The 72,089-nt window shown below is 42.8% G+C and overlaps 1 protein-coding gene across 9 annotated transcripts; it reads right to left on the reverse strand.

The window, feature by feature from the left end:
- Nucleotides 1-9,932: 9,932 nt before the first annotated feature.
- GATA2 (GATA binding protein 2) lies at nt 9,933-43,161 on the reverse strand. 9 transcript variants are annotated; one of them, XM_058169540.1, is made up of 6 exons: nt 42,981-43,161; nt 26,607-27,074; nt 24,807-25,430; nt 21,567-21,745; nt 15,537-15,662; nt 9,933-14,102 (listed from the first exon to the last, which is right to left on the reverse strand). In XM_058169540.1, exons 2-6 carry the CDS (start codon nt 26,833-26,835, stop codon nt 13,803-13,805), a joined length of 1,458 nt encoding a protein of 485 aa, XP_058025523.1. In that variant the 5' UTR covers nt 26,836-27,074; nt 42,981-43,161; the 3' UTR covers nt 9,933-13,802. The 9 variants fall into 9 exon arrangements, with proteins under 9 accessions (XP_058025523.1, XP_058025527.1, XP_058025526.1 ...); XM_058169544.1 differs by lacking the exon at nt 42,981-43,161 and adding an exon at nt 39,768-39,785; XM_058169543.1 differs by lacking the exon at nt 42,981-43,161 and adding an exon at nt 38,989-39,183.
- Nucleotides 43,162-72,089: the final 28,928 nt, after the last annotated feature.

Below are 72,089 nucleotides of genomic sequence, written 5' to 3' on the forward strand. Positions count from 1 at the left end.
TCTATTCTATTCCACTCCACTCCACTCTACTCCATTCCATTCCAAAAAGAGATAAAAGTATTTTGGCTCCAGAGTTGCCTTTTACTGGCATGTTATCCCTAATCAATTTGTCCAAAGAGAGAGGGAAAAACAGATTTTCCAGTCTTTTGCTCAATTATAGTTGAGTCTTGCACACAAATGCAGTCATCCTTGTTCCCAGCATTTTTAGTGGCACATAGAAATATTATATTACTTCTGTTACCATTGACTTGGCAATAATAAACGTGGCTGCTGAGAGTGTTATAATGATCAGTTCACACAGACATCATTCAAGAATAACTGAACAGCCTGGCCTATTTTTGAGGCTTTTAGAGCTTGGGTTACTCTGTGGATCTTGAGATAAGGATGAGAGGGCAAGAAAAGGCCCTTGTGAGGAAACATAAATTTGGAACAACCATAGGATGTTAAATTCTCAGCTTCTTGGCTTACATCACAAGGAAGCTAGCAGAAGAATGAAGAGAGATGACCTCTTCCATTACAGCTATTTATTTCTAAACCTTTATTTTTAAGCTGGATGAAACAGTGTAAGGTATGAAGCACTGAATGCTTTGCCTTGAGACATTAATACTAACCTTCAGCAAGCCATTATTTCTGTGCTTCAACAACCCTATCTCTAAAATGATGGATCTACCACCTCAGAAAGTTGTTATGCAGGTAATCAAGCTGGGTAAACAGCTGCTAGACATTCAACAAGAATATAGATATAGTATAGATGAAGTGAAAAAAGGCTTAGAATTTTCACTGCGTTACTTGTAAGAGTTGCCTGTAATTTATCTTATATACAGGGAAAACAGGCTATAAATGTAATACAAAAGGTATTGCTAACCAGATGCAAACCTAAATGAATGTGGTAAATGTGAGGTTTGATATTTAATTTTTAACCAGGAATATTTGCATGTCATTCTTAAAGCAGACTTCTTAAAATTGGAATTTGAAGTTAGAAAATGTAAAAGAAATCAAGCTTATAAATATGAAAAACAACTGTTGCTGAGGTAAAATATTCATTCATTCATTCCCTGTCTTACAAATAAACTGAAAATGGTAAACATATCCAACACATCTTCCACCTCTTATTTTCCCTACAACAACAATCCTGTGAGGTGAGTTGGGCTAAGAGAGAGGGATTGGCCCCAAAATCATCCTTCTGGTTTTCATGGCTAAGGCAGGACTAGAACTTACAGTCTCCTGGTTTCTATCTCGGTGCCTTACCCACTAGGCCAAAATCTATATTCCTCAGGGGTGAGTTCCACTTATCTTTACTACCAATTCACAACAGGAGTGTCTTGATATACCCTAAATTTTGTTCCCAGTTTAAATTTTGTTCCCAATTGTGACTATTCTCACAAAGGGTTGAGAGGCCTTGAATGTATGGAATAATAAAGTGTTTTACTTTAAATTTTCCCACGCTATTTCAGTTTAAGTTGAAACAAAGGTATAATGCCACTGGATGAGTCATTCCTGATTTCAAACCACATTGACATGATATAGTTACCCTTGGGCAGATTCTGTCTATCAATTTTCAAAGAATTAAACAGCCCTACAGTTTATAATGGCTGGAGGGTAATTGTTTGCAAAGAACAAGTACTTGCTACATAGCTACCGGTAAAAAAAGCATCATATCTGCTTATCCTATGTTTCTGCTTATTGGTTAAAGGCACTTTTATTTCTAATCTTAGAGAAAGATCCTGTATTTGCCACTTTGTTCTACAACAATCTGGAAACATAGAAATAAACGAATAAGTTTGGTCTAGTCCAGTGATTAAGGAATCAGGCTAGACATGAAAGTTGGCTCAGTGACTTTGAGCCAGTCATTCTCTCTCAGTCCAATTCACCTCACAGGGTAATTGTGGGAAAAATAGGAGGCGAGGGAAGTGTTAGGTATGTTCTCCATTCAGTTATTTATAAAAATAATAAAGGATGATTTTTTTAAAAAAAATATTGGAATGTTTAATTATTGAATTAAGCACTTTGGGATTTTCACTCAGGGCAGCTAACTAAAAATGGAAACATACATCTCAAGACAATACAGAAAAGACCATAGAAGATGCCAAGTAAAAATCCCTCCTTCAAAGCAAGGTCCTCTGAGACAGACCCTAATGCCCAAGGCAAAAGCCAAGTTCTCCAGACTTTCCCAAAGTCCAGAGCATCTGAATCTCAAAAGAAGAAAATTCCACAAAATGAGCATTGTGACAAAAAGACTCCCACCTAGATCCCAGGAGAGGACCTGGCTTCACAAAAGGGGCCTGGAGCATTCTTGCCCATCCTATCAGATCTGGTGGGATGAACAGAAATCACCAGAGACCAGATCCACAAGTATCGTGGCCCCTTGGGTATTGCTGGTGCATGTGTGCATAAATGCACACCCACAGGATTTTATTTATTCTTCAAATGTTTATAGCCACCCATCTCACAAACAAGTGACTCGTAGGATAACCAGCCCTACATCTTCTGAAACAAAGAGAAGAACCGCATGCATTTCTGTGGAGGAGGATCTTTGTGAAAATCAACACACTCATCACAATTAGATGAAGGGCAGCCTCTTTCTCAAGCAAATGCAACTGGATCCCTTTCAATAGTCATTTACTTCTATATCTGTTTATTACATATATAGCAGATCTCCACAACTCCAAAGCCCTTAGTTCCCTCCTTTTGGATAGGTTAGCCCTAGTGATACTGACTAGCCAAAATGATCCATTGGGAGGGGGAACCTGGACCTGGAATGTCCTACACTTCAGCCTCTTTCCTGTGTTGGCTCTTAAGTGAGTTCCACAGCTCTTTATGATCTCAGAGGGGTAATCTGAAGACAGCCTTTAGGTTAACCAAGCCTTTGTATCTCTCTTCAGAGATGTGATAGCTCTCTGAATTGTCTGTCATATAGGACACTGGCTTTACCCGATTTCCCTTATCATGCAAGTAGCACTAGCACTTAGACTTATGTACCACTTTATAGTGTTTTATAGCCCTCTCTAAGCTGTATACAGAATCAACACATTGTCCCCAACAATCTGGATCCTCATTTTACTGATCTTGGAAGGATAGAGCCTTGAGCTGATCAGGATCAAACTGCTGGCAGACAACAGAATTAGCCTGCAATACTGCATTCTAACCACAGCTCTAAATACATGCACTCTTTCACATGTCCTTCTCTCTCTGGAACTGTGTGGAAGGAGGATAAAAGAAATGCCATCTGGGTAGGCAATGGGGGAGTAGGAAAATCTGCACTCCACCCAGCCCCCCTTCCCTTTCTTCAATGCCTTATCTTTCACGGAAAGGGGGAAAAGAGATCAGTGGCAAACCAAGAAGGCAGAAAAGCCACCAGTCCAAATAAACATACAGAATGGGGAGGGGTGAAGCAAGAAAGGGAGAGATCTAAGGAGCCAAGAGATGAAAAAAGGTCAGATTTCTTGCCAGTGGGAAACTCTTTGCCCTGGAAATGACTTGCTAAAATGTTTTAGAGCATTTTCTTTGGAGGAGCAGCTGAATTGAGAGTTAGTCAGCTCACCTTCTCAAAACCTGCAGAATCAGATTGTGAGGACACAGAAAGATCAGCATTAGTTCACCTGTGAAAAGATCTACAGTCAAAGGAGTGAAATGGGTCTCTTGGAATTATTTTGAAATGACGTAACTTATCTATATCACAGTGACAGATAGATGAAGAGAGAGAGAGAAAAATGATTAAATAAATAGTAGATGAGAGAGATGATGGACAGACAGACAGACAGACGACAGCTTGTACGGTAGGTAGTGGTTAAGATGGTCAGGGAGACACAGGTTCCACTTCTCCTTTAGGCACAGAAGCCACTAGGCAACTTTGGGCCAGTCACTTTCTCAGCCCTAAAGTGGAAAGTCAAAAAAATATTTAGCTACTAATCTGCATTGGACCAGTGCAGTCCCTAATTTTCAAAAACCAGACCTTTATCAGGTCTCATATAGGTCTGGATTGATTTGGGATGATGATGATGATGATGATGATGATGATGATGATGATGATGATGATGATAGAATAATAATAATAAACGCTTGAAAAGTGTTCGACTAGTGATCTGTGATACGAAATCCAGCATATTTATCTTGTTTGCTGTGTATACTGTCATTTTGTGTAAATAATAATAATAATAGAAATAGAAATATAGAAATTAAATTAAGAAGGAAGGAAGGAAGGAAGGAAGGAAGGAAGGAAGGAAGGAAGGAAGGAAGGAAAGAAAGAAAGAAAGAAAGAAAGAAAGAAAGAAAGAAAGAAAGAAAGAAAGAAAGAAAGAAAGAAAGAAAGAAAGAAAGAAAGAAAGAAATGTATACTGTATATACCTGGGCAGAAAGTACATGTTGGTGGCTTCACCCTCTTAACTGCTTCACGGAAAGTATCGGTATAGTCTTATTTCGCTCTCTCCCCAAAGCTTTCCCTTGAGGTCAGCACTAATTGGTCCCTGGCTCCTTCATAATGCTCTGAAAGGAAAGTGCAAGAAAGGACTATCTGCATTCCTTTCTCACTCCCCAGGTCAGGGTCATTGTTCACAGGAAGTGAGCCTGACTCTTGCCCAGCCTACACTTTAAAAAATAATAATAATTCATGGGGACTAACAAAATCTGATATCTTTCACCAATGGAAAATTAATGTAAGAAATGGAAAGAGGGAAGAAGATCCAGACATTTGTCCTTGATTTATATGCTTAACACTATGCGGGTTCTTTCCCATCTTTTTTCTAGTTTTCAAGATAGAGGTGATATATCTTTGGCAAGGAAATAAAAAAGCAAAATCCTGTTATAACTATTTATAGGCCACCCAATTAATTTAAGAACTTTGCATGCATTACTGAATTTACCACCAAAGAAAAAGCATTATTTCAGACCCTGGCAGATAAACAATGACATTTTCCATAAAAACAAGACATACTAAGGTATTATTTTATCAGGCATCTTTGTTATGTTAAAATAATCAAACACAGCAGTCAAAACCAAACAAAATCCAAAAAGGTGGGCCTTTTAAAAATTCTGAATCTTTTTCCTGGGTTTTTCACATCAAATGCTGCCTCTAATCTAATCTTTTAGGTCTTTGAGTCATGACCATTAAACTTGAAACATAAATCCCAACAGTGGGATCCAAAGGCAAACATGATCAGCTAACAGGCATAAACTATTTTTATGGAGAAAATGAGTTGAAAAGAAGGTAGTCCTGTAGCAGCCTAAAGATTCTGGGTCTCAGAAACTTCATAGGAACTCTTGAATCATAGAATCCATTTGGAAGAGTTCACTGCAAAATTCCATTCAGGTAGTCATCAACTTACAACCACAATGGAGACCAAAATTTCCATTGCTAAGCTTAGTTGTGCCCCCCCATTTTATGACCTTTGTGCCACCCTTGTTAAGCAAATCACTGCAGTTGTTAATTGAATCATGTGGTCATTAAGTGAATCTGGCTTCCCCCATTGACTCTTCTTGTGGTAAACCAGCTAAGAAGATTACAAATGGTGATCACACGACCCCCGGGACACTGCAACCATCATAAAAATGAACCAGTTGCCAAGCATCTGAATTTTGATCATGTGACCATGGGGATGCTGCAATAATTGTAAGGTTGAAAACTGGTCATAAGCCACTTTTTTCGGTACCATTGTAACTTTGAACGATCACTAGATGAATGATTGTAAGTCAAGGACTACCTGTAGTAAACTGTCTCTTACAAATGATCATCCAACCTTGGTTTAAAAACATCCCTTGGTAATTAGTTCCACTGTTGAACTACTCTTAATTTTATGCACATGCCACTTAATTTTTTTAAAACATTCAACCAGACCCTGTCTTCATATAAGTTAAGATTAACATTAGTACATTATAGATAATAACAATGCATTAAATTTTCAACAACTCTGGGAAGCTCACAACAATCAAATGATAGAAAACTGATCATAGTTTTGCTTCCTTGTGACTTAAGAATGTAGTGTGAAAAATACTTGAAAATTATTACCATGTAGAATCCCAATTTTCTCTTCGCAAGGCATAATCAGTTCCATCCCTTCCTCCTCAGAGGCCACATTCTTGTAGAACACATCCGCATACCTTTTCTTCGGACCCATTCCTTTTTCTCTAAGACTGGTGTTGTGAGGCCTTCTCCCATCTTTCTGACTTAAGCTGATGGAGTCAATTTTTCAATATTTTAATTGCCACAGTTGACTATGAAGAGACTCTGATAAGAACAAAACAGATATAATATTGCACAAGCATAGCAGAATCCCCTCCCGCAAAAGAGAAAAAGAGACTGCATTTGCTCTCAACTAGAAAATAGATAAAACATTTAGAGAATGTCAGTGGAAAACCACTTGGATAGCATCGCTAGGAAAACAAAGTCATCAGGAGTCAAATTTGTCTCAAGTGAGAATCTACCTTTTACTGTAGGTTTGAGATAATGAGCAAAAACCTGTTTTTCTTTTCAGCCTTTATATTCTCTCTCAGTTTATGAACCTTATCTACAGACTGCTTAGTTTTATCAGCTGTTTGCAAAGTGTTTGATGTTTAATTTTATTGTAGTATTGTATTTTTAATCCTTACCATTTCTGAATGCAGAAAAGCAGTGTATGAATATAAATAAATAAAATTACCCACCTCAAATCTATAAGCAAGCATTGCAGATTCCTACTGACAGATTGTCTTGCTACCCAAGGAAACCAAGAAAACAAACCAATGTACCATCAAATAAACCAATCTAGAGTTTTCACTTGAGTTGCAAATGACCAGGCTCTAATTATCCTACTTCGGATACATTATACCATGAACTAGCTGTCCGGAGAAGACTCTGATGCTAGATAAGTTGACAAAAAGAGAAGAAGAAGGCAACCAGCAGCATGGTGGATGGACTTTGTTAGAGCACCTATGAGAGAGCACAGTTGGAAGAACTGAAGGACTGGGTTAGGGAGAGATATCATGGAGAATATCTGTGTGGTTGCTAAGAGTCAACAACAACTTCATGACACATAATCCTAAATCACCATCAATAAGAAATAGGTTCGAACACTAAAATCAGATTGTAGAAAGATGGCTTAATTTTTCAAAGATGGTAAGTCTTTAGTGCCAAGCTGATTTAGTTTTTCTAGCTATGGTGCCAACAAGGAAAAACTCTAATGATATATTGATAGCAATTGCCATTTCACACACACACACACACACACACAAGAAGATAAGAGAATTTCTTCATTTGTCTTTGAACTGGAAGAGTTGTCTTGCATTTGCAGAACAGAAGTTCCCAATACTGAGAGGGAGATTCAGTCTCCCTAAAAATAACATGTCAAAAAGTTCATGCTGGAAGAACATCTACTGGAAGAACTCCCGAGCATTTTTTACTTTTAATGAGGCAGAAATTGCATTTTGTCTTCCTCTCTCTGCAGATACTCGGCCAATACATATAGAAATTACTTTCGTTTCTACCATCCTCTTCTCCAACCATGCCTCTACTTTTATTCCCCTGATTTATCTCTGCTTTTCCTTCTTTTGAAAGAAGGAAAAAGTATATATGTGAGAATGAGAGTGATAAAAACAGACATATGCATACATATGTACAGTGCATTATCCACACATTTTTTAGGAAAAACAAAGTAACTAGGATTGATTTCAGCTGGAACTGGTCACTTTAGTATGACAGAGAAGCTAGATTTGTTTTTCTTTCTGTAAATACAATAATAATGAAATAAAGCTTGCCTTGAAATTATCCCCTCTGATCTAGTATTCAGAGTTATTTGGATTCCTAGATGTGGGTGCCAGTTGTGGGGAAGTTTATGAAGGAAAGTTATGTCGTGCAAGTATTTAGTTACTGCCTCTATGTTTCAGAAGATAGCACTGCCAAAGGAAAGCAGATCTCTGCCTTAGAGAATAAGTCCTGCCTTAAATTTCATCGGAGCAAACATTAATCCAAAATGGAGTTGGGCATGCATGTCAATCCTCACTTCCAGCCTTGGGAAGGCTACTATGTACACTTTCCTAAAGGCAAATATCATTGAATTTATCATGTGATATTGCTGAAAATACAGATATAATTGTACTGTAAAGAGTCGCTGCAGAGGAGCTTTTGTCAATGAGGAAAATTGGCATTTGTTTTGCTAGCTTGACAGTAGGAAGGAAGTTTGAGGAGGAATAGCCCAACTAAAATCAGTCCCTAAGAGAAGAAATGTGCTTCTAGAGTTCCCTACCTCTGAAAACACTTTTTACAAAACATCTAAGTGTGTTCTTTGTATACCTTAGTCTTCATAATTACCTGATTTCTTGCTACACTATAATAGCTTTTGGGAAAACTGGAATTATTTACACACACTGGATTAAGTCACCATGGAGGCAAGAGGTAAGATTGGACCCTCCTTATTGGCACCACCAATATTTAAGATTCAGTCCAAAGAAATCTGGAACAACTGAAATCCCCATTAGGACAAAAAAAGCCTTAAATGCTTAAGACTGCGATTAAGTTCCAGCTCATCCCGTTTCTTTGGATTTCATCCAATAGACACAAATAGGATGAAATATGTTGCATTATGAAAGCTCATGTTCTTGGTAGAATTGCCAAATTCTAAATTACATTACTACCCAATCCACAATTAGAGCATTTGAATGTTAGCTAAGTGTGCTTTCAGAGAAATAGGAATTGTTCTAAAATGCAAATGTAAAACTACACTAATCAGAATATGTATTAGATTAAAATGGTTGTCTACCTGGAATTTATATCTGACAGAAACCATGCAAGTGAAACTCAAATTATAAAGAGAAACAAATCTTAAAATACTGAAATTATACTGAATGGCTTAATAAAAAAAATCAGCTACTAGCAAGTTCTGGGCTGGTGGTTCTCAGAGCATTTTTTAAATTCCCTGGCCTCCAAACCATCCTGCTTTGTTTGTCTGTGGCTCACTGGATTTGAGGAATCATACTCTCGAACGTATGTGGTTTTCTTATGCAAGGAGAAATGTTTGATTATTTCTTTACTTAGTCTGTATGCAATTTTGTTTTATTAAGGGACTCGGAATCTCAGTTTTTGAAACTTTAGGCTCATGTTTTTATTATGAACCTAGTAACTAACTAAAAATTTAAACTCCAAAATTATTTCAAGTTAACAGGCTCCTATGCTAATCATTGCATAAATTTCCAAACATTTTTAATTAACTACACTAGATTGAGCATTGGAGGAACCAAAATGCCACATTTTTACTCATACAGTATTCTTGGTTTTTGTTTTATCATTTGTTTTTGTGCTGTATGCTGACCAGAGTCACATTGTTTGAGTTGAGCAGCCTTATAAATTTAGTTAATAAATTAAAAGCATATAATAAAGTTCTAGCACTCACAGAGCGCAGTTTCTCTCTGTGCCATCCTCCTCCATTTCTTACAAAACAATAAAGTTGTATTTTTCTCAATACTTTAAAAACACTTTAAACAAAATGTTCCAGAATCACTGCTACTCAGGACAGAGATGATGAAAGTTCACCAGAACCAAGGAACTAGATGTTAAGCCCAGAAGAATGCACGAGACTTCTAGAGGGTATCTTATCTAGGTCACTTCAGTTTAGTACCATGAATCTTCTGATCCACCTTCTTCAATATAAAACAGCCTGAGCCAGTTAGCAAGACAATCCCTAGCTTGGATTCTTGTGTATCAACTTAGGAGCTATATTGGAGAAGGTTTCATGTATCTTCGTTGCACAGGGACATTTTTCCAGACATAAACTATTTTATACATTTTAACCTTGTTCTAGAATCTTGTCCATTTCTATTCCATCTGTGACCTTCCAAATTCTACCTTTCTCCTCCACCCATCACCATTACTCCAACGCTGCCTCGCGAATGTGAGGTCATCCCACATAGGAACAGGAGAATCCAGGATCCATGAAGTAGAACAAGAATTGCTTTCACAAAAAGGGGGTAATCTTTTTTATTATTATTATTCTTAGCAGTATTCACCTTGAAGGAATATGAGGGATGCATACATTTTTTTTACAGACAATATATAAACATGTTGTACATAATTAACAATAACTTAGTTCACTAATCCAAAAATTAAGCCAATTTTTTTTTAAAAAAACCCAGAAAATACTGCCAAATCTTTATGCTGATATAAGTACAAAATAATTTAAATCCTGACTGTGGTACTTTTATGCTGCAGTGACTGACAATCTATTGCACTTTGTCAACCTTGGACTTGGTCCAGCAAGCATTTTTGATGTGCAGCCTCAGTCTTCCTAAAAGGAGGCCTCGCCTTTCAGAGGGCAGCAGTGGTACTGGGTAGATTTATTTCCTAGCATTATTATCTCCCTCATTCTCTCACCCAGCCATTCCCACCCACTTCTGACCCTCACAGAATTTGAACTGGTTACAACAAAAGGTGGATAACTGTACCATATATGTTAAAAATCCCCTTTCCTCACATACACACACACACACATGCACCCAAATCAAGGAAAAGGAGTAAATAATTTCCCTCTTGGCTAAGAAGAAATTAATATTTATCCCAGGTGGAATTATTTCAGTTTTTGGTCTGGGGGGTTTCTTGTGGGGCTTTTTTGTGGTGGTGGGAGGCATTCTGTCATTTCTATTTCTTCACAAAGTGCAACTACATTATGCCTAAAGAAACCAAAACAGTGAGAAAAGGCATTTGCTCTGAATGCTTGGTCCTTTGTACCAAAAACTGAATTACAGACTTAGGAGAAAGCAAAAACAATGTACACCTGGAGTTTTGTTTTAAGCAGACTTTTGCAGTTAAAGATACAAGTTGGGCTTGACTCGGGGAAAAAAAATGGAAAAAAAAATACATTTAAAAACTTGCCACAGAGTTAGCTTTATGCAATTTACATTATCAATCCCCTTTGTTAATTGGGGTCATTTTTTTTCATCAGAAATATAGCTACATATGTACATCATATGTTATATTGGACCTTGTGATCATGAAAGTCATCAGATCATAACAATCAATAGAATACATTTCACACTGGCAAGAGTTTTATTCTTCAGCTGTTTACGTACAGTATGGTTTCAGAATGGGAGACAACTTTGTTTCTGAACACTTGTGATTTTCTTTAAAAACAAATCTATTTATCTACATATATATATATATATATGCTATAGGAAACCATATACCCCATTTTCCCCATTAGCAGATCACTTTCCTTTGATGTTGCTACATCTGATGTATCAGAAGAGTTGAAAATATCTTTTTTTCCCTCCTGCCTTGCAGATCTTCATTTACTTATTTGCTTTTCACCTCTAGTCAAGCAGAGCATTTGTCACAACATCTGTGCCTACAGGTGGCAAATTCCATCTCTACTTGGCCAAAGTATTAATAAGATAGTATGAGATGAACTCATATGTTTATGTGTCTTGGGCAAATTTCTTAAGAAAACAGATTAAACTGAACCACAGCAAGGGTTCCTTTCAGGCTGATCATTTTAAAATGATTTTCCTTCTCCTGCCATTAACTGAAATTATATATTAGATCTAAGAATATAGTCCTCTAGAGCAGGGGTCTGCAAACCTGGCTCTTTTAAGGCTTGTGGACTTCAACTCCAAGAAGTTCCTCAGCCAGCTTTGGCTGGGAGTTGAAGTCCACAAGTCTTAAAAGAGCCAAGTTTGCAGACCCCTGCTCTAGAGCAACGCTTTTCAATTTTGGCACTTTAAGGGATATATGGGCTTCAACTCCCAAAATTCCCCAAATTGGCTGGGGAATTCTGGGAGTTGGTCTACAAACCTTAAAGGTGTGTTTAAAGGTTAAGAAACATTGTCATAAAGAAAGGGTGACAGTTACCTAGCAGCATAGATGTTTTGTTTGTCAAAGGTTTCATAGGTTCAGTACTTGGCACCTCTCGTTAAATAATCTTACAGAAGAAAAAGGAAAAACAGCAGAAGACATATAGCTGATGCAATGGTCGGCATGGGTTTGTCTGGTTTGTATAAGGCAGTTCACTACCGTGTCAATCTGTCTTTGCATAATACAGGGAATCGTCATAAACCTGAATGGGAGAAATGCCTCGGAAAAGAAATTGTGGGACCTAATGCAAGATATTATTGCAGATTTTCAACCCAGCAGACTGAGCCATGAAAGTAAAGGTAAAGGTTCCCCTCGCACATATGTGCTAGTCGTTCTCGACTCTAGGGGGCTGTGCTCATCTCTGTTTCAAAGCCGAAGAGCCAACGCTCTTCGCTCCATGGTCCGAAGACGTCTCCGTGGTCATGTGATCAGCATGACTAAATGGCAAAGGCGCATGGAACGCTCTAACCTTCCCACCAAAGGTGGTCCCTATTTTTCTACTTGCATTTTTTACGTGCTTTCGAACTGCTAGATTGGCAGAAGCTGGGACAAGTAACGGGAGCTCACTCTGTTATGTGGCACTAGGGATTTGAACCACTGCATACATTTCTGATCAACAAGATCAGTGTCTTAGCCACCACAAAAGTAGCCCCACATTATTAATAACATTAATATTAGTAACATTAATAACATTATTGTTAAGGACCACCTACTGATTCATTTAGCCCCTCTGCATTAAATAGGGAGGAAGGTAATCTCCTCTCAGCCTTTGGCAGTGAGATGTCTTGGGACGTCCCTGCTCTCCAATGGAATAGTCATGAGCAATACTGATTGAGGACACAGTAACTGTAGCCTAACTGAGGAGAGGATACCAAGCTGGGGAAGTCTGGGCTAAGGCGATGAAATAAGTTATGAGAAGCTACCTGATGTCTATGCTGACTTGCAATCCAGAGAGCAAAGAGACAGCCTTTAGGACAGGCAAATGGTTTGAGGTGGGAATGCCCCTTATCAGCACACTAGCTGTCCACACACAAAAGTATGATGAGAAAGACATCCAGATTCCCTTTATTTTAGCCTCCAGCCACAGCAAGTTTGTTCCCAATGGAAAACCTTTCAGCCATTTGTCCAGTGTATCTGCTCTCTTGTAGAATGCCACACTTTTACATTAAGATATTCACAATGAGAAAGAGACTGCAGAAATTATGTCTGAATAATCCATGCCTGAGGCTACTTGTAATCAATGATAAAGCCAACCGCTTCCCTCTCTCACACACATCCTTTTCCTAGTAGATGTCTTTTTTTAAAAAAAAAAATCTAACAGCAATGAAGAGAAACAAAAATGTGGCCATTAAGCAATAAAAATAATAATTAGAAAAACTGTTTTCTACTAGGTTGCATGTTTCTTTAAACAAAATAAAAATAAAATACCCATAAATTCATGCAAGAGTTTTGTAGCTCTTTCTGGAGCACAAGAGCAAAATAAATAATTATTTTTTTAATGTGACTGGTTCCTTAAAAAGTAGATTTTTTTTTAATAAAGTTGTCCATTTTTCCTCCCCACAAAACACAATCCATGGTAGAAATCCAGCAAGGGTGGCTGCTACTACTGAACTTCCTCTGCTTCAGGAGATGGTTAATCGCTTTACAATATTCACAGTAATGAACAAAGAGAAAGGAAAGCTGGCTCTAGTTTCTTTCACTACTTTGGCCACCTTTCCTTTCCACTGGGACAAGCAGGTATCGTATCAAACAGATGAGTTCCTCTTTCTCCTTTTACCTGAGGGAGCAAAGTGCATAACAGGCACCATTAAGCATTTCTGCAGAAGACCCATCATTGCAAAGTTTCCATTTAGCACTAGGAGTTGAATTCTACTGGAACAAGATTCCCCTTTTCCTTTCTTCCTTCCTTATATTTTCTTTCCTGGGCAAAGTCTTTCCTTCCTGTCCTCTTAGGCCAAGCCCAGTTCTGGAAGTCTGTGAGAGTCATTAAACTCTATCCCATAGCTGTGACCATGCTGGATGGATGTGGATGCCCAAATGAGATGCTGGAAGATGGGTGAATGGGGGTAGGAGTTGGGAGGATATGTCCAGAGTGGCTGAAGGGTGGCAAGTGGCCCATTGGTGTCATGTGACTAGCCAGGGCAGCAGCACTGAAAGGGGAGGACTTCTCCTGCATGCATTTAGACAGTTCCTCAAAACATTCAGAGCCTTTCTTGCTCTTCTTGGATTTGTTGGACATTTTCCTATTTCTGGTCTGAATCCCTTCCTTCTTCATGGTCAGTGGCCTGTTCACCTGCAAGAAATGAGAAAATCAGGCTCCTGCAAGCAAAGCGGTATTTTTTGTGCAAAAAGAAAAATATTTGAACAACTCCCTAAATCTTCTATGAGCAGCTATCATTTTGTGCCCTCCTCCCCCTAATCCATCATTATATAGTTCTCACTTTGTTCTCCCAGCAACTTGTGTTTTTTATAACTTAACTTTATTGGATAAAAACGCATCAAACTCAAGTATGATCAGGTTGCTTTCACTCTTCCTTTCCTTACTCTGGTTCTTTAACAATAAATCAACTCTATCTCCTTAGATAATTTGTGTGTATAGGGGTACATACACTTTCAAGTCAATCTTGACTCCTGGCAACTATATAGACAGGGTTCATGCAGAGGTTTTGGCAACCTTTTTGGAAGTGGTTTGCCACTTCTGCCTTCATAGGGCTAAAAGTGTGACTGACCCAAAACCTCTCATGTGACTTTGATGCCCAAAACTGGATTACAACTCATAATCTCTCCGTTTTTAATCCAGTGTCTGTAACTATTACACCAAACTGCCTTTTATATTTGCATATGTATCTCTACCTCTATCTATATGCACACAGAATATGCTACAGACACTTCCACATTGACTTCATACCTGGAGTTTTAAAACTCCCTCACCTTGAGATGATAGATGATAGATAGATAGATAGATAGATAGATAGATAGATAGATAGATAGATAGATAGATAGATAGATAGATAGATAGATAGATAGATAGATAGATAGATAGATAGATAGATAGATAGATCTTTAATAGATATAGATATTCAAATAGATCCAATATTTGTTGTTTTGTTTTAAATCATCACCTTACATAAAAATCATTCATTATACAAAAGTCTGTTAAATATCCTCTGCATTTCTTGGGTATAGTAGGGAAGAAATGAATATGCTTCAGCAATAACTATGAATTATAACCAGTGGTAGAAGTCAAAAATTTTTACTACCAGTTCTGTGGGCGTGGCTTGGCAGGCATGGCAGGGGAAGGATACTGCAAAATCTCCATACCCTCCCCACTCCAGGAGAAGGATATTGCAAAATCTCCATTGCCACCCAACTCTATGGCCAGCTAGAGGTGGTATTTGCCAGTTCTCCAAACTACTCAAAATTTCTGCTACCGGTTCTCCAGAACCTGTCAGAATCTGCTGAATTTCACGCCTGGTTATAACGCTTTTTTGCCTAGATTATCTGGGCTTTAGAAGCCAAGCTAACACATTGTAATGTTATTGAACCCAGCATCACTATGCCAACAAAGAATGACTATGACTTTCCCAGGGAACATTAAAGAGGGTTAGGTTTTTTTTTTCCAATATGTCCCTTTGCAATGAATGCAAAGGCTACTGGACAGCAGGCAGTTAAGGCATCAGTCTCAGCTAAGCAAGCAAAAGAAGACACAAGGCAAAAAAATACTCACATTGTGCAATTTGTAATATAGTCCACAGGCATTACAAACTGGATCCCCATTGGCATTACGTCGCCATAAAGTTGTGGTGGTTGTTTGGCAGTTAGCGCAACAGGTTCCTGCTCTCCTAGCAGCTGACTAATTAAAGATGAAAATAGATAGATAGATGTTGGAGAAGATGTTATTTCGGTTTTGACTGTTGCATTCATTTTAAAATTAAATATTAAATATTCAGCCACCCTCTCTTAAAGTTCTCAGTCTTTTTTATTTTGCTTTGTGGCTATGTCATTCAAACATACAAACATGTATGTTTGATGGATAATGTGAATTCTACCCCCAACTCAAAATCATAAATGCTTATCAATGTCCAGTTTTCTTGCACTTACAGAAATCCTGTCTCCCCACTCCCCTTCCAAGCAATTGTCCTTTCATCCTTTGCACATGGGCAGAGGAAGTCAACTAGCCAATGAATGGTAAATTACAGCTATGCATGAAGAACTCAGGGCTATGTCGGAAATCAGAGAAAGCTGACAGAGCCTGTCAGCCACCTACATACTATTTATGTGTCAGTCCAGTAGAGGGATATTCTTTTCATTGGCTTTCTCCACCTCTAATGCCCTCCAGATATACTGGGTCTACAATTCCCAGAATTCTAATTCAACTTCTTAAAACTATTATATCACACATGAAGAGTGGCAACTTAGAAAAGAATGAATATGTAGGCCAAGTAGCTGAACTCTGCAGATAACTACTCACAGGCTACTCTACTCTTCCCTTTTCTTATTCATTTTAACTCATTTTCTCCCAGCCAACCTCAGAACTGGAGTAGGCGAAAACTGCTTAAAGCAGCAGAACACAAAGCTAAGCACAGGTGAATCTACAGTAATTCCCTTAACTAGGAAATTTGAACATAAAAATGTCAAAACAGAATCTTGCTTTATATGAGAGGGTGCCTCAAGAAAACCTACAGGATCACTGTGAAGAATATTCAAGCTAACTGGCAGATAAATTCTCAGATACACTCAGAGTTGGACTGAGGAGCTATGGGCATGGTCTTTGAGTCTATCCAGCATGAATTTGAATTTCTGCCTCCTGAAGTAATGGACAGTCTATAGAACTGGAAGCAAAGTCTTCCAGTGTTTGAGATCCAGGTCCCTCCCTGAACTGTTAAATCTGCCTAGGAGGTGACCTGCAGTTAGATCCATGTGACAGAGAGTATCGTTCCTTTGGCCATGAAAGAGGTAGTGATATATTCCCATGAGAGGCTGTCACTGGACCTAGGAATCCTAACTGTAGGGTCGGGGAGTGGGGGCACAGCACTGTAGTGGTTTTCGTCATTTTGTGTAGTCAGCATTGATGGGGAGAGATCAAGCTTATGGTTCCTTATTTGTGGAGTGCCTCAGGGCTTGGTATTCTTGACCCTTCTGTTTTATTCTTGGCTCTTCTGTTGAACATCTACATGACTGCTTGGTGTGATCCTGAGGGTCCTCTTTCTAGTCAGGAGTCCTTAAATTCATTACCAGGTACAGAACCTTAATTATGTTAATATATTGCATTGTCTCATTGCCTCTAACTCCTTCCTGCATTTATTTGTTTGCTATTCTTATGGCGTAAATGCCAAGACATTACAAATATCAGACTTTTAATTAGCGCGTGTATTTTCACCATCACTCATAAAAACAAGGTAAATTAAACTCTGTGTAAATGCCTCTTTTCTGATTAATAAGGACCAAAAGGCTTTAATCCCTTCAAAGACAAATTTAATTATTTAATTTTAATAACTTGCAATTTAAGGATTTGGAATATTTAGGCTACTTGTTCCGGTATTTAACACTCCTGCCTCAGCAACCCGATTGTAGTAATGGGGATCTATAATGCTACACTGAAAAAGAGTACATTTTCTTCCACATAACTACCATATTTGTAAAGATGATGGGGATACAGCTGTATTACAGCTTTCACTTTAATATATAACTGATAACTGTCTCTTCGTATCTTAAAAGAAGTAAATGAAACTGCCCCCCCCATGAATTTGCTACGCTTTAGCAAACAAATGCCAGCCTAACAGCAGCATCTATTGATTAGCTCATTTGTTCTATAAATCTTTGTATTCAGGCTGAAGTTTTGAGCAGTTTAAATAAATGACTTGTACTAATAATACATTGCTGTGCTAATATATGGCAAGATTGCTATGGATTCCAATAGGAATTGCATTAATTTTTGCTTGGCCCTAAAGGGGAGCGGGGACTGATTTTGTACATGAAAGTAAGATTTACATTCAGACAAAATGCCTTTCCCCCTTAAATTGGTTCTTGGCAGAGTGACCCATAACCCTGAAAACAATAGGGTCATTTCAGAAGTTTTTAAGAGTAGAAGAAAATGCACCCTCTCTTTTACAAAAGAATCTTTGGTAGGAAAGGGTTCCTGTTTCAGGATATTTTTTTGCCTCCTCTTTGAGGCAGTATGTGGAAATATAGATGCCTTTTCTCCACATAAAATATTTAGTCTGTGAGAGAGGACTTTTAAAATCAAATTAATTTCTCTGCTGATTTTGGAAGCAGCCATGCAATAATACCGCTAGCCACTATATAACTCTTGATTTATTGAGAATGTAAATCCGACCAATATTTCTCATCATTTAGATCAGATGCCCAAGTATAAAAGGCTGGTGGGTTCATTCTAACCTTGAGAAAAGATTGGTGAGGGAATTACCATAAAAGAGGAGAAATTTGGTGATTTGGTTCAGAAAACTTCATTGATTTACTACAAAGGGGAAAACAGCCAGATGTAAGGTACCAAATCACCAGAATGCAACCAACCCTATCTAAAAGTTCCATTTCTCAAAATTCCTCCTCTTTTTACTATCTCCCTTTTTGTGAGCAGCTAGGGTTACTTCCAAACAGAGCACCAACAACTCATCTTTTTTATTTGAGACTAATACGCATTCTTGAAAACAAAGATGGAGTCTGTCCTTCTGCTATTGGTGCTAAAGCATGAGAACTATGCAATTTTAAATCTTAATATTTTTCAAAAATCTCAGAATGAAGAACAGGAAAGAGAGCCTGGGATGTAGCAAGCTGAAGTGTCCACAAATAAATGTGGTGAAAGTGCTTTCTTTAATCTAAATTTGGACTCCCATAAAACAGGCTTTGTTAATACTCTGTCCGATCTCCACTACAAGACAATTAATACTATGTATAGTCTAAAAATGGTGATCATGTCTGAGAATTATGGAAATTGTAGTCTAACAAATCTGAAAGCACAAGGCAATTAAGAGAGCCTAATTTACTATGTATGCCACATATTAATACTCCCCCCCCATTATAATTATCTACCTTGCACATTCAATTTTTCATTAATCTTGCACAACTTTCTTTTACAAATTCAAGAATAACAAGAGATGTATAAAAATATTTCTTTACTTCAACAAATACTATTACTGACGTCCCACTGGTTTCAATGGGACTCACACTAACCCAGGCTGTGTACAACTTTATACTTCAACACTAAGAAAGGAAAATCAATGACTGTAACTAGTACACGCATTAAAAGGCTGTAGAATATAAATGACCCTTTAAAAATTCAGTATAGCTGAATGTGGCATCTATGTCAAGTAGCAGAATTTAAAATACTTTTAAGGAATAACTGAGAGAATAACACACAATCCTTCGGACAATTCTTTTACATAAATCTAACTGGAATTAATTGGCGTATAAATGACAACATGGGAGAAGAAAGACTATTATTTTAATTTTTTTAATGGGACCAGGAATACATTGGATAAGCCGCAATTACATCGTTTTGCTAAGAGACTTTTCTGATGCCATTTGTAAAAAGCTGCCTTAAAACAAGTTTCATCTGTTTTGTCCATATAGTTTAGTCTACACCAAATACCAGTGTGGCCCTGAGAAAAAGCTCTCCCATGCATCTAACTAATTTTTTTTCCATTTACCAAGAATTGAACCTCCAACTGTCTGCATATGAAAAAAATGTGCTCTACCACTGATCTACAGCTATTGCCAATCTGCAAGACTGTAAACCAGAGAACTCTTACTGAGCTGATCCACTGGAAATGCAACAAAGTTTAAGAAAAGGGGATACTTAATCTTGTCAAGTATACTTCCTTTTCTTGTTGAAACCCCATAAAAGGTTACTGCTGCCAGGAACTTCTGAGTCTAAAACTATGTTACCCAACTCTGCCCACTTGAAGCTGGGTGGACTTCAACATGGCTGACTGGGGAATTCTGGGAATTGAAGTCCACACCTTTTCAAGTGGCCAAGGTTGGGAACACTGAATTAACAGATGCCAAACCAGTGCATCAATTGAAGCAATGAGGCTCCTGCTAGAATAGGATAATTCTCTTTTATTAGGCTGTAGGCTTAGAATAAGACACATGAATAAATCCCCTTTCTACTCAATTTGTTCCTGTTTCAAGATGTGACAAGATAAAATCAGGTTTTAAAATGCATCTTATTTTTTACCGAACAAGAGAATGATGACTATATTGATTTGTTCCAAATTTTAAAATTGCCTTCTCTCTGATCCAAAATTTAACACGTGCACATACCTCTAGAAACTCACCTGCTAAAAGCCATACTGGGGGGGGGGAGAGAGGACTATGTTTGCATATTTGGAATTCCTTATTTCTTATTCCAGTGTCCCACTAGACACCGGCCCTTAACTCTGAACCCTGTCCCGTTTAGTCTAGCTTGGAGTTTGCCCTGTCAGACACAATAACACTTCCCTGTTATCTTAACATTTTTCTGGTTGTGTCAATCACTTCAGAAGAAAAGTAAGTCATTAAGACAATCGCCAGCTTGAAGTTCTGACCCTCAAAATCCTTTGCATCCTGTCTCAGCATTAGATCATTAGAACCGTTCCTTCGGCCTTATAATCATTCTGGAAAAATTCCCCCTGACAAAGAGCACAGGCATTTTTGGTCCCCCTAAATCACATTGTTCCGTGTGTGTGTGTGTGTGTGTGTGTGTGTGTGTGTGTGTGTGTGTGTGTTTTCTCCTTTTTTAAACAAATATTTGTACAGCAGAGCCTATTTGCCATTTCAAAACAGACAGCCTGAATAGCATGGCCTGCCTATAGAAACTCTTTAAAGCTTTTAGAGCCAGGAAACAGATACACAAAGTTTCCTTATCTTCAGAATACAGATATCCGGATAGGAAACTACTACCAGGAGCTCCGCATTTTTTTCAGAAATTAAAAAATCAACAACCCTGAAATGAAAATACAAAGTATAGGTGACTCCATGGAAAAATAACCAGCCCTTGAAAAGGGCAATCAAGAGGATTGCTTCTAAAGAAGGTTAATGTTAGTTTTACCATGGAACCTCTGACTACAAAACCATCCAACTAATGGCAGAAACAGTTCTGAGTCATCTATTATTATTTATATATATATATATATATATATATTGAATACTTTCTGTTTTGGGTCACTTTTTGTACTTTTCAGCTGGGAGGGCAGGCAGGCAAGAGTGATTCTTTCAGTTTAAGCGTCCATCTGACCTGTCCAAGAGGTCAAATGAATTGAAGTGGTCTTTTCTGGATAAAAGAGGCAGAATAATGCACAGGAAGAAGTAGGCCGATTTAATTGGGCACGTAACTCTCAAACAGGCAGGAATGTGCTGCAAAGATGTAGATAGGCAGACCGTAACTATGCGAGGCAATATAAGTCTGTGCCACCAGCCTACTTCATAAGATTGTTGTACGGGCAATAAATCACAGGACTTCTAAAGCTGTAGTTAAGCGTATACTAAGAGTATATAAATGCATTTACATATATCCCCATATGAAAATAGCTATTGTTTTATATGCTGGCATGTAAATTACCACGGGTGGGACCCTAGCCATTTGTTCCTAGGCTACTCTGTGGCCTCTCAGTGACACAGCCTCCACGTGCAGAGTATCTAGCTTCCATGCAAGTTCTGAATCCCATAGATGGGTCAGGTTGTACCCTCTTCCTTCAAATGCAGGGATGGTCCCATGAAACCATTTTGCCCCGAACCTGATAGAGAAACAGGCACCTACCAGTCTCCGCTTAGGTTTAATGAGAGGTCGGTTTTGACCGTTCATTTTGTGGTATAGCCCGCAGGCGTTACACAGGTAATGCCCGGTACCGTCTCTTCTCCAGAGAGGGGTAGCAGTAGCTCCACAGTTGACACACTCTCTGCCTTCTAAATGGAAACACGAAGAAACCGGATTTCTTTCTTTAAAAACAAATTCACAAAAGCTTTTTGCATTGTCCATTTAGGTAGATTCCAGATATCAAAACAGCACGTTATTATTCAATTTAATTTAAAAGGGAAGGAAAAAGACAGGTCAGTGACATAACATTTACAGTACATACAATAAAGGTAGGGACATGCAGTTTTCAAGCACTTGCTTTCTCATGTAACAATAATGCTGTCTAACCTAGACAGGGGTATTTTTTTTATTACAGCTGCCACATGAGAAAACAGACCCTGTTCCAAAATGTAGAGTCATAAGCTATTCTTTCCTCTCTCTCCTTTCCAACATCTAAGAAGTAATATTGGAACTGAAACAAGAATACAAAATCTTTGTTCATTAATGTTTTGGGGTTAGAGAAAAATTCTTTTCCTCTGGCTTGCCCAATTCTTTTTTTTTTTCCCCTTTCTTTCTTTCTTATAAATGTTGCACTCTTTAGAATGAAGCAGAATTCACTTTTGTTTCTGGGCATTCCATATACCCTCGCATCCAAAATCTAATTTATTATGCATTCTCTTTGTTATGGGTTTAAGATTGATCTGGCTCAAAATGCTTAAACACGGCTGCTTGTTCAACAGGAGTCTTTTTTTTAAAGGAGAGGGGGGTGGGGGGGGCAAGAATATTAACTAAAAGTTCATTTGTTTGAGGGCAAGGAAATTCTTTGAGCAGAACTTATGCAAATCATACAGTATTTAATGTAGAGGAAATACACTTTGGCAGTAACTTGAGCTGGCCATACTAAGTTCAGCTGTGTCTGTGTCTCCTTTAATCTATGGAGTGGGTGGTTTTTAAACAGCCCTGGCTGGAGTGAAAAATGAGGGACCTCTGTGAAGCCAGGAGTTCCTAGCTTTTGTCCCTCCTTAAGCAGGAAGCTGCAGGAGTCGTCTTGTCGTGAGTGAGTCTTGCTTCTCCTACAAAAACATTTAATGGTCACGAACTTTCCCCAGTTTTATCTGCAAGACAGGATCTCCATTACAAAATGTAGGGAAACTTCTACATCTAATAAACAGTGTGGAGTATGGCAAATGAGGAGAGAAGTCCTGGGAAGAAGGCTGAAACCAAATTTCCTGATGATTCCTACTGCAATGGAGAGCAGTTTATAGAAGGAGCCAATTTAAAAAAAAACAAACCCAAATATATTTTATCGCTGTTGCATATAACACAAAATTCTAGAATTTCTTTAAAGAGGATGATCCAAACAGAGAAGCAACAAAAAGTATTGTACTTTTCTTGCAATGTTCCTAAAAGTAGTTATGTCTCTGAATTACTAGCCATGTTGAAAAGAGGTGCAAATGTATCTTGTTTTGTTTTTCTTTGATATTGCCATAAATTTCATCTTTACTAATAAAGCCTTACAACAATATTAAATTAATATAAAATATTCTAAGTTTGGTTTCATGTGAGTATTATTTATTACACTGACTATTTTTTTAAAAAGAAATCTAAGTAAGAGCATGTTTGGCTTGAAATATGTAAAGGGAATAACAGGCAAATAAATTGCAGGTTTAACAAACAGATGAACTGGAGTTAACTAAGACATATGATGTTCCTCCAATTTTATTGGATTCATTTAAACTATCATTTAAAAGGTACTTTGGAAGCCTACAGTCCTATATGTAAACTATGTTTGAACTTTGTTCTTTGTATGATCTGGAGAAAGCAAAGTTCTTTTACAAGTTCTAAGAAAATGACCTTGTAAATTTCAGTTCTTAACAGCTGAGCTTGTATAAAGTCCCTTGTTTAATGAAGATGAACTTTATTGAAAGTTAACAGAAATTTACAATAAAGTTCATCTTTATTAAGCAGTTAACAAATTAACTAAAATTTTCAGTAATGGGGATCCTACCCAAAAGAGTGTTTTTCCAATGAATTCAGTTGCGTCAGACTTTTATGCGGTCGCATTAAGAAGTTTACCAATATAAACTCTTATCTGCATAATGTTGATCTACGAACTTTGTGTGTCTTTTTTCCCCCCATGGATTATGGCAGCTTTTGGTTCAGCAATGAGTGAATTCTATGGAGATCAGTGACTGGAACAAAAAGAGAGACCTGGCTTGCCAACTAATTAGCAAAAACTAAAATTATGAAAGATAATAAACTGGAAATGCTCTTGTGCTCCACATTCTTAGAAAAACTACTGATAACTTAATTTTGTTACATATTTTCACAAAAATGTAGGAATATGGAAAGCCATTCAAATCTGATCGGGAAATTTTAAAACTGGCCAGTTTTGTTTAAAAAGCCTTTAATGCTTATCCTTTAACATATTTAACCACACATCAAGGAGAGTTTTTGAAGAAATGACCCAGCTCCAGAAGCCCACTAATACTTGCAATCATGATTGTTATCTCCCTGGATTATTACAGTTACAGGATCAAAGTGGTGATTCATTTATTTGGAATTATTAAACTAGGACTGAATAGAGAATAGCAGTTAAACATTCATTTCAGTTCTGTTAAGACTGTGTTTGTCTGTGAGCACATATTAAAAAAATTAACTACTTCATTAGTCAAATATATTTGGGGAGAGGGCTAGTATTTTTAAATTGGAAAGAAACATGGTCCATATTATCATGCCTAAAATATTTCAATTAAAATTGTTGCTCTTATTAAATATACATATTTTTACCTTCCTGAAATATTTTCTGATTCTTATTTTGTGAATTATCTAAACAGGAGAAATCCCGAGTCCTGCAGTTCTCAAGGAAGAACAGAACCCTTCTCAGGCCCACCCTTATATTCCTACAACTGTTAATAACAATAGATGGCTGCTATTTGTAACAGGGGAATTTAACCAACTGACAACATTTATGCCACACTTATCAAGAGACAGCAAAGATAAGCAGGCAGCAAAGGTTCACGATGCAAAAATGATTTCCAAGGCTTGTCTGATAGGTGGCATTCATTAAATAATTCCCACCAGAAACACTTTTACCCACCCACCCCCGACCCCTCCACCCACCCACCCGCGATTCAAAGGCGTTCAGAAGCAGTTCAACAAGGCTTTTCAGAAAGGCTTGAGAAGGAGGGAGAGCGGTCTTACCTGAGCAGGACCTGGCTTTGCTCCTCTGCTTTGGGGTGAAGCTAGATGCGGGGCCCCCGAGGAAACTGCCCGGGTGGAAGAGGCTGCCGCCGTAGTCGTGGGCGGCGGGCACGTAGGAAGGATAGGTGGGGATCGGATGGTGCGTGGACGGCTGGGCGCCCATGGAGGCGGCCAGGCTGCTGCGCAGCGGGCTGGCGCTCTCCATCTTCATGCCGTCGGCCAGGGCTACCTGGTACTTGAGGGGTTCCTTGTCATCTTGCCTGCCGCCGCCGGCCGAAGCGGAGGCCGGCGAGGCGGCGCTGCTGCCCGCATTGGGGTCCGGCGAGACTTCCTTGGGCGGCGTAGGTGGGAAGCCGAAGAGATGCGAGCCCGAATGCGAGGCCGGCGTGAGCGAGGAGGCCGAGGCGGCGCTCGACGCGGAGCTGCTGCCTCCGGGGTAGACCGAGATGGCGCCGGGCGGCGCGCCGGCTGCCGAAGGGTGCAAGGGCCCCTTGGTGAAAGGGTTCACCGTCCACGGGTTGTGATGGTGAGCCGCCGAGAGCGCCGCTTTGCCGCTGTCCAGCCAAGGCAGGCCGGGGCTGTGGAGCAAGTGAGGCCGGCACATTTGGCCGCCGGTCAGACGGGCTGGGAAAGGAGGAAAAGGCGCCAGTCAGCCAGGCAGGCCAAAGCTTGGGGGGGGGAGGTTGTCTCCCACTCTCGCCTCTCTTCCCTTCCCCCCCACAAAGGTTTCCCTCTTGCTGGAGCCCCCCTCCCCTCCTTGACCTGTCCGTCCCACACCCGCCAAAGTGAAGATCTGCTCCCAAATCACCAACACAGGTCAGAATTGGAGGAGGCAGCAACTCAGCTGCCTTTCCTTGCCCTCCCTTGAACCGCGGAGAGGAGCCGGCTAAAATGCGGGGGCCCAGTTCTTTGCAGTTTCTCACGCAAAAAAAAAAAAAGACCAAAAAAACCCAGGCACAACGTTGTTTTTTTTTAAAAGATGCGGGCTTTTAAAAGCCATCTAGGAGGGCCTCCTCGGAGAAATCAATGGGGATTTAGGAGAAAAGTATGCAAATATGTATACTTTGTCCACTGCCTCTCTCCACACACACACACACACCCCGGTTCGGCTTCCCCCCCCCCTCTTGATCAAGCGTAAGTGACGGAAAGCAGAGCCGGGCAGGCGTCTTACATCGCCCCACTGCTCCACAATCGAACGCCAAAACTAGTTGGAACGTGGAGGGAAGCAAAACGTCAACGCGAGTGAGCTGACAAGCCAAGAACAGGAGGCTCCCCCCCCCCTACTCCGCTTGCTGCCGCTTCCCAAAGAGGCTCACAGACAGGCGGTATATTGTGAACACTGTGTTTTTGCAGGGTGTCTGTCCTGCGATTGTTTCCCAATTTTACAAAAATTGAATTCTTGGCATTCTTATTAAGGACGCTGACAAAGGACAAGCGTTTAAAAAGTGTTTCAAATTACGTTCAGACTTCGTATCCGGAAAACGGGCCTGCCTTGCGGCTGCGAAATGCATTTAAATGCATCTCTTCCTCCACACACAAGGACGTCCCTTCTCTCTTCTGTTCTTCCCAACCCACCCACCCACCCCCAAGCTCCCCGTCAATTAAAAGCGGCCCTCAAACAGGCGAGCTAAGGTTTTGGTTGTTTTTTTTCTAGGAGGAAAAGCCCACCCTGGCTCACCCTCTCTTACTGCTGCATTTTGCCGGAAACCTTCCGGCCGCTTCTCCATCAGGAGGAGGAGGCCGAAGCCGAAAACGGGAAGCGAGAAAGGGAGGGAGGGGGCAACGGGGAGGCAAAATTACCGTGTGCCTGGCTGTAGGAAACTCTGGCTCTTGCGTGGGCCGAGTTGGCGTAATACGGGTTGCCCTGGGAATCCAGATGGTTAAAAAAGACGTCCACTTCGTCCGGAGGTAGGAGCTGCGCCGGTTCCATATAGTTGTGAGCCAGTCCCGGGTGATGAGTCTCCGGGTGCTGCCCGTTGAGCACGGCGTGATGGGCCATCCAGCGTGGCTGGTCCGTAGCTACCTCCATTTCGGTGGGTTTCTTCCCACTCCGCCCCTAGCCCCCCACCCCGCCTCCCTCCAACCCCAAACCGTTTTGCCTTTAGTTTCGTTTGGCTTAAAATCGTAGAGATCTCAGATGCAGTGAGGTGGCCTTGGAAGGGGAAGAGGAGAAGGAGGGGGGAAAAAAGAGCAAAGGTGTTTCTCTTTGAAGGCGGGAAGCTGCGGAGAGAGAGTGGTTCCGGTTGCCACACGCCTTGGGATCACCACCTGTAAGAAGGAGTGAACGATGAGTACACAGCGGGCCTTTGGAAGGAGTTACACTGAAGAGACCGCGGCAGGGACTCGGGGAAACGCGGAAGAAGGAGAGGCAGGCACAGGGCACAACGAAAGCGATCCCATCCATGGCGTCCACCGCACTCTATCCCCTCCCCAGCCTTTGCATCCTCCTTAGGCTGCCCTTGCCGTAAATAGCGCGCCCAGAACGACCTTCTTTTAACCATAACAATACGAGACAGACAAGGCAAATCTTTGATCTACATTCGCCTACAAAGGACTTTTTCCAAAAGATCCTAAAAAGGAATTAAGAAACTGGGGAAAGCATTTATATTTCTGCAAAATAAAAACCAGGCATCGCTTCCCCCACCCCCCAGCCCCCTCACCAACCCGCATTCAGCTCATCAAACATACTTACAGGGAGATCTTTCCCAGCAGACTGAATCGAACTCCAAATGTTTGAAAAGTTTCCTTAGGTTGTAAACAGGGGGCGGGGAGAAATGAGGGTGACGGGTGATTGTTTGGAGGATGGAAATGCAAAAAGAAAAAAATTAGTGTGGGAGGGAGAGTCGAAGGAGAGCGCGAGAGAGGAGGGTTGGACGGAGACTCTTACTCAGATGGCAAGCTCCACTTATTCTGGCCTTTTTTGTAACATCCCCAAAGCATCCTGTGTCAGCTCTGGCGCCAGCTGGACTCAGTTCAGTAGACATGAACTAGGGGCTACGCACAGGCTAAGAACCTCCGTCCAGCCAATCAGCAGCTCGGCGTCTAGTCTCGCCTTGCGATTGGCCCCAGAAAATCCATTCCCTCGTTTTGCTTGCTAAAAAGTGCTGAACCCGCCAAAGAGAACGACGCTCGCCACCCCCCTTTGCCCCCGCCCCCCCCCCGCGCGCGCACACCCACCCACCCTCCACTGCCTTTTCGATTTCTTTCTGCGATAACTTCTGAGATAGCCTCACTCCGGCTCTCTCCTCTATTAGAGGAGCTTCTTTAAAAAAAAAGAAAAAGAAAAAAAAAACGCAAGAGGATTTCACCAACTTGAGTGCCCGGCTCACATCGAAGTTTTATAAAGTCCGCGGCGGGCACTAAATAACGCCAAGTGGTTTGAGGGCGGTGGTTAAGACTTAGAGCAAAGATATTTCACCAGGTGCTGCCGGGAGGCAGAGCAAAGGATAGGAGAATAGGGGGCTTACGAAATATCCCCCAGATTTGAAAAACAGAATATTTGCTAGAGACCCTCCCCTCCACAAAAAAATCCTATCGGCCCTAACATTTTAAAATGAGAATTTTTTGCATTTATGTGCTTGATTTAAGTCAAACACTTGTTAGGTAGTTTATGGTAGTTTCACCATAGCTGAAACTCGAAGTTAGTGTTTAAGGTATGAATATCTTTAACTTTAGGATCATATTGTGGGTGCCCAGTTTCTTTTCTCCCAGTTGTAGTAGGTAGTCCATTGTATTTGTATTATTTCATTCTCTAGAATTATAACTTTCATGAGCCTTTTACCTAGACACAAATGCGATTAGTGTGGACGAAGTAAATATATTCAGGCTTATACTGAAGTGTATTTTTTTTCTTCCAAAGCTGTAGCACTGATTATAAGAAACTCCTCGCTTATTTGAAATAGCCAATAGCTTTATAGTAGAAAACAAAATACAACTCAAGTAGTCAGCTTGGAAGTAATAATAGGTATGAATCGTGAGTAAGTATAATTCTGAATTGTTTTTTAAAAAACCGTAATATTTTGATTCAGACAGAAACACCAGATTTACTTTGAAAACATAAACTTTTCAGAAAACAGCCTTTCTGTAAACAAACACACAAAACCAACTGGAACTAATAGCTGGTCTACAATTTCTTGCACCCAGTAAGGTCAAAGGAAATCAGTACGTATTACAGATCCAAAAAAGGAAAAATCAAACCTATGTTATTTTACTTTTTATTTTTCACTTCTTATACTGACTGAAGGCTGTTTAACAGAATGGGCCCTCCTATTTAAATTCTAGATGTATTTTAATTCTCTGACCTTGTGTTTTAAAACCCTCGAAATCTTTCTGTTGGCTGAAAGCTATGGGGACCTTCAGCCCCTCCGCTTAAGAAACGGCTCCTAAAAGCCGCCAGTTGGATGGCTATAGAAAGATCTGGCCGGGCGGACTCCGCAGCTTTCTCTCGGCGCCTTCCAAGGTAAGACAAACCGGGGAAGGGTCGCTTCGAAGCCCACAAAAACAACTGATTGGCGAAAAAACCTGTTTCAAAATAATTCCTTCCCACCCACCCCGCCCCCCTTCAAATCAATCCCCCACTTGAGGACACCAATTATTTGGCGGCATTTTTACATTAAGCCACTTCGTATGACTAAGTCGGGTTTTCTTTCAAGCAAAAAAATCGTATTGATAGTTAATGTCCTTAAAAAACAACAACAAGCAAAACAAGCAATGGAGGCGCCACCCTCCTTCCCTGGTTCTGGGGAGAATCTTCCTTGAGCTTTCTCTCTCTCTCTCTCTCTCTCTCTCGCCTGCCCACCGGCAAAGGGCTAATCCTCGAATGCAGCAGTGCCGCGGTTCCGTCCTAAGCCTCGAGGAAGGACGCGGCCCTCTCGCTCCTCCTGGCTCCGGATCAGATCCCCTGTCCTGCTTCTAAGTCCAGCACATTTGGCCAGCCCGGTTCGATCGCTTCGCCCGCCCCCTCGCCCTTTAAAAACTGGCTTCTTCTTCAAGGGCGGCGGGAGAAAAGAAGATGATGATGATGATGATGATGATGGGGGGTCCCTCCCGCTCTCCCTAGCAGCGAAAAGGAGCAAAGGGCGCCTGCCAGGATCGCGCTGGGTTGGCCCGGTTCCTGTTTAGTGGAGATCGGATTCCCTCCGTCCTCCGTGAGAGACCTGCTTCCTAAACCCCTTAATGGCAAGCGAGATGGACGGGTATTTATCTCGCTGGGGGGGAGATTTATCTCTTCCACCGCAGAGCCCTGGGAATGCCCGGCCAGTCTTTTGAGTTGTACAAAATTTCTAAACTTCCAGGAACTCTCACTCTTTACCGGACGGAGGTTATTTTTAATATATCCATTGTTATATTCACTAGATTCCATTTTAATGACAGCCTACTACTTCCGTCTGTTCCCCTTTCAGGGGAAGATTCTGAAGATTCTGTTCGCAACACGTAGGCGGCTGCCATTCACCTCTGCAACTTGTGGCCAGATTTTTTGGGGGGCCTCTGGCTTCTTCCCGCGCACACTTTGGCATCGGCTTATCACCTCAGAGGTGATCAGCTTGGGTTTTCCTACACAGATTTACCCCTCTGCATACATACCCAGAAGAAAATCCCATAGCCAAACTTTTGCTGGTGGTGAGGAGCGGAAATTCCTGGTAGGTAGCAAACGAGATGTGGAGGGAGATCTCTCCGTATTTGTAACCCCCCACTCGGCAATGGGTGGGTGGGTAATTGAAAGGGGTGGATAGATCAGGGAGATTTGTGGTAAATAAGCCAATAAGTAACAACTTTGTTCCTTTCCCCATTAGCTATACCCTAGTTTTTTCTTTCACTTTCGCTCAGCCTCAATCCTATGTGCTTTTGAGTAAATTTAACAGAGTTTAATCCCCTAGTCAGGGTGTTTAATATGTCTCCTTTTAATATGTCCCCTTTTCCTTTCCGTTGTCGTCGTTTGTCTCTGCCTTCCCTTGCGCAATCGGGGCAGGATTTAACCCATTTCGGTGAAGTGCTGACAGAACTTCTGACAGCAAAATCAACTCTCCTCACCACCAGCACCACCACCACCACCTTCTTCCCGCTCTTCAACAGCCCCTCTCTTTGGATCCCCTCCTTATCCCCAAAGTCAGGAGGGATCGGGGCTACACCCGAAGCTAAACTAACCTCGAAGGGTTGGCAAAGAAGGGAGCTGGTTTTGCAGAGCAAGCGAAGATGCGCTTGTTGAAGCCGATCTCAGCCAAGTTGCCCAGTTTCTTCTGAACGCAAAATAAAAATAAAAAATAAAAATCCCAGCTCTCCTCCACCCCCACCATCCCACCCCGCGCGCTTTTCCGCTAGTAGAGGATTCTTTTCTTTTTATTTGGCCCTTGCCCCCTTTCCTGTTCCGGAAAGCAGGCGAGGCAGGCCCTGGGCTAGGCGGAGATTTGAAGAGGCATTTGTAGGCCTTTCTGACTCCAGCCTGTTCTTCGGAAATCCTTAAAGGCGATCAGCTCAACGGAACTCACCCACAGCAGAGACCCAGTTCTCCCACCTGTAGGTAGGACAGCGTGGAAAGGCGGAGTGGAAGATCCAGTTAGGAACGGGAAAGTAATCCGGGGTAATGCCATCCTATAAAACCAGAGTACTTTCATTCTCTGAGGCCTCAGTAGAAGGTACCCAAGATGCCTAACACACATGTATGGTCACACAGAAAAAATGCATCGGGTTCTTTGTAAACGATCTTCCCGAGAATACTGTTTCTCGGCTCAAAATCGTTTATTTCTTTCTAGAATAAAACTTTTCAACGACCATAGAAACAAGGATTCTTGCCTATCTGTCCGTCTTTCCCTCTTTTTAGAGAATCGATGTAGTATATTTTACAACAATGGAGCTTGTGGCATCTTCCTCTAAAGTCTAAAAGATTAATTGTGGAAGATCAGGCATCTTCGTCGTTGTAAATGAGGGATTACATAAAGCAATTTTAGATATATTTATGCTCCAGAAAACCAGATTACCTCAGGCAAAGCAGGATCTGCAGAGAATTGCAACTTTTCTTCCCAGAAGGAGATTAAGAAACTGGTGGTCTGAATTAATTCCAAATCTGCCAGAAATGCCCCACACAGTTTTCCGCCTTTGTCACCCCTGAGCATTACCTAATTTTTGAAAAAGAAACCACCATCACCTTTTTGGTAACAGTTGTGAAGAACTCACACAAACTCTTCCAAAACACAACATCCTTGTGTCAAGTGATTCTTTCAAGCCTCTTCTTAAGGGCTAAGCACCAGGTAAACCCAGAAACAATCAGCTTTTTAAACTTATGGACCAGATTAATACATAATGGCTTTTTTTTTTTAGCCACTTGTACCCTAAGAAAAGTTCAGGTTTCACCATTTGTGGACCAAATATGGGGGGGGGGGGTATTTTTAAAATGGATGCTTGATTGGTGGGGCTTAAGCATGAATCAACATATAGCTACCAAAATATAACAGGGAAGAAACTGCACACTTCTTCCCAGTAGCACAATTAATATTCAGTATTAGCAGTAAACACAAGAGGATGAGAGCTATCCTGACCCTGATATTGGCCTCTGGCTATTACTTGAAGTCCTTCCCCATCCCCCACTCCCACTCCCACTCCGGGCTTTCTTCCACTTCTCTTAACATTCTCCGGACTTATAAACATAAAGCAGCTATGGCGCCTTTTATTTGGGGGTCACTAAAGCAGATACAATCCATTTTGTATAAACTCATTGGTGTAAATGAAACGAATGTCAGTAAGAATTGAGGATTCTTTGATGAACGTATACCTTGATGAACGTATCTTTTCTTTTATGTACACTGAGAGCATATGCACCAAGACAAATTCCTTGTGTGTCCAATCACACTTGGCCAATAAAATTCTATAAATTCTATAAAAGAATTATCTATATAGGATAAAATGAGCGGGAGAGTGAAACAGGGCAGGCAAACAAACAAACAAAAATATCTGCCAACTCATTCAAACGCTAGTACTGTATTGGAGTAGTGGGGGAGACAATGTATAAACTTTCACTTTAGGCAGGACTGTTTTCTTCCCTTTTTCTCCTCCCCACCCACCCCACCACGAAGAGTCCTGTGCATCTGGAAAGTTTGCAGCTTTACCCACTGGACAAAATGGAAATGGTGCCCATATATATATCCCATATATATGCCCATATATATATCCCTCCCTCCGTCTCTCCCTCCCTCCCTCCCTCTGCATAATTTTCCCAATGCACTTCTAGGTGATCCTGGACAAGTATGGAATGGATTCTCTCCTTATATGGCGATATGGTCGGTGTACACACACTCATCTAAAACGGTGTAGCTTACGTACATTGTGCGTGTATGTGTGTGTCCGAATCGGCGGCGCTGATCAGCAGGCAGCGCCCTTCCTAGAGTAGTTGTGGTGGCCAATTCCTTTTTGGATGGAAAGTAAGAAAAGGCTTACTTACTTCCGAGGAAGAGAACTGGGGAAGGGGGCTAAAATCAGGTCGCGTGATCTCCCTCCTATTGACGGGAAAACGATTAGGCTAGGTTAAAAATCCCCAATACCTGTTGAGTGTGTGCAATCCCGCATTCCCGCGATGGATGGGGGAGGGGTGGGGGAAGAGAGGCGGGAAGAAAGCTAATTTTCTTAAACCTTCACTTTATTGGCCAAAGAATTTGGGGAGAGGGAAAATAGGAGGCCAACCACTTGACAGTCTGGGCTAAATTAGCCTCCTTCGTGGACATTTTCCCCACGATGCAAGGAAAGGCGGGTCAATTTACCTCTCTTCTGCCTTTTGGAGTCTACATAATGGGCGGGGGGAAGAGAGAGAGAGAGAGAGAGAAAGAGAGAAGCCCACCTTTCCGAAGGGAGGGGAAACGGAGGATTGACAGGCAGGAACCGGGCAATAAGGAGTCTAGTTCTCCCAACCAGGCGGCCCCAGTCAGGGAGACGCCTGGACTCTGACGTCACCCGCCGCTGCCAAATTCGCCCGGAAATGAACTTGTTAATAATAAGCCCCCCAAACGCTACTATACGCCGCCCTTCGCTGCTTTCCTTCTCCCCCCCACAAAGCAGCCAAGGGATCTGAACCCTCCGCTACCCTTCTTCCCGCCCGCCCGTTGCCTCTCGGTCACCTTCCCACCCAGACAAAACAATTCCAGATTCTAAAACAAGGACAGGCGGGAAGGCGCACTCGACCGACCGCTCCGACATCTCCCCCCGCCTTCCCCACCCACCCCCTTCCCTTGCCCTCGAGCTTCCTAGCGGGCATCCCGCCCCGCGGGGAGAAGGGCCGAGTGCGGGGGAGGGGAGGGACCCCTGCTGGAACTGGGACGCTGCCTCTTTGAATTCCTTTCCAGCCTCCTCCGCTGCCCCCAGCCTCCCCCACTCCCCCTTTGCATGTTATTCCCAGGAAAGACCTCCTTTCAAAGCAGAGGGGAGCCGCCAAACTCCGGGCGGTGTGTGCGTGGGGAGGGTGGGGGGGAGCCGGTGTGGCAAAGGCGCCGACCCACGAATCCTTCTGCGGCAGAAGCACGGAGGCCCGAAACCCGGGGCTGCAAAGGCACCCACGCGGCCATACCAGGCCACTCCTCTTTTCCCACGGCTGGAAAGCGAGAAGACAAGCGGCATTCTTGCCAAGCAGATCCTGCCCGGAAGATGGGAGGTCTGGAGTCTAGAAGGCGCCTCTTGTCCTTCAGGGTCATTGGACGCCTCGGGGCGGGGGGGGGGACAAAGGTGCCGTTGGACCGCAGCACATCACCGCCAGGCCAGCCCTAGGTTGCAAAGGCGAGCAAGCCGCTCCCGGGCCCGGAGGCTGCTACTTTCCCCCCAGTCCCCTTCCAAACCAACCTTTCTGGTTTTCCAAGCAAGCTTCTTCTCATCCGAACTTACAGTTCCCGTGCTCGAGCTAGCACGCACAAAGACCCACAAATGTTTAGGTGGTAATCGGTGCGCGCGCCTGTGCGCGCCGCTGCGCGCGCTTGGGGATCGAAACAATGCAGCAGCAAGCCACCAGGAAAGTGACATTCGGAAACGGCGGACTCGGATCTACTAAATTGAGAGTCCGGAAAGGAGATGCGGGGGAAGACAAGATCCCATCAGTACCTGAGAGACCGGTCGCTTTGGACTCGGGGACCAAACGAGGCCAGCCCGAGTCAAATAAGGTGGTGGACAATTCAGCAAGAGAGCAACGACTAAAGAAAACTCGCCTACTACCTCTGCCAGACGTAGAGGGGGAGAGAAATTGGCTGCCCTTTTAAATGATCTTCCCTCTTCATAATAGGTATAACAACAAAACGTTGTTTAAAATAAAAGCGTGAGAATGAAAAGGCGTTATTTTTAAGATCTCCCTGAAAATAAGGCTCAAACAAAAAGTTTATAAACATTCTGATTTGGGCATCTTTCTCCTCCTGCCCGTTCCCAGGTTCAAGAACGCCGCGAGATTCAGGGGCCAACAGAGCAAGATTTTAATTACGAAGTGAGCCAGCGTTTTGCATGAGATATCGCCGAACATTCCAGCAACCATATCGAGATTATCATTGAAATCTGATGGGATAAAAGGAAATGTCACCGCTGCATCCCTCCGGCAAACGGCACCATTCGGTTAATCCTGACATTAATACATTCGTAGCAATCTATTATCAATTAAAATCATTTTTTTAAAAAAATTGTCACACTTCCCCACAGGCAACAGACCCGATCTTTCTGTGGGGAAGGGGGTAGGTTTGTTTTAGACAAGTGATAAAATCTCAGTTAACGAGCTGATAATTCGCCCTTGTTTGTTTTAAAAGACAAATTGTAAAGATTAATCAAGCTGGCTGATTTATGGAAGGGGGGAAAGAGAGAGACCCTAAAACTGCCCAGGAAACTCCCCTGCAGCTGCGGGTCAAGTTACCCTACAGCCGGTTTTTGATCAGTGCTGAATTAGGGCCCCTTCTCCTTGACAAAACTGGGCACCAGCCGGGAAAGGAAAGGGCACCCTAGCTGCAAGCATGTAGCAGATTAAAAGGCAAAAAAACAACAACACCCAACCCACCCCCAACTCTCCCTTCCAAGCTTTCACCATTTAGAATTTGCAACATTATTCGGAGTTATTGTTGCTGTTCTGATAATAAATGCTAGTGCTGATAATAAATATCATTATCATCACCATCATCGGTATTGTTACTGGTATTACAGCTGCCCTTTTCCTTTTTTAAAAAAACACCAGCAATGGAGGCGCCACCTTCCTTCCCTGGTTTCTGGGGAGAATCTTCCTTGAGCTCTCTCTCTCTCTCTCTCTCTCTCTCTCTCTCCTGCCCACCGGCAAAGGGCTAATCCTCAAATGCAGCAGCGCCGCGGTTCTCTCCCAAGCCTCGAGGAAGGACGCGGCCCTCTCTCTCCTCGTGCTCTTCCTGGCTCCGGATCAGAGCCCCAGTCCTGCTTCTAAATCCAGCATATTTGGCCAGCCCGGTCTGATCGCTTCGCCCGCCCCTTCGCCCTTTAAAAACTGGCTGTTTCTGCGTTTCAAGGGCGGCGGGTGAGAAGGAGAAGAAGAAGAGGGGGGGGTGTCCCTCCGGTTCTCTCTTGCAGCGACAAGGAGCAAAGGGCGCTTGCCAGGATCGCGCCGGGTTGGCCCGGCTCCTGTTTAGTGGAGGTCGGATTCTCTCCTTCTCGCAACCAGGGAAGCTGCGCGTTCTTCTTTCAACGGTCTTTTTCCAGTCCCCAACCACGAGGGCTCTTAGCGGCTCTGGTTTCTGAACTCTTTAGGGCGAGGAGTCCTGCTCCTTCGAAGGGCCCGGGTGGTGATGGTGGCGGGGGACACACGGAACGATCTCTCTTTTCAATGCCTCCGCGCAGCCAACTCTGAACAAGCAGGGTGTCTTCTGGTCCGTGAACGCTGCGCGTTGGGGGCCTCTGATTGAATTAGTTTCCCCGCCGTCGCTGAAACCCGCACGCGGAGCTCAGGCGCAACCGCTGAGCTCATTCTCTGGGACCGAGCTGCAGGCCGCTTCTTCCCACGGCTGGTTAAACAAACCATTCCGTCCATTTCATTAAACGCCTCTCTGGAGAGAAGCCGCTTGAGCGGGCAGAGGAGTGCGCGGCACGGTAGCAGCCAGCCGGCTCCAATTCCCGATGGCTCCCTGAGCCGGGGATTCAGCCTGGCTGTCCCCACCACCACCACCACCACCACCAAATCCTCCCGTGCTCGGGTCAAAAGGGAAAGAGGAGCCGAGGGAAGAAGGAGAACAGATTGCGTGAAGTTGCAGATGGTTTTCTAAAATACATGGGGATATGGATATTAATTTTTTTTACAATACTATGCGTGCCTCTGGACTTAAGACAAGGAGGGATGGGTAAGTTTATAGTTCGTTTTTGGTAAATGAAAAGATCTCCCCCTGAGTAATTTTTGGAAGGAAAATACCGATATTATAGCCACTCTTAGAAAAATACGAACTTTTTGTTTCTCGTTCATTTTCTATTGTCAAGCTTATGGTTTGGGGTAAGGGGGGACACGTTTCCTTTTAATATATGATTAACCTCATAATTTACTGCAAATTGCTCCCCATTCATTTTTCTGCTCTGAGAAGGAAACTTTTGTTTCGATTGTTATATTTTCTCGGACACCGAGTTTATTTTTGAGATTCTCCTCCTCCATCTTTGTGCCGACAAGACACATTCGCAATGATTCGGTTGTGTTTTGTTCAGCTACAAAGACACCTGTGCCTGAACAGACGTAGCAAAGAGTGTTTGTTTATATTCACTCTGTCTCTTTCACACATACACACACACTTTCCTGCATACCTTCTCCTACCCAATTTATCCCATTTTAAGAGACTTTAAAAAAAAACAAAAACGCAATGAACCGGAAAGAGGCTACTGTAGAACCACAAGCCAGGCGTGTCATTGGGAAGTCCGATTAAGACAGAGTTGTCTGCGCTATTCAGTCTCTAAAACGCGCCCTCCTTCTTAGATGTCCTGTCACCTGCGGCTCCTGTCACTGACACTCGCCTCAAGTGTTCGTTCTCTCTCTCTCCTGGTTTGGGTGTCAAACTCCCCGCCAGCCACACGCCTGAGATTAAGTTCATTTTCTCGCCCGCTCCAGCCTGCCCTGTTCGATCTCCTCTTTAAAAAGCCCCCTGGCTTTTCTCTGCAAAAGGAAAACCGAAGGGATCTCTCTCTCCCCCCGCCCTCCTGCCTTTCTCGCATCCTGCAAGTATCAACCCAACTCGGCCACCCTTCTGGTGGTCAGAAAGCAAGAACTTCGCTTCGGCTGCCGCGGGATTCTCCCGCAGAAACAAGGGACACCTTCGGAAGCGGCCGTTTCGCTTGGTCCCGCTGATCTAGGGCGGGTCTCGGTTGCAAACTTCAAAGGCCAAGCGCTAAGTTCTCTCTTCGGCGCACAGCGTGCCCTCCCTACTTTCTTTGCAAATAGCCTTTTACAAACCCGCTTCTAGCCCGGAGAAAGTCAGCAGAGAAGATAGATCAGGAAGGAACTGGGGGGAGGGGAAGGAGAAATAACTCCGGTGAACGACCCGGCTGGACCACCCGACACCCCAGAGGAAAGACCTATGGGAGAGCGCCTTCTCTTTGGGGCAGAGCAGGCAGCCTGGATACTCACCGCAACCGAGGGTGGTCTCCCTCCGGGCGCCCGATCCCTGCGGCGGCCGCGACAACAGGCAGCTGCTCCAATGCCAGCCGCGGGCAAAGGGAAAGGGGTTGGGAGGGGGAGCGGCCGGGAGGAGTGGCAGCCGAGAGAGACTGGCTGCCTGGTCTGGAGAGCGGAGGGGAGGGGGGGCGGCTCAGGCAGCGGCGGCGACCCCTCGCACTGTTCCAACAAACTGGCAGAGGCAGGTACAGAAATAGAATCACGTACAACTAGCGTCAGAAACGCACACACGCGCGCGCACACAGACACACACACTCCACTTCTTCCTCCCCGCTCTTGTCTTCCGGGTTAGCAGTCCAGCAAGCAGCCTCCCCAGAACTCATGTGCAGCTGCAGTGATGCAATGAGCCGCCCTTCTCCTAGAGGGGATAGCGGTGCCCCCCACAGAGTGGGGGGGGCAGTGACACAAGAGAACCGAGGGGCGAGGGCGGGATTTGGAGTCCCCTCCACGTTGCTCTCGTTCCCCGAAATACATCCCCCCCCCATCTCTCTCTCTCTCTCTCTCCCCCCACACACACACACTTCATTTCATGCAACGAAAACCGCGGCGAGTGACTCCGATGCTTACCTAGGGGCCACTGAGCCTGGAACTGCAAGGCCTGGCGGGAGATCCTAAGCCAGCTTTACTCCAAAGTAAAAGTCCCAAATGTGCCCAGCTGAGTTGCTTCCTAGTAAATGCGCGGTGCTGAGGCCTAGAGCTAAGAACTCCTTTTGCACTAGTCACTAGTGGGACGCTGGAAATGTTTGGTTTATTCTGTAGCTGCCGATTCTTCGTTGCTTTATCCCTTGAGTAGGACAGAGACCCGGCGATGGGTGGGGTGGTGGTGGGGAGACGGGCACATAGAAAGTCTCCCAAGGGAGGGAAAGGATTCCCTTACCCCACTCCCCCCAGGAGTGTCGCTTCCAGGGCGGAATGGGGAAAACGGTGGGGCTGCCCTTCTAAGTCAGAGAGGAAATCAAAAGTTGCCCCTGACCAAGTTTTTGGCTTAAGCTCTCTCCTTCCAGAACCAGGCCGCTAGCGTTCCCAAACTTCCCCCTTAGCCCCAAGGCAATCTTCTCCTGCCTCTGCCTTGACAGCCGAAGGGTTGGCTGTGAAGAACTGGGAAGGCTAAATTATTGTGGCTGAGGTCGCCATCCTTCTCTTCTGTTCTTATCCCCAAGGCAATCAAGCCTTTTAAATGGTTGCTAACAGAGATATGCAATGCTATCATCCTCGCCAAGGTAGCGGAATTTTGGAGTTCTTCATTTAATTTAATTTAAATTCATTAAATTTTCCCGGCTAACAGGGCAAGAAAATGACAATAATGAAAGCTCCTTGCCTCTGCCTTCTCATTCGGTTTTTCCTACCTTTGGAGTCCCGGTTCTCTTTTGCTGAGCGTTCAGAGTCCTACCTGTCCTGTTCGCCCGCTCTCTTTCAAACCAGCCTGGCCAAAGATGCACCTGACAGCTTGCAAATACATTTGCGGGGACGCGCAATTTGTCAGCCCCTAAAGTCGCCCGCCCCCTCCCTCCTTCCCTCCCTCCCCCCCCCGTCTCCTTCCAGCCGAGTTCTGACGTGTCTCCGGCTGGCTTTGCAGCGGTTTCTGAATCAAAAGATACATTTGGCTTGTCAGCCGGCCGCTTCAGATTTTAACCCTCACCGGGGGAGAATGTCGCCTTTGCTGAACTCGAGCCCACATGCCTCTGAGTTTCAGAACCGAAACCAATTATCTCTCGAAGAGCAGCACGGGAGATTATAAAGTCCAAATCGTTCTTTTCGTGTTAAGATTCCGACTATTCTTCGTTTCCACTCGTTTTCTCAGAAGAACCGAGCTGGACACGAGGAGAAAAGAATCCAGTCGGTCTCAAGGAATATCCAGAATATTTTTTCTCCACGACAGAAATTCTGACATTTTGCAATTTAAATATACGTTCTTTGTTCAGGCAAATACCCTTCGATGTGAATATATGAAATGTTTAAGGCACGGGGGCTTTCATCTTGTGATCATATAGCGTTGTCTATTGTGCCAATGTGTATATAAAAACTTCAACGAGAGAAGTATAAGACAGTGGTATGATATTTTTCCACAAAGGCTTTGATGCCTGCTAAATCTAAATTTAACGGCCAGCGTTTTATGAATCCAGGTTCAGTTAAATAGGGGATGTTGCCATATTGATAAAATTGAAATAAAACAAAGAGATCAGTTCTATTCCATTTGGAGAGCTTCCATTTTTTTTAAAAAAAAATTCTGCCTGTCTGAAATGCTTTTATTCTAAACTTCATATTATTGATAGTTTTTAAAAGAAGTGGTATCTTCTAATTACAATTTTTTACTCATGAAAATAATGTTAAAACTCGTTCTAAAAAAAAGAACCTGCAATGCTTTGGTAGACAGTTGTGGTCACTGTAACAAAGATAGGAAAATGTCTATTTAAGCCTCCCTCAATATTAGACTTCGGTTGATTACTGGGGCTTTTATTTTATTTTTTTATCCTTCAGAATAACCTCTTCTTAAACTCTTCTACCTTTTGATTGAAATCGTGCCTGAATGATTTTGTGGGGGGAGATTTTCCCCCATTCTCGTGTGTCCCCACAACAGAAGATGGTGGACGGTGGGGAAAGAAAGAAAAAAACCACAAATATTTTAAAAGCTAGTGAGGAAGAGGAGGAGGAGAATTGTAGAAGAAGAAGACCGTAGAAGAAGAGACTGTAGAGAACTAGAGTTCGAGAGTTTTAAAACATGCAAAGCTGTGCAAATTTTCTGCACGGGACTGGGACCAAGCAGCCTCTCTGAGCTGGCAGGTGCAGAATGGATACCAGCCGGAGCTCTTCAGAGCTGCGGGGGGGGGGGGGTTTCCAGGGGAGAAGGAAAACCCTCAAAATCTCCTCGCGTCTTTTTAAAATGCACAAATCTCAGAACAATAAGAAAGTGTGTCTGTGTGTTGGCCCGGGGATGGAGGGGAGGGGGGGAATGTGAGGTGGGGAGAAAGAGTAAAAATGGAAGTGTCGCGGCACTCTTTTAAACTTTTCTTTGCCCGGCCTCTTCAGTTCTCTCTTGGCTATGACCCAATCCCAATAGCAAGCCTCCTGGGAGTGAGTGTGTGTGTATGTGTTTACATAAACGTTTGTCCCCGAAACTGGAATCGAAGAGAAGACTTCTGAAAGAATCAGGCGCTTCCTTATTCGGCGGTTTCCTTTTCTGGTCCCGGCCAAAGACAAGACTACTGGGGCTTCTAGCTTATTTGTTACAGCCAGAGCCCCCCGTGAAAGATTGTCCTCAAAATGGAAGTGCTAAAAGTTTTCTTCCGTCAGGGCCGAAGGTGAAAAGGACGTGGCGGCAAGAGAGAGAGAGACGAGGTGCATCTCTCTCTCGACTCACAGGAAGGTTCTGCCCACACCTCTGATTGCAAGGCATTGTCGCTTGGAAACTCCTGTCGTCCCATTCTGTAAACTCTTTTATCTTTGCGCCTTTAATCGCAGGCACAGAGAACGCCAAACTGCGGGGTAGTAAACGGCTCCCTTTCTTTTTTCCCCCTCGAGATCTTTTTACCCCCTCAGCCAGCAAAGCAGCTCTATTTATTTATTTTATTTTATTTTATTTATATATATATATATATATATATATATATATATATATATATATATATATATATATATATATATATATATATATATATATATATATATATATATATATATATATATATATATATATATATATATATATATAATGCGCCTTGGGTCCCTCTCAGATTTTATATACATGCATACGCCCCGTCCCACAACAGGCATAGGTCTGCTCTCAAATGCTCGGACATACATGCTCGCTCATATTCACGCGTGGAGCCTGGTCTTCTCTTTTCCCCCCCTCTCACCCCCCTCTCTCCCTTCCCCTCCCTCTCCCTTTCCCTCTCTCCTCTCTCTCTCTCCCTCTTTCTCCCTCTCTCTCTCTCCTTCTCTCTCCTCTCTCTCTTCCCTCTCTCTCCCTCTCCGTCTCTCCCTCTCTCTTCTTCTCTCTCTCCCTCTCTCCCCTCTCCCCTCTCCCTCTCCCTCTCCCTCTCCCTCTCTCATTTCTCTCCTCTCCTCCTCCCTCCCTCCCTCTCTGCTCTCTCTCCTTTTCTCTCTATCCCCCCACTTCAGCTGATCCTCCAAGGCTACATTCCAAGCTGGACGGGTCCTCAACCCAAACCTTCCCCCCGAAGTGGTTTAAACACCGGCCACAGCAGCAAGAGAGTGAGCGAAAGAAGGAGCAAAGCAGGCCAAGCCAAGCTAGGCCAGGCCAGGCCTTATCCTGTCCCAACAGCGCTCAAGGTCCTTGCCTGTGTCCCAGGCAAGAAGGGCTCCTTGTTGTGCCTAGAATCCCAACGGTCTCCATTGCGAGACATTGTCCGCAGCGCTTTAAAGGAAAGGCGGTCCTTCGTTGGGCCGCGGGTCCCCCTCGCTCCTTCGGTACCCCTGTTTTTCCGAAAAGGCCGGGTGGGCGGAGGAACAAAGAAGTCCGGCCACGTCTGCCAGGTGCGTCTCTAGGTGTGGCCTCTGCAGAACCCCCACCCCCCCGCCACTCTGCCTCGACCCCTTACCTTTCCTGCGCTGTTTCCCGCGCGAGAGGTCGCGCTCCTTAGTTCCTTTAGGACCGTTTCTTCCCTTGGGAGAGTCTCGGCTCTCGGCTACCAGGCGCTGCCTCCCTGGGCCAGCAAGACCAGGCTCCGCGGCTGGCACATCTGGATTCGACCGGCTCCGCCGCCCTCTCGCTTCAGTCCTGGCGCTCCGGGGGGGGAGAGAAAGGGGGAGCCGCCGGGGGCAGAGGGGAGGCAATAGCGGGCTGCTGAGGGCAGGACGGAGGAGGAGGAGGAGGAGGAGGAAGGACTGCCAAGGCGGGTGGAAAGGGGTGGGTGGGCAAGCCCCTTCAACCTGGCAGCCGAGCTCGGGGGCTCTCGCTTGCTCACAGTCTCCCGCGTTCAAGGCTGGTGTGGCGAGCCAGGGGTGTATTTATGTACATAATAAGGCAGCTCGTCCCTTCGCCTTCATTTGCATCATTACAATATCTCTACAAGCCCCTCGCATTGTCTGCGCCTGGCACCTTTTGTTGCCTTTCCTGTCACTGGCGACGCGACTTGACTCTCAGATTTGCCAGGAGTGGGTGGGAGGACACCGGGCGGGCCTGCGCCCAGCCAGGCAGCCGAAAACCGAGGCGCCCGTTTTCCGTGGAAGCTGCCGCGGCGGCGAGGGGGAGTGGGGGTGGGGAGGGCGAGTCCCCCCAATGCATCCTCCAGTTTATCCCTTTCACCCCCCTCGCTCCAGACATTTCCAATTATTTCAACGAGGGGAGAGGAAATGACTTCCGCGTTCCTCCCCACGAATTATTTATCTCCTTCTTGGGGGGGGGGAGGAGAAAAGCGCTCCCCGAATCCCTTCACCCATGTGGTCACCTTCTCCCGTGACCTTCCTCCATCCCTTGAACCCCAAGACGGGGGACCCTGACGATGGCGGTACTTCTTCCGCCTTAAGATGGAAAAGATCGCGGCCGGGGAGGGGGGGAGAGGAGGGGGCAGTGATAAAGGCAATCGCCGGCCCGCCCGCCACTGTTGAGTAAAAGGCAGCGGGGAAAATCCTGAAATTCATAAATTCTTGGTCCATTAGGCGAGTCAACCGGAACTAATAGGTTGGGAAATGTTTAGAAATCAAAGACGCTGCCGCTTCACTTTTAAAGCCGGCTAAATCCTTCCTGTGCTCTTAATTTCTCGTGGGGCTATAAAGATGTTAGAGTAGGGTTGTAGTAGTTGTTATTTGCCGCCTGCTCTTCCTCCCAACCTCCCCCACCAACACACACACACTCCTAGATAGGCAGCCAATCGAACATTTATTGCATTTTATTGATCTCTTCTGCGCTTGTCTCACCTTTCCTCCAAGAGCCCAAAGCTCACCCTGTGGCAATCTCCACTTTCTTTCCCAAACAACAACCCTGTGAAGTAGGATAGACGGAGAGCGAGTTACCGACCGTTGGCCAATTCTCCTCCAGATGCCAAGGCGCTCTTAACCCCGAGAAGAAGCTGCGCAATTCCTTAGATGGTTAATACTCCAGTTTTTCCTAACTACACTCTCTCTACTCGGATGGAAAGTCCCACCGACCTCGGTGCCTCCATACCTTCTAGGAGTGAGGCGTTCACTACCCAAGTCCCCTTTCAAGGGTTGTGTATATGCCCCTCAATTGCAAGGACCGTATAAAAACCAGGGAGCCTTGGGGAAAAAAATATATCCCTAAATACTTTATATTCATAATAAGGAACAAGAAAACTTTGCAGCCGCGGCAAAATACAGCAGGAAGGCGGGGAAGAAGGCGGAGGGGGAATTTTGACGGAGAAGAATAATACAGTAGGTGGGTTATAAAATTAAAAAGAAAAAAAGAAATTAAAAAGGCCGAAAGCAATAGCAGTGGTGGAGGGAAGAAATCTCCTATTTTGCTGGCATTTCTGTCCGCCTTTGTGATGTACTCCAGAGGGGAAAGGCCCCCTTGATAGGCTACAGATAATGCTTATCAGGCCGAAACAGCCCCGAGCCTAAGAAACTGGTGTCATTACCGACCTCGCTTCTCGCAGATGAGATACGCATCCAGATTTATCCAAGTTCTGTTTTAAAGCCCTCCGTTTGAGATTTCAGGTACTGGAATCTTAACGTTGAGGCCAAAATATTTTCTCAACGGGGTAAAAAAATAAACTAAAAAAAAATAAACCCTGAAATTATTTGCAAAGCTGGGACAGGGAGTCAAAGAGGGATTTTCTTCAGCCTCGGCTGGGCTTGAACCCGCGGGACCTGCGAGAGAAATCTTTGCTGACCGTGGGAGTTCAGGACGTGTACGCACCCCCTCTTTCCTTCTCTCTGTAGACACAAGCTCGGGCACAAATGATCAACCTAGCCTTCATCACCATCGTCGTTACCATCACCATTATTTGTGTTTCCAGAAGGATGGCAGGGCCTCTAGGAAAGACCCTGATCCCCGATTTCACAACCACCCAACTTTCCTTCTCCAGTTTTCTCACTCTTCCCCATCACCCTGTCCCCACACCGCCCCACCCCCAAGTCTCCGGTATGGGCTCCCGTTCTTTTCTTTTTCTTTTGCTCTTCTCGGTTGCCTTGTCTGGATTTCAGCTAAAAACGTCGGGATTAAACTCAGAAAACAAAACAGAACAGAACAGCACGAAACAGAACAGAACAAAAACAAAACAAAACCAAAAAAAGCCGGGGCAGAGACCAGAGAGAAAAAGAAAACGCTGTTTTTAGCCGTTTCTTTTTCGCGGGGGAAACAATCGCATTCCACAGTCTGGAAAAAATATGATGCACACGGAATGCCTTAAGAATTTTTTCCCCCTGCCTCTCTGTTTCTTCTTGTGCTATTTTAAAGGCAGTCTAATCTTTTCAGCCCTGCTTTGTTTCCGTTTAAATAACGATTTGGGGACAGATATACATATGGGTTTGTATGTGCGCGCGTGTGTATATATACACACACACGCACACGTATTAATATATAGAAAAAGGCTCCCCGAAGCCTGGCGAATCTGAGCTCAGCAGCTCCCGAGGTTCTCCCCCCGATTATTACTCTCCAGGAGTAATTTTTCATCTCTGCTAGCTAATCTTTGTTCCCGGTGAAGATAATGAATAGTCCAATCCTTATCTCCTGGGCTCCTGGAGGCTGCAGGAGAATGGGGTTGAGCAGGGTTGGAAATTGGTTCCAAAGTGCTGCTGAATAAATGCTGCTTCTTATCTCTCGCCTCCAGATTATCGGGACCCTTTCAAAAGTCGCACGACAAATACAGCCGCCGCATCTAATGCATCATTTACCAGAGCAGATCCCGGCGCGTTTGATCGGCAGATAGGCGGGAGGGCGGGCAACGAGGAGAGAAGAAATAATAATAATACAGTAATAATAATAATAATAACAACAACAAACAACAACAACAGCATCATTAAGAGGATGATGATGATGATGATATCTTTCTGGTGGGCTTCCATGCTTTTATTAATAGCGGGTGTGCGGACCGTCCTTTCCAGGGGTAGCCAAATCTCAGGGGATCCGAGCTCTTTTTTGGTGGTGGGGGCCGTTCCAACAAGCGAGCTAAGCCTCCTGAGAAACTCTCCATCTCTATTATCCCCCCCCCTCCAACGAAGTTAGGCGCTGGTTAGTATGTGGGGGGAGGGAGTCCTAGCTAAAAGCAGGGAGCCTCGAAGGAGTCCCGAGAAAAGGGAAGAACCAGATGTCGGGTGACTTGCTAGCCTGTCTGCCCCCACCGAAAATCTCTCGGTGGGGGGAGGGGAAGGAGCTCTTGGGAGACTCTCCGAAGGCCCGGGGTGAGGTGGGTGGCCTGGACAGGGAAGCGGGTTGTTGTACGCCAAGCCTCGACGGAGAAAATGAGGAGGAGGAGGAGGAGGAGAAAGACTCGCAGAGATTCTTAGTTTTCGGGAAAGGAACCGCCGGGCTATAAGTTGACCTCAGGCGCGTTTGTCTTCGTTCCATGGGGAGGAAGGAAGAGAGGGGGATCCTCGCAGAGATTTGGGGAAAGACTCGATTAAGTTTCCGGTGCTCTCGCAACTGTTTTATCTGGGGCAGAGAGACTCCGGAGTTTTCCCGCTGCTTCGCTGGACGCAGGCCCGCCTAAATGTCCTCCCACCCTGGCCAACCTGAGCATGGAGTCAGTCTGGCAAAGCAGCCCCAAGTTGGTCTTTGAAGAGCAACTAAGACGATGAAAGACGAAAAAAACATATGAAGAATGGTTGCAGGATTTGAGTTTGGCTACTCTAGAGAAAAGAAGGACTAAGGGAGGGACATGATAGCAGTTTTCCAGTATTTGAGGGGCTGCCACAAAGAAGAGGGGAGTCAACTTATTTTCCAGAGCATCAGAAGGCAGGACAAGAAATAAGTAAGATGGAAACTAATCAAAAAGAGAAGCAACCTGGGATTAAGACCAAACTTCCTAACAGTGAGAAAGCTTAACCAGGAACAGTTTACCTTCACAAGTTGTTTTAAGAAGCCACTTGTCTGAAATGATATAGGATCTCCTGCTTGGGCAAGGAATTGGACTAGCAAACCTCCAAGGTCCCTTCCAAATCTAGTCTGATTGATTGGTTGGTTGGTTGATTGATTGATTGATTGATTTAGCAAGGAATCGGGACCTGACCAAATTCAAAACTGCCCTTTTCTCCAGATTCAGGTGCTTGGTGGGAAAAATTCCCATGGGGTAGCTCAGGAAAGATCTGGCCATCTCCTGGATCACAAACCACATCACCTCAGCTTAGACAAGGTTGAGAAGCAAGATTGCCCCCATGTCCTGCTTTTCCTTCCTGTTCAACTAGGTATGTGTTGTTTTGTTTTTTTAAGGAGGACTAGCAGATCCTGAAGATGAAACTCAAATACTTTGGCCACCTAATGAGAAGGAAGGACTCACTGGAGAAGAGCCTAATGCTGGGAAAAATTGAGGGCAAAAGAAGAAGGGGACGGCAGAGAAGAGGTGGCTGGATGGAGTCACTGAAGCAGTAGGTGTGAGCTTAAATGGACTCCAGAGGATGGTAGCAGTCAGGAAGGCCTGGAGGAATGTTGTCCATGGAGTCATGATGGGTCAGAAAGACTTCGCAACTAACAACAAAGCTTCTCTTTACCAATGGAGTTAGGAAGAGAGAGCCCCACCTTCCACTCACTCACCCCCTTTGGGTTTTCAAACCTTTCTTAAGGCAAAAAAAATATATGCATTGAAATATCTTTGGATTCTCCCTCCAAGTTTCTTCCTTCATCTCCCCAGTCCTGGGAAGAGAAGACCTGTCCAGCCCCCTTCTCAAGCCTGCCACACTGGATGAAAGCTCTTTAATTTGCCTCCTTCTCTCCATCAGAGTTCAATGATAGATAGTACTGATAGATACCATTGACAGATACTATTGACCTGTGTCCTGGTGGGAGAGATGTCTTCAATGTGTGGCTTGGTGTGGCCTCCTCTTTAGCAAACAACTCTTTATGCCTCCTTATGATTCTTGAGCTGGGACAGAGACTCTTAACTTCAGAAATCAGGAGGTCTCATGTTTCTTGTTGGCCTTGGGACTCCGATGACCTCAGGGGAAAGGGGAAGATGATCAGGCCCCTGCTGATTTTTGGAGAAGGAAATCTGCCATGTCTAGCTCCAGAACAGGCCTTTCCAGCTTGATAACTCTGATCGGTACTTTCCAAGCTAGAGAAAGAGATTTGAAAGAGAGAAGGGAATCTAAGGAGAACCCCCGGAATCTTAGTTCCACGAAGATCTGCCCCCAGAAGTTTCCCCTCTGGATACAGAGCAGAGTTCATCACACACACAAACACACACACACACACACACACACACACACACACACACACACACACGGCTTGAAAAGCAACCTTCCACAACTTTAGGGCTAGGAAAGAAGGGGTGTAAGTTACATCATAGATCCTGCCCTGAAGAGCAAAACAGTGAAAATAACACCATCATCCTCTTGCTGTTGTAATGGAACATGCTGTGTTTCTTTATTTAATCCAGTTAGAAGAAACTGTAACCACTGGGGGAAAACCAGAGCAAAAAAGGGCAACAGTGAGGTTTTTTTTTTTTAAGCCCCCACTTTGGCTCCTAATAAAAGAGTTTTTGCAAATGTTCAACTTGTACATTTTATTACAGCTACATTCACAGTTGTTCCCTCTAAAAATGGACCTGTGTTCGTTTATTAATAACCTAAACATTACATATTAAAGACCTATGAGTGACACAGGATGACAAAAAGCTGTATTTTTCCAATATACACAAGCACACATTTAATAACCTCCTATTGCATCTCAGCTAGGCCTTCTCCCTGATGGTTCCCATGGCAACGGAGATAAAAAAGCAGCCATTTTCCATATCTCTATGAAAGTCTATTATATTGCAGGATTAGTTCATCTTCTGCTAAGGTCAAACACAAAGTCATACAACCTGAAATATTTAGAATCCATGTACATTCATTTTTTTTTGTAATGCCCTTTCATTTTCCACACAAGAGTAGGTTCTCCTGAGGTTTTACTCCACAGAAAATGCAAAGCAAAGCATTAAAAATCATGATTAGCAGCTGATGAAAAGTTCATCTTAAATAAAACTATTGTTACATAGGTGGTGTGTTACCCATTTATCTCTATCAACAGCAATGATTTCCACTGATATTGAACATGTAATTGGCTTTGGTCTGATTTGCAAGTGGGGAGCGCCACCTACCGGTCCCCTTTGGAGTGATAGTGACAGTTTGCTAACTAGGAATTCATTGGATTATATTATTATTATTATTATTATTATTATTATTATTATTATTATTATTATTATTATTATTATTATTATTATTATTATTATTATTATTATTATTATTATCTTTATTCATTAAACTGAATAAATGAAACTCAGTCAACTAAACATTCAAAAATGCATCACAAATACCACTGACTGGTGCTAATGGTTGATATGGGTTGCTGCCAGCATCCTAGGTATCAACCAAGTACCTTCTTAAGATGTACGATGTTCCAAGTAGTGCAGTTTTTTGCAGTTCCGCTGGTGTCATTGCAGGAAGCTGCAATTTGTTGGTGTATCTTATAAAATTCTTGGACATGGTACCAAGTGCCCCGATGACAATGGGTATCATGTTACATGTTTCATCCATAACATAATGTAGTTTCAATGGCCAGGTCTCGGTATTTCATGATTTTTTCCAGTTCATTTTCTTCGACTCTGGTATCTCCTGGTACCGCGATGTCAATAAATTGTACGTTTCAGTTTTCAACAACAGTGGTTATTATTTACTCTATTCATTAAACATGAAACTCAGTCAACTGAACATTCAAAAATGCATCACAAATACCATTGACTGATGCTAATGCTTGATACGGGTTGATGATGCTGATTAGGGTTGTAGTTTTATTATGGAGTAAAGAGTAAGTCTTTCACAAGTTGATCTTGATTTATGGTAAGTTCCTTTTTGATTTCCCTTTTGATTTGGTTTTTTTTTGTTTGGCAGCAAAACAGAAGCAGTTTGACATTGCTCTCTTTGAGGATGTTTCTTCAACTTCTGATTGTATTCCACTCTGATGGGATTTCCTAGTGGTCTCCCATCCGAGAACTAATTATGTCCCACACTGCCTAGCTTTTCTCAGAAACAGTAAAGATTGCTAGGGAATGCCACCTTAATACGTAGCAGGAAAATCGACATTTTGAATATACTTGGAAGTTTTTGTTACATTCAGGTTTCAGAACTGCAAATAATGCAAAACATCCAAATCAAATGTTAATAGGTTGCAACCATTGATAACCATCCTGAATGGCTCCTAAGAACTAGAACTGCAGAATATAGATGTTTATATAGAGAAACAAAAGTATTTCTATTACCAAGACATGCCATTTCCTTGTCCAAATTATTGGCAGGTGACTCTATGATATCTCCTTTCCTGTGATTCAAAAGACCCTGATTTGCAGGGGTGGGGGGAGGATTGGATAATAACCTGATCCTGATTTGATTCTTTAAGAAAGCATATTCTGAGTTATGCTAGAGCTATTCAAGAACCTTGGGAAGTTTCTGGCATTGTTGCTCTAACTCAGGAATGTCAAACTTGATTTCATTGAGGGCTGCATCAAGGTTGTGTTTGACCTCAGGGGGCCAGGGTAGGCGTGGCCATGGTGGGCATGGCCAGCTCAACGTCACTGGTGTTCTGGGTGCCTGTGGTAGCCCAAGCGCTCTGTCAGCAAAACGGGCTCCCGAGCTCCGTTTTCGGCTGTGACTGCCTCCTGCATCCCTCCTGCCAGCGAAAACAGAGCTCTGGAGGATCGCCGGCAGCCCTCCCAATCTCCGTTTTCACTGGCAGAGGCACTGTGGGTCAGTCCTTTGCTGTTTCCAGGGCGGCCTCGCGGGCCAGATCTAAGCATCTGAGGGGTCAGATCTGGACCCCGGCCCTTAAGTTTGACACCCCTGCTCTAAGTAAATAAATCAACTCTCATTTTGGGGATCAGTCTCAGGGCCCATCTGGACCATTCTTCCAGTTCTAAATGATTACCCAGATGGCCATGGGAGACCACAATCTGGAGAGGGGCACAAGAGCACCCTTCTGTTTGTTATCCCCAAAAGCTTGTATCAGAAGCATCCTAATCACAGAGAGGCACATAACTATCTATAGAAGAAGCCACTAAGGACCATTCATCTGTCTACCATTTTTAAGACTGGTGACTATCACTAGGTCTTATGGAAACAAGAGAGCCAGTCTGGTCCAGCAGTTAAGGCATCAGGCTAGAAACAAAGAGGACAGAAAGTTCTGGTCCTACCTTAGGCAGGGAAACCCAGATGGGTGTTCTCACTCAGCCCAACCAACCTAGCAGGTTTGTTGTTGTTGGGAGAATAAGAATATTAGGTATGTTTGTCTCCCTGAGTTATTTATAAAGTATTAAAGATGAGATATACATTTTTTTAAAAGTTCACCATCATACATCATTTATTAATTCCTGCATATCCTATCTTCCTTCTCGGGAGCTTGGGAGAGCCCTCCTACTTTAAATTTATCATCAGAAGAGATTTTGAGGCTCATCTTGTCCAAACCAGTACTCAGTCTGGCATATCCATGCTGGATGTTCCTACAACATCCCTGAGAAACAACATTCACATCTCTGTCCAAAATCTTCCAACCACAGAGTGTCCTCTGTCTCCTAAATCAATACAGGCTTCCTTTACAAAATGAGCCACTCAGATCTGTTTCCTTGCCATTTCTACAGCTTCAGATCTCTCTTTTCTTGGATCACACTTATGGAAAGACACTGAAAGCTAGACTGAAAAGCTGAGGGCGTGTATTCAGTCTGGTGTAGGTTTCAACTCAATAGTCTTCTCCATAAATCACAGGGACATATAGTCTGATATAACTTCTATACTGGACAATAAGATAAAGCCTTTTAGATGCCACAAAGAACTGTTCCAGCATTGCCTCTGAAGCCAGTGAAAAGGATCTTCTTAACTGTGTTCTGGGCCAATGTAAAGGCAGTACAAAATAATCAGCAGCTGTCCTACCATAAAAGAACAACTTCCTTGGCTTCTTATTGGCCAGAAGCACATTAAATCTCTTCAGTATCACAGCCGAGGCTAAGCAGGTAGCGGTGTGTAGTTATATATGCAAGCTGTGCATCATAATTTGGTTTCAGTCCTGGTTCAGTTCCTGGCACTCCTATTTCCAAAAGGATCAACTAATACATAAATGTTGTGAATACTTTAGCTGAAAGCATAGGCAAGCTGTTGCCAGAATCTATGCCAGGACGACTAAACAGCTTTGATTTAGAATAAGAAAGCATCTCTGAATGTATTGGCAATTCTGCAGGTCTCAAACACCTGAGCTGTCACTGATCAAAATAATTAATATTTTGATGTGGCTTGCTTTCCTGTGCTATACTATATTAATTACTGTAAATACCTACAAAGATCCCAATGTAAGGAAAGCCAGAATTAAAAGAAACAAGTGTTAAATTGTAAAAAGAGTAATCCGTTATAGCAAATGTAGAGTACATTCTGAGTCGTGTGTGCATCTGCACTCTGGGTTGCCTTCAGAAAATGCCTTCTTTTACAATTTGGGGATGACTAAGAATGTGAAGAAAGCCATGTATGTATGTATCTATCAGTGGTGGGTCGCCCCCGGTTCGGACTGGCTCTATAGAACCAATAGTAAAACCGGTGTAAGGCTCCGCCCACTGACCCAAAGAAGAGCGTGCAGGTGCGCGAGCGGAGAGAGAGAGAAAGAGTGCAGGCACCATGCAAACCGGTAGTAAAGGTAAGTTGAACCCAACCCTGGTATGTATGTATGTATGTATTTGATTTCTATAGCCTCCCATTTCAGTCAATAACTCTGGGCAGCTTACAATTCATTCCCTTGAAGTGTGGTTTATTGTCACCTGTGCTAACGTGTGTGTTGTGGGCAGGTGGTGGGTGAGACAAACAGGGCCACAATCACTGGCATGCTTTGGGCCAAAATCCAAGCAATGGAGTTCAGCCAAAGAGGATGGTGATACCAAGTCAAAACTGAGAAAGCTCATTTTAAATTTAATCAAAACAATGTTAACTTATTAATACAATTATTTCCCTTATATCCAGGGGTGAAATGCTCCCAGTTCGGATCAGATCACCCGATCCGGTAGTGATGGCAGTGGGTGATTCGGAGAACTGGTAGCAAAAATCCCTGCCCCCCTCCCCCCCCCGCCCATGCCCAGACGAGCCGCACAATCATCAGAGATGTTTTTTTAAAAAAAAATTTTAAAGTATTTTTTCTTCAGCCGAAAAAATGCTTTTAAAAGGCTCCTCTGGCGATCCCAGCTGAGTTGCCTGATCGCCAGAACCTTTTAAAAGCATTTCTTAACAACCTCTTTGGCTGAAGAGGTTGTAGAAAAAAATGCTTTTAAAAGTAAAAAAAAAAGTTGGCCATGCCTACCCAGTCACATTACACACACACTCGCAACAAATGTAACAAATTTTACATTTCACCTTTGCTTATATCTAATAATTTTCCTTTCCAGATGCATTAAATGTTTCACATGATAATACAGTTTGGAGGCTTTCAGAGATCACATCCCAAAAGGGTTTCAGATTAGTACAGTTTCCCCCAGATTTAACTGTGCCCACAGCAGTCCCAAAGGGCAGTACCAGACATGAGTTTGATCTATGCTGTGATTCCCACATAATCATCTCTGTTGGGCAGCTCAACTGTTTTGACCTGGGCTGGGTTGCAATGGGAGAGGAATGGTTCAAGGCACATTTGAAGGAGAAATGATGGCGCTCAGTGTTATCCTAAGGATGACTATGCTAAGGACTCACCCAATCAAGTTGAGGTTGAAATTCTGGAGAGTGATAATGATGGCAGAATAAATAGTAGTAGGAATAAAAATGGCTATCTACCTGCATATCCACATCCATGTCTTCTACTGCAGTTTTTTTCTCTCTCTCTTTCTTTGATAGACTATTTAATGTCAGAGGTGAAAACATTTAATCTCCACATCCCTCTATTGTTTAGGCAGTATTTTGCTGGAGTATTGCTCTCTTCACATCCAAAGTTTTGAGGAGAGCTATAATGTTCTACTTTCAAAACCTTTCATTCATTGTAAGAGGTCTAACCTTTAAGTGTAGATTTGTACGAAAGCCACATAGGAACAAGACAGGATAGAGACAGTCTCGGAAACGTGTGTGAGCTACAGAAATCAGTAGAAAGGATTGGCTGGAGTTTACATATTGTTGTAAGCCACTGTTTGTTTAATGGTGGTAGAACAGGAAGCTTGCTGTAATCATCCCTGCTGAAGCTATAAACACATATATTTTCTTTTGGCTCAGTAGCTTCTGGTGTGGGACCATGCAAGGATCAGGCTGGCTAGCTGGAAGGGAGCTGTGTTAATTTCTAATTGATTGCAAAAGGACATGCTGGAATAGTTTCCCTGCAACATGAAGAAATCATAAAATTCAATCAAAGAAAAACACGAGAGGCACTGGGTGATGAATTCAGTGATCCAGTGCAAGGGTCCCCAACCTTGGCAACTTTAAGCCAGGAGGACTTCAACTCCCAGAACTCTGCAAAGCTGGCTGGATGAATTCTGGGAGTTGAAGTCCACCAGGCTTAAAGTTGCCAAGGTTGGGGACCCCTGCACTAGAGAGATGACGTTGATGGGATGCTGCATTTTAGAATGGAAAATGCTTTTTAAAAAAAACAAACACATGCCAGCTGTCAATTAATTGTCTCAAGAGCATTCCCACACAGTGGATTTGAACCAAGAAGGCCTATATAATCTGGCACCAATATATTTGGCTGATCTCATGAGTTCTTCTTCCTTGCAGGAGGGTTCAGATAGATCTTGCCTCACTGGGACAAGCTACACATGAACGTGGCCCAGTTCTTCAAAGAACTGTCATCTTCGTAGAACTCACCGAAGGCGAGACAGAGACAGCAGCCCAAAGTGTTGAAGAGGACATCCCATGACAGAACTCATCGTGTTTTTTCTTTTTTCTTTTTTATAAACAAGTTTTTATTGATTTTTTAATTCCCACCCCCCCACGTATATAATTTATAAACAGAGTATTGGCCATATCATATCTTATACAGTTTAACATATCCAAATACATTTTCCTTTATTACAATTTCTGCCAAAGTATTCTTTTTTCCATATTTTGATTGTGTCTTAATATTTCCGTGCTCATTTATATAAATCACATCTTCCTTCGCCCTCCAGTTCTAATTTCTCCATTTTTACTAATATTTATTCTCTTTTATTATTTTTTAGCTATTTCAATTATTATCCTGATGTATTCAAACACATTCGGGGTTGTCTTTCTTCCATTTCATATTTTCCATTTTACAGCAATCTTTCTTCTCCTTCTCATTCCTCTCCCTCCCTTCTTTTATCCTTCCTACTTTCTTCTCTCCTCTCCGACTCCTTCTCTACTTCCTCTTCCTTTCTCCCCCTCCTCCATTCTTCCTCCCTATCTAACCTTCTCTCCTACTCTTATTTCCCCTCCCTTTCTTCCTCTCCTTTTCCCTCATCATGTTTTTTCTTGATAGTATGGAAGGAGAGCTTGTTAATTTGCTCAGAATAGAGGCTGTAGGGTGCTGATGCTATTAGCCCCCAGTCTTTAACCTTCCCTGGCTGATACTTGACCTGTGCAAAGAGAATCAAGAGGATCTGCCTAACAAAAGAAAGGATTAAAGGTAAAGGTAAAGGTTCCCCTCGCACATACGTGCTAGTCATTCCTGACTCTAGGGGGCGGTGCTCATTTCCGTTTCAAAGTCGAAGAGCCAGCGCTGTCCGAAGACGTCTCCATGGTCATGTGGCTGGCATGACTAAATACCAAAGGCACACGGAAAACTGCTACCTTCCCACCAAAGGTGGTCCCTATTTTTCTACTTGCATTTTTTTATGTGCTTCCGAACTGTTAGGTTGGCAGAAGCTGGGACAACTAACAGGAACTCACCCGATTACATAGCACTAGGGATTCAAACTGCTGAACTGCCAACCTTTTGATCAACAAGTTCAGCATCTTAGCCACTGAGCCACCGCATCCAAAGAAAGGATTAGAGCACACGTAATTCATTAGAAAGCCAGTTTGGTATAGCGGTTAATGCATCAGGCTAAAAACCAGGAGACTTTGAGTTCTAGTTCCATCTTAGGCATGAAGCCATCTTGAGCCAGTCATTCTCTCTTAATCTTAGGAAAGAGACAATGGTGAATCACTTCTACATATCTTGACAAGAAAGCTGCAAAGACTTGTCTAGACCAACGGTTCTCAACCTGTGGGTCGCGACCCCGTTGGGGGTCGAATGACAATTTGCCAGGGGTCGCCTAAGACCATCGGAAATGTGGGAAGTATACTTGTGAGTCGAAGAATCACACTCCAATGGTTGACTCCACAAGCCAGCTGCAGGCTCTTCAAATCGCTAGCCAAATTCGGCTTCAGGCACGATGAATTAAAAAAGAGAGAAATCTTTGCTCTGATGTCTCCCTCTCAAGCCAGCTGCAATCATTCCCAATCGCTAGCCTAATCAGGCTTCAGGCACAATAAACTTAATAGGGGAGGAGTCTCTGCTTTAATGCCTCCGTCCTCAAGGCAATCGCAAGCAGTTCAGATCGCTAGCCAATATGGCTTCAGGCGCGATAAATTCAAAATGAAAATAATTTTACAGTTGGGGTCGCCACATCATGGGGAATTGTATTAAAGTGGTCGCCACATCGTGGGGAATTGTATTAAAGGGGTCGCAACACTATAAAGGTTGAGAACCACTGGTCTAGACAGTCACAAGGACCCAACGTTGACTTGAAGGTGCATAATATCATTCAGTGTTATTATCATCATTACCTATGAGTTTGTTCTTCATAACTTTTAACAGTCATAGATTCACACTAGATCAGTATTTTGCTTTAACCATGATTTGCTGAACAACATCGAATAGCCTCACATACAGTACTAGCAAGAGCAATGGCTTGCAAACAACATGATCAGATTTATACATTGTGCCAAGCCAAACCCAAACAACAAGACATCAAACAATACCAGTGGAAGATGAGCTGTTTAATTCACAAATGTAAACTATCAAGGAATATTGTCTATTGATTAGAAAATGATACCATTTTTAGAATATCTAGTTGGCTGAGTTAATCAAGAACTAGTTATTGGCTTTTCCAGAGTTTAGACTTCTGCCTTTGATTTTGGACAATCCTGCCAATGACAGAAATTATCACTAGATTGGATGAAACAAATGCTCAGATAGAATTCCAAGCTCCTCTATGGGTTCGTTGTTTGACTGATTGGTGGATTTATCCCGACTGCTGTCAGAAAAAGTACCTTAATGGTTTACAATACATCAATAAAAATACAACAGAATATCCACTGTATTATTCAATCAAGAGTAAAACAGAGCAATCTAACCAACCTCTCATTATACATACATTCAGCCAATAATTGGCATCCTTTCATAGCCCAAATAGCTTTGAAATAGCTTAGTTTTTAAAATCTGTAGAAAGGCAACAATATTGCATAGGAACAATTTGATTTCTAATGAAAGGCTGTTCCATAAAAACAATGTCTTTGTTTATCCCATTTCATAAAATTGTGGAGAAGCCACAAGCTTCTTTCAGCCAAAGAAAAAATGCTTTTAAAAGTAAAAAAAAAAAAATCTCTGATGATCACGCCACTCAGCTGGGCATGTTGGGGGGGGCAGGGATTTTTTTCTACCGGTTCTCCGAACTACCCGCCATCATCGCTACTGGATCGGGTGATCTGGTCCAAACTGGGAGCATTTCACCCCTGCTTCAGGTGCTTTGGAGCACTTCTTTGTGGCAGCCCCTGAGATATTGGAACACTGCTATCATTCTTCTTCTCCCGGTCCTTCTTTTCACCAGACTAGACATATCCAGTTCCTTCAACTGTTCTTCATATGTTTTAGCCCTCAGTTCCCTAATCATCTTTGTTGCTCTTCTCTGAACTATTTCTAGAGTCTCAACATCTTTTTTACATCATGGCGACCAACACTGAATACAGTATTCCAAGTGTGGCCTTACCAAGGATAAATAATGTTAAAATTTTGCATAAATTCTGGTGCCATCAAGGACCACAGCGTTAACATAAAACATTGGTATTTGAGTCTGTTTCAGTGGCTGTGAGTTTTTATTCCTCAATAATCATAAGGATTGTAGTAGTTTCCTCCTTCCGGCTCATTCCTGGAAGAAACTTTTTGTTCCTGGGAACAAAAAGGCAAGCAATGTGCTTACTTGGTTCATCCACCCAGGGAAGTGCAGGCATAGAATGGTTGCTTTCTACAAGCTTCATAAATGTATCGGAGTGTATGGCATTTCCTTGAAAGAGTTTAGAGAACACTCTCCTTTTGGAGGGTTTGAGACATTAACTTTGTAGATAATTGATTTTTTTTATCACAGGACCTCAATTTTCTTTAATAGGAGGGGGGGTAAAAAACTTTGGAACACGGGCCTTGATGGCATAGTATATCAATAGCAAACTTTGGCTGACAGTGTATCTTTGCAGCCATTGACTGAAAAAAGACCCAAAGTGGGGGGGAAAAATAGCAAATGAGAAGCACGGCTAAACCAAAAGCCTAAACTAAACATTTGGGACTGCTGTCAATTAGAAGATGCTGCCTGTTCAACAGCATTCCCCAAGCTCAACATTTCCCTTCAAAATGGCTACCCTAGCTTGATGGGGATAATGGGAATTGCAGTCTATCACATTGTGTGGGTGCAGCAGGGTTGAGGAAGACTGAGCTACGGATATTTTAAAGCCATAAGCTCACATTCCAGGTGGAGAGGCGGAGCTTGTAGTCCAGAGGTCTTCAAACTTGGCAGCTTTAAGACTTGTGGACTTCAACTCCCAGAATTCTCCAGCCAGCTATGCTGGCTGGAGAATTCTGGGAGTTGAAGTCCACAAGTCTTAAAGCTGCCAAGTTTGGGAACCCTTGTTGTAGTCCGTTGCAGTCAGATAGCATTTTAAAGACTACTGCGATGTGGCAGAAGAAAGAGGAAAGAATGCTTCATTTTGAAATGAGGCTTTTCTTTAGTCTTCCTTTTCACCAGTGAATGATCAGGCATCAACCTTGCCAGGCCAAGCCATCATCCAGTGTTCTTTGGTGTTCAAGGCTCCCTTGCCCGTTTCCACCCATCCTAGCAAATGCTGTCTGGGTTTTCTCCTATTGGAATACTAGGCTGGTGCTGAGCTGACCCCATTCGTCACCCACTGCGCAACTGAGGAGAATGGGCTTTGCTAACCGCCACCAGGAGCTAATGATTTAAACGGTTACTCAAAGCTAACAAGCAGTAACTATTGACTTTAAAAAAGGTCCTTCCATTGTTTGAGGTGTTTGTTTTTCTTGTTTCCTTTTTCCCCCCAATCTCTTTACAAGGCAGCTGCATGATGAAACAACTCTGTCTTGGCTTCATGAGAACTGTTAGGGAAGATGCCAACAAAAAACTATAAATAAAGGAGTGTTGAGTAAAGAGTCTATGTGGATCAGGTAAATCTTCAGACTGTTGCAGGAAGAGGTCCTTAGTTCAAAAGTATGCTTTCGGCCTACATCTAAAGCAGGGGTGTCAAACTCAATTTCATTGAAGGCCACATCAGGGTTGTGGTTGACCTGGGGGGGCTGGGCAGACATAGCCAACTGGGTGGGCATACTCATCTTGATGCCGCTGGGTGGGTGTGGCCAACTGGGTGGGCATGGCTAGCTTGATGCCACTCCCCAAACTGCTGGCATGTTTCCTCTTTGCACTGGGTAGACCAGGCCGAAGCCACATTGGCCCGATGTTTCCTCTTTGCATTGGGTAAACCGGGCTGAAGCAACATGGGCCGGCCCCTTACGTTTTCCAGGACAGCTCCGTGGGCCAATCCGACCACATCTTGGGCTGCATCCTGTCCATGGGCCTTGTGATTGACACCCCTGATCTACAGTAACTTTAAAGAATCACCTTAGCAATATCAAAAGAGTTGTGCAGGTTCAGACCAAAAGTATTGCTAGTCCAGCAAGTAACACACTCCTGCTATGAGCCCAGATTAAGGAACCAATGCCATATAGACCGGGACTATTTTTTATGATAACAGCTACAATAACAGAATTTTGCAAGTGTGAATGTGCTTCCTCCTCCCTTATTTTATCTTTGTGTGAAGTAGGAAATTACTTTCCTACTTTTTACTTTACAAATTACTTTCTTGGTAGGGGCTCAAGTCCTCTTATCTGACCGTTGCTTTGGTAGCAGCTCTTCTTCCTGTCCTTCAAGGCCGTTCCCTCTGTACCTGCTCATGTTTCCCAACAGATAAACAGATGGCCATCATTACTTTAAAAAACCACTGATTTCCCATGCATTTATTGAACTCGGCTACTATACCACTTTCACCTGGATCAAGATATCCTGACTTCAGTAGCTTATTGTAATGGGAAGAAGGAATAACTTTGAGAAACAGGCGGCAGGTTCACAACTAAGATAGTGGTCCAATAAAAAAAAAATCTGAGTCCAAGGCAGAAATGTAATTTGAGAAGTGTCTCAGACTTGACCCTCCTTTGTTCTCATGTATCATTTGGATTTGGGCTCCTGTTCTAATGTACATTGAAAGGCTGATATTCATGCCCTGACTACCACTTGGCTAGATTACTGCAACATGCTGTAGGTGGGTCTGCCTCTGGATACAATCCAGAAGCTGAAACTGATACAGTTATTGGCAAGAGAACCCTGCCAGTGTAGAATCACATTTCATCTTTGCATTAATTGCCAGTAGGCTTCCAGGCTCCACTGATTATTATGTTTAGAGTGCTGGTTAAGTGCTGATTATTATGTTTAGAGGCCAAAATGATGCAGCAAAAGAATTCATCAGGCCATGCGTCTCTAAAATTGAATCTGTCCACCTGGTCCAGTTGCCAGAGGGGCAAATTCACGAGGTCCACAAAGAATAGAATAGAATTCTTTATTGGCCAAGTGTGATTGGACACACAAGGAATTTGCCTTCGGTGCATAAGTTCTTTTTTCCCCCTTTTTTCCCCTCAGTTCTCAGTGTAAACAAAAGATATAAGTGATGAATCATGATCATAGTCATAAATACATTCAGCAAGTATCAGTAAGAAGACAAGCCTTTTCTAGAATAGATCACAGCTTTTGGAATGTTATTTGTTTGTATTTTCGTATCCCATCTTTATTGTTTTTACAAATAATTCAAGGTGACAAACCAGAGGTGGGTTTCAGAAGGTTCTGACCAGTTCTGGAGAATCGGTAGCGGAAATTTTGAGTAGTGTGGAAAACTGGTAATAAAAATTCTGACTGCCCCGCCCTCATCTATTCTCTGCCTCCAGAATCCCAGCTGATTGGGAGGAAATGGGGATTTTGCAGCATCCTTTCCCTGGAGTGGGGAGGGAATGGGGATTTTGCGGTATCCTTCCCCTGCCACACCCACCAAGCCACAACCACCAAGCCATACCACACCCACCAAGCCACGCACACAAAACCGGTAGTAAAAACATTTGAAACCCATCACTGTGACAAACATATCCAATACAACTTTCTTCTCCCATTTCCCCCACAACAATAACTCTGTGATGTGAACTCTGGCTGTCACAGCATCCCTGTGGTCATATGATTGCAATCCGGGCACTTGGTTCATGATTATTTATTTATTTGTATCCTGCCTTTATTATTTGTTACTAACAACTCAAGGTGCGAACATATCCAATATACCTTTCTCCTCCTATTGTCTCCACCACAGCAACCCTGTGAGGTGCATTAAACTGAGAGAGAGGGACTGGTCCAAAGTCACCCAGCTGGCTTTCATGGCTAATGAAACTCACAATCTTCTGCTTTCTAGCCTGGTGCCTTAACTACTAGACCAAATTGTCTCTCCTGCCAGTTTGGAATAGTCTCTATGCCCCCTCCAAAATATTTAATCATGTTGTTGCAATTCTAAAAATAAGACAAAGAGTGATATTTCAGTGCACTTTTGGTTGCACTTGCCTCTGAGGAGTTACTGGGGTTTTTAATCTGAGGGTTATCTTGCTTTTTTGTGTGTGATTTTCAGGTTCTGACATTGTTTTGACTGATTGATTTACTTTTACATTTTATTTTTGTCTCATTGTGGGTCTACCTCTGGACACACCCCAGAGACTCTGTCTGCCCAGAGACTTCTGGAACTGTGGTGGGTTTATTAGTACTACAAAATAAGTGAATAAAATGAATTCATTTTTAAACTATCCAAGCTGGTGGCCCGTGCTACATTTCATTTACAATTTTTATAGTCCACCCAACTCAAAAGTCTCTGAGCAGGTGAAAACAAGTGCAACAAAATAAAATATATGCAACAAAATATATGCAAATATATGCAACAAAATAAAATAATAAAAATATCACTAATAACAAATCACACCCTGGAATAGCCTTTCATTAGAAATTAAATTGTGCCTTTCCATGGGCAGGAATCACACCTAGCTAAAACTGAAAGCCTAATGAAATGCCTTTATTTTTTTTTTCTAAAAATACATGAGCTTTTTAATATTATAAATTCTGTTGGGTTGGTTGAGTGAAGAACATTTTTACATTTTGGGCTCCAGATGACTTTGAGGCCCACAGTTTTGTACTTCTAAACCCAAACCCTAAAAACCTCTTTTATATTTCTATGAAAAGACCAACAATAGCTCTTATTTTCATGAGTTAGAAACTGTGCATAGGGAGGCCATGAATGCCATTTTCACGCAGAGTTCTATTTGGAAGTATCTTTCTACTTTAAGGACTGTCTAAAGGAAGCCCCACTGAAACATCACAAATTATAATAAGGCGTGGTAGATAGCCCAGTTGTTTATCAACAGCATGTGGATTGCAGATTGAACACACAATCACTATCTTCCCCCTATAATCATTTTAAAAAATTATATTTGATTATTATTTCTAAATAACTTGCATATCCATGAACCTATGCCCACCGATGACTGTCTATGTCGCCCTTGTCATCTCTTTTTCTTTCTATAAGGCTGATGTATCATTCTGGCCACGCTTCAGTAGTCTGGGATGAGCTGGGATTAAAGTGGTATTTCTTAAAGTACTACAATAGATACATAGATGATAGAGAAATAGAGATAGAGACACAGGTGCAGCTACAGCTGCAGATACCAATAGAAGATAATGTTTGTAGCACAGGGTTGAACTGTGAAGTCCATGGTGCTTTCTGAGCCTGATTGCTTGCTTGCAGATGTTTCATTACCAAACTAGATAACATCATCAGTGCTAGTGAGTGTGGGGCTTGCTCCCTCTTTATATCTTTAGAAGCTTGCCTTGTCAGTATTAGTGGGGGTGTGATTTGCTCTGTGGTAGTTTCTTCATTAGGATAGTTTTCTGCTTGCTTGCTTGCTTGCTTGTTTGTCTGGTGTTAATCCCTGTTTATCTGGGCATTGGTTGTTGGAGATAAATAAGAAAAAGATGTTCTGATCTTTTTGTTTCTTTCTTAACTTTTTAATTGTGTACTTTAAATAATGTGTAAATGTGTTTTTCTCTCTGTGTCTATTGATGGCTGATTTGTCTGAATGTCAAGCTTGTGGAAATTCCCTAGCATTTTTGGATTTAACTGGGTCTGGGATGCTCACAGTTTCCCATTTAAAACTATAGTTGAATTTGTCCATGTGTTGTGAGATTAAGGAGTTTTCACTGTGTCTTCTGACTGCTAGCTGGAGTTCACATAGAGGCGCTCTGCTAATTTCCTTCCTGCCTGTCCTACATAGTGACTGTTATAGTCCTTGCATGTTTGTTGTAGATTAAGATTATTATGTAATTGAAGATGTTCCATAGACCAGGGGTCTCCAACCTTGGCAACTTTAAGCCTGGAGGACTTCAACTCCCAGACCTCCAGGCTTAAAGTTGCCAAGGTTGGAGACCCCTGCCATAGACAGTCTGTTTATTATTTTTTCTTTGGTATTCTGGTTTGCTGTGATGAGTATCTGAATAATGTTCTTACACGGCTCCTCTTGAGGGGTTGCTAATAAAGCACTTGGTTAGTGTGGATTGTTTTTCACACTGCAGGTTAGATATCAAAACATTAAATAAACTAAATAAAGTTTTTAAGCATATTTCCAACATAATTCCAAATTTCAACCAGCAAATGCTCAGTCTTACATATAGGAAAAAAGAACCCAAACACTAAGTACATATTAGATGGACATTACCTTACAGACGACCCCCATCCCGTTAAAGACCTTGGAGTTTTCATGTCAAATGATCTAAGTGCCAAAGCCCACTGCAACTACATAGCATAAAAAGCTCTAAGAGTTGTAAACCTAATCTTGCATAGCTTCTTTTCCAAAAACACCACACTACTAACCAGAGCATATAAAACATTTGCTAGACCAATTCTAGAATACAGCTCACCTGTTTGGAACCCTCACCACATCTCTGACATCAATACAATTGAACGTGTCCAGAAATATTTTACAAGAAGAGTTCTCCATTCCTCTGAAAACAATAAAATACCTTATCCCACCAGACTTGAAATCCTAGGCTTAGAAAACTTGGAACTCTGTCGCCTTCGACAAGACCTAAGTTTAACTCACAGAATCATCTATTGTAATGTCCTTCCTGTCAAAGACTACTTCAGCTTTAATTGCAATAATACTAGAGCAACTAATAGATTTAAACTTAATGTCAACCGCTTTAATCTAGATTGCAGAAAATATGACTTCTGTAACAGAATCATCAGTGCTTGGAATACTTTACCTGACTCTGTGGTCTCTTCTCATAATCCTAAAAGCTTTAACCAAAAACTTTCTACTATTGACCGCACCCCATTCCTAAGAGGACCATAAGGGGCGTGCATAAGCGCACAAACGTGCCTACCGTTCCTGTCCTATTGTTTTTCTTTTCTTCTTTCTATATATATATATATGCTTATACCTCCTTATATTTACTCATATATGTGTTTATATACTATATAATCTTTTTGTATGATACCTACATATATTGTTGTGAAAATAAATAAATAAATAAATAAATTTAACATAAGAATTTCTACAGTTCTTGAATTGGGCTGGGCCTTTATCTCTGCTTGCCAATTGAACTAATTCAATTTCAGCTGAAATGTGGTCCATTGATGTGCAGTTGAAGGGATTCTCCTTTTGAGATGTGAAGCTCTGGAGAAGTTGTAAGCAGGCCGATTTACTATTGGCAGGGATTCAAAAGTTACACCACCTCCTTTGCTCTGGATTCAGCCCAGCATCTCCCTACATGTAACATTTTAGTTACCTAGCATCTTGTCACAAGGAACAATGCTATTATTTCACATTATTGTTTCAGATAGCCTAGCTAGGTGGCTCAATGGCTAAGACGCTGAGCTTGTTGAGCAGAAAGGTCAGCAATTTGGTGGTTCGAATCCCCAGTATAGGTCTCCTGCATGAGTAGGGGGTTGGACTAGATGACCTCCAAGGTCCCTTGCAACTCTGTTACTGTTACAGAGGGATTGAAAATGGAACAAACAGGGCTGACCTTTTACAGCTTGGCTTAGAAAAAAATCACCTGAGGAATCTTCACAGAATGAAATTATATCAAGGACAAAGTAGGTGGGATGGGATATTTATTAAATGCCATTGATTAGTGGAGGGATCACTATGGACCCAGACTTGCCTCACAGTTTGCCAGCACCCCAAAACTGGAAGCAAGGAAAAGGACCTAAAGAACAGGAGAGTGAAAACATTTGTCCTGATGACATTGCCTAAGTTTTGCATAGTTCTGCCCTGTGCTTCCAAGAAAAAGTGGCATCAAACTGAGACGGGGGTAATACATTTACCTGGCATTGTCTTAAATATCTTGAGTTTTAGTCCCTCCAGATGTGCTGCAGCTTCCAGAATATTAGCCTTCCTGATTATAAAGGCTAAACCAAAAGGGCAGAAAAACGCTGCAGTGCTAAGTACTTTGCAGATCTAACAGAATAACAGAGCTGGAAGGGACCTTGGAGGTCTTCTAGTCCTGCTCAGGCAGGAAACCCTATACCAACTCAAACAAATGGTTGTCCAATCTCTTCTTTAAAAATTCCAGTGTTGGAGCATCCACAACTTCTGGAGGAAAGCTTTTCCACTGATGATGATGATGATGATGATGATGATGATTATTTATTTATTTATTTATTTATTTATTTATTCGATTTTTATACCACCCTTCTCCCGAAGGACTCAGGGCGGTGTACAGCCAAAAGTAAAAACAGACAATACAATATACAATTTAAAATACAAATTAAAAAACTTATTTTATAATTGGCCTAAAAAACTTTAAAATATATAAAACTAAAACCCCATTAAAATTAATATTAAAAATTTAAAATCGATAAAATTTAAAATCGATAAAATTTAAGCCAGCCCCGCGCGAATGAAAAGATGTGTCTTCAGTTCACGGCGGAAGGTCCGAAGGTCAGGTATTTGGCGTAAACCCGGGGGAAGCTCGTTCCAGAGTGTGGGAGCCCCCACAGAGAAGGACCTTCCCCTGGGGGCCGCCAGCCGACATTGCTTGGCGGACAGCACCCTGAGAAGTCCCTCTCTGTGAGAGCGTACGGGTCGGTGGGAGGCATGCGGTAACAGCAGGCGGTCCCGTAAGTACCCAGCCCCTAAGCCATGGAGCGCTTTGAAGGTAGTAACCAAAACCTTAATTAATTTTTGAACTGTTAGGAAATTTCTCCTTCATTCTAGGTTGGTTCTCTCCTTGATTAGTTTCCATCCATTGATTCTTGTCCTGCCCTCAGGTGCTTTGGAGAAAAGATTGACCCCCTCTTCTCTGTGGCAGCCTCTGAAATATTGGAACACTGCTGTCATGTCACCTCTAGTCTTTTAAAGAAGAGGTTGACCCGCTCTTCTCTTCTTTGTGGCAGCCCCTTAGACATTGGAATACTGCTATCATGTCACCCTTAGTCCTTTTCATTAAACTAGATTTAGTTTCTTGCAGATTCCAAACAGTGTTAAGATTGCAGATGGAGAAATGGCTTCTAAAATGAGATCAAGTCACAGCCTGGTGATAATTATGAAATATGGGAATATCTTTGTCATATAAACATGGAAAAGAAAAGAATGACTTGTCAAGCACAGAAATTATATGGATGCCTTTAAGTTCCTGACAGAAGATTCATCCACAATCTTCTCAGAGAAGTCCAGAACTAACTTCCAAACATGCTGTATAAACTTCAAGATCCACCCCAAATAATGTCAGGACAAGGGGGGGAGGGGGGTTGTGAAGGGAGGGGGGAGGGGAGGGGGGAAAGGGAGGGAAAAATTTTCTGTAAAACCTTTTGAATTAAAAAAAAAAGAGTATTGACTTTATCTACTCTCCAAAATAGGAAAATAGCTGTGCGCAAAGCATCCCCTTCCAAATGGAGCATTTTTTTGTTGACTGATCTATCTTGGTTTTTAAAATTCCTTACAAGGGACAAAAATCGACATTTTCAGGGCAAAATCCTCAATGGGACAAAGCTAAGGAAACATGTGGCATTTTTTGTGGGGGGGTGTCCCTGGATGTAGTGAAGAAGTCATGAGCTGTGACTTCCTTTCTGGAGTCAATCGTCACCAACTATGGCTTTTATTTTTGGTAAGCAAGTTGTCTTTCTCTCTGAATTTCTGAGACCAGGCATTTCCTGATGTTTCCTTTTCTTCAGGGGAGTTTTGCCTTGATGCCCGTTTCATGGAATGTTTCCTTCCCCATTACCCAGCCTTCTTTTCTGCAAACAGAGAACTTTTCCATGCCAACAATAACTTCCAGCTCTTAACATTGCCAGCATCTTGTCCTTGTGATACAAAAGCTTGAAACCTTATAATAGGTGCGTGTGTGAGTGTGCAATTTCTCCACCCTGCTCCAAATCGGTGTCTTGTGTATATTTGATGTGTGTGCTTGAACCAGACTCAGTTTTTTTCGCTTAAAGAAACCAGCAATGTTTCCCTGGCTTTTTCAGTTCCACTTTTTTAAAAGAAGGGAAAAAAAGTCTCAGGGAGGGAGGGAGGGAGGACGAGAAAGGAGCCCAAAACAATACATGAACCGATCAAGATTCATTTGCTTCTGTCTTTAGTTATTGAGTTTTCAAACTATAATTCATTTCACAGACAGCTGATCTGTATAATCTCCTGGGAGTGTTTCAAATGGGATTAGATTTTTATCATTCGTTTTGAATGTGACTGTTTCAAGCAATTTGTTGTTCTATAAGATAAGGAAAACACTAAGCACCCCTCAACAGGGTTAGTGGGGTTTCTTTCTCTCTTCCCCTTTTCTTCCTCCCTCCATCTCCCTCTCCGCCCCACCTCCTATAGGAAATCATTCCCCTCCAGACTGTAACTGGACTCTGGGAAGTAATTTCTACAAAAGTCCAGACACCAATGTGAAGAAGGCTCAGAAACTGAAAGTTTATTAAGTCAAAGTAGAGGTTACTTCACCCAGACATTCTGAAAAGGCCTTGCTGTAAACATCCTGAAGACAGAATTTTGCCACTTTTGTAAAAAAAAAAAAAAAAATGCTGTGACAAATATTTCAAGGATTTTGAGGCTTTTGTTTTGTCCTGACAGAAGAATACCGCATCGATGAATAGTCTGCACAATGCAGAAGCTTTCCCCTATCTAACTTGCTTGCTTTTCCTTTTTTTCCTTCCCTCGTCATTTTTCCCTAATAAAGAAAAGCGGGATATATTTTTTTTCCCCTTTTGAAATCCACTAAAGCTCAGTGCAAATGCTTTAGGCCAGGGGTTTGCAACCTTAAACACTCAAAGAGCCATTTGGACCCATTTCCCACAGAAAAGAAAACACCGGGAGCCACAAAACCTGGATGGGCATGGCCAACTCGATGTCACTCAATTCCACCAGTCACATGTCCCCCTAGCCACGCCTACCCAGCTGGTCATTAGGGCAGAGAACCGGTTGTTAAAAGACACCAGGAACCACCAAATCCTTCTGACATCTCTCTCTCTCTCCCCCTCCCTCCCTCTCTCTGTATCTCTCTATGTCTCTCTCTCTCCCCCTCTCTCTGTATGTCTCTGTCTCTGCCCTGGCCGCTTCTCCATCCCCTTCCATCGCCCTTACCTTCTCAGGCCAGGCTAGGAGTGATTGGGAGGGGAGGGCAAGGGGTGAGGCCAGCCAGTGGTGGGATCACCTGACAAGAAGCCACAGCAGCGGGTCCAAAGAGCCGCATGTGGCTCCAGAGCCACAGGTTGCTGACATCTGCTTTAGGCCCATCCTGAGGCCTTAGAAAAAAAGATGGAAGACAGAAAACAAAATCATCTTCAGAGGTTAGAGAAATGGGATGAAAGAATGAAATTTAACAGATGTAGGTTCAAATATTTTTCACTTAGAAAGCAAACACCAAATAGACATAGCTAGATCAAATGGTAAAGCTATGGAATGCTCGGTGTTTGTGAAAGAGAACTTGGATCTGCCGCTTTCAAATTGAATGGGTCACTTGTGTGATACAGCTGCAAAAAAGGCAGATTCAGATTTGGGTTACAGCAACACAAATAATGATTGGAATAGTGACTGAATGAGGTGGATGTGTGTTCTGCCTTGAAAAGAGAGCAGCTGAGAGAGGATATGATAGCATTCTTGGTATCCTGAAGGGAAGAATGGAAATGGAAGTTTTTTCTCATTCCAAAATGCAGGGCTTGGAGAACTGGATTTAAGTTACAAGAAGGCAAGTTTCAACTGAGTGTCAGAAAGACCTTGGCAGGAAGGACAATTCAACACTAGAGAAACAGTGAGTTCTTCATTGGCTGTCCCAAAGGTGCTTTTTCAGAAGGCAACTGGACTTTCATTTTTTTTCTTTGAAGACGTTTCGCTTTTCATCTAAGAAGCTTCTTCAATTCTGGCAGGATAGCAGGAAATGGAAGGATTTATATTCTTGCAGACAACTGATCATTTGCATCCTTTTTCACTGGATGTATTCAAGGTTAGATTAGTCAACCATCTGTTTAATCTGGATTTCTGAACTGAGCAGGCACTTGGTAGATTTATCTAAATCTATGATTATAAGTGAGATGCATTACTATTTTAGGTTGTGTGAAAAAGAGACCTACTTTTATATTCATAACTTGGTTAATCAGAGAGTTAATTTCTCTATATTTCCCTCCAAATGTTTCTGTTGCCAAAGAAAAGAAAGTATTGAGGCAAGGTATTGTTTTAGTTCTGATCCCTTTCATAGTTTTTCTTCCATGAAAAGTTCAAGTTTCCAAGAAAACTTGCCTGGCATCTACTTCATAATCTGAAGGAGACAGTCAAGTTTACTCCCGCAAAAGTAAAGATGGATTTAGAATGCTGAATATTCGAAATGCTTTCTCAGAGTTTGCATTCAGCTTATTCAAATGTTTAAGTTTTTTTAGTTGCAGATTTTTTTATTGCATTTTATTCATTTCAGAGGAATCTGTACATTTCTTAAACAAATAACTTGATAACATGAAAAGTTTCTTCTATTTGATAGTGAGCTTCAAATTAATTCCACAGTCCTTCATAATGAACCATAGGAATGTGAACTTGCATATACTCCCAGAATTCCGGCCATTCTGGAAAAAAATATTATGTTTCCTATCAGTCTTTGTTCAATTTAAAAAAAGAGTTTGCTTTTGAAATTTCTTTCGATGGAGAAAAGATTGACAGTGAAAATTTCCTGAAAGGGCTATCATGTTCTTGCATTTCTATTGTTATAAGATTGCCAACAGACCACCTTGTAACAATATAAATGTGCTCTAGTTCATTGTGCTACAGTTTCCCCAGTGGACTGCCGGCTTCAAAGGCTTCAGAGAATTCCAAGGGAGCCACACAATTATATTGGAATGGAAGGCCTGTCATGCAGTGGTGGGATTCAGCCAGTTCACACCTATTGTTAACTTTCTAAGCAGTTCAGAGAACCGGTTGTTGGAAGAAATCTTATTTTGTTTTTTTCCACTTTACAGGGCTAATCCTGTAAGGAAGGCAGGAAGGAAACATTCTGGCGTTGTTTCTAGCTTAATCTTTATTCCCTGCTTACAGAAACTGCCTCTCTGGTTAATCCTTATTACAGGGGTGAAATGCTCCCGGTTCAGACCGGATTGCCCAATCCGGTAGCGATGGTGGCGGGTGGTTTGGAGAACTGGTAGCAAAAATCCCTCCCCCCCCCACATGCCAGCTGAGCCACACGATCATCAGAGGGTTTTTTTTTAACTTTGGCCAAAAAAATGCTTTTAAAAGTTAAAAAAAAAAGCTTCTGATGATCGCGCAGCTCAGCTGGGATCGTCAGAGCCTTTTAAAAGCCTCTTCAGCTGAAGAGGTTGTAGAAAAAATGCTTTTAAAAGTAAAAATAAAGTTGGCAACACCTACCCAGTCACATTACTGCCCCCACCAAGCCACGCCCACAGAACCGATAGTAACAAATTTCACCACTGCCTTATTACATTGTAACAGCTAAGACGAAGCGCCCATCAATGTGAGTAACATTGAGTTGGCCACACCCACATAGTTACATGACCACCAAGCCACGCCTACCCAGCTGGTCATTAGGGCAAAGAACCTATTGTTAAATTATTTGAATCCCACCACTGCTGCCATGTGGCTGTTTTCTGGATGGGAAGTGTACTCAACTAGGGAAGTTCCTGAGTGGAAAGATGAGAAATGTGACATAACAAGATGTGCAGAAGCAGCTTCTGCCACTTCTAAAAGTATAGGACGCTTAGGAACA

Source organism: Ahaetulla prasina, chromosome 2 (assembly GCF_028640845.1).
Source record: "Ahaetulla prasina isolate Xishuangbanna chromosome 2, ASM2864084v1, whole genome shotgun sequence".
NCBI classification, from domain to species: domain Eukaryota; kingdom Metazoa; phylum Chordata; class Lepidosauria; order Squamata; family Colubridae; genus Ahaetulla; species Ahaetulla prasina.

Bases quoted from the DNA above. Each gene is read 5' to 3' on its own strand.
- GATA2 (XM_058169540.1), bottom strand. From the start codon at position 26,835: ATGGAGGTAGCTACGGACCAGCCACGCTGGATGGCCCATCACGCCGTG. The intron at 21,746-24,806 runs GTAAGACCGCTC...TTGTTTTTAAAG, and splicing joins CAAAGCCAGGTCCTGCTCAG to AAAGAAATCCGGTTTCTTCG. The intron at 15,663-21,566 runs GTAGGTGCCTGT...ATCTTTAATTAG, and splicing joins TTAAACCTAAGCGGAGACTG to TCAGCTGCTAGGAGAGCAGG.